The sequence below is a fragment of the Rhinolophus hipposideros genome (assembly GCF_964194185.1).
Source record: "Rhinolophus hipposideros genome assembly, chromosome: 6".
Lineage (NCBI taxonomy): Eukaryota > Metazoa > Chordata > Mammalia > Chiroptera > Rhinolophidae > Rhinolophus > Rhinolophus hipposideros.
Genome location: NC_138052.1, coordinates 2388452 through 2460540, shown reverse-complemented (window position 1 = coordinate 2460540; position 72089 = coordinate 2388452). Strand labels below are relative to the sequence as shown.

Genomic DNA, 72089 nt, shown 5'->3' with positions numbered 1-72089 from the left:
CTATTTCTGTGTTCTCAGTTCTGTTCCATTGGTTTGTGTGTCTATTTCTCCACCAATCCCACACTAGCTTGTTTACTGCATTCTTAAAGTCAGATAATGTAAGTCCTCCAAATTCGTTATTCTTTTACTAATGTTTTGGCTATTTTAGTTCCTTTAAATGGAGAGACTCAAAACTTTCTTCCTTTAAAATATGTAAGTAGTAAATATTTTGCAGGCCATATGCTTTCTGTTGCAACTACTCAACTCTGGTGTTGTATCACAGAAGTAGCCATAAACAATAAATAAATAAATGAGCATGGTTATGTTCTAATGAAAGTTTATTTTTGAACATTGAACAAAAACAGAAAAAAGTCCTCTTTAAAGAGCATGTTTACTGTCTGAAAGTTATCAGACTGACAGCTCAGATTGGCCAATGTTCTCCAAACTCAACTGTGTTTTCAAAAACACATGTTTATTGACTATTTTCTATTCTAAGTGAAATTTTGCCCTCAGTCTCCCAAAACTCGGCTCTCTCAGGTATCTCAATGAACCTCCTTACATGTTTCAACTCTACTTTACGGGAATTATTAGAACCGTGTAGACGACATTGGCAATCTTTCAACTTCTTCTCATCTCTACTGGCAAACCTGGTATGTGCCGTTCCTCATACACAGACACCACTGGCCCCTGAGTAGGTGGGGTTGCGATTTCTCCATCTTCTCACTGAAGCTTAATTTTCTATCAGTGAAGTTGATCTCACCCCACTTCTGCAGAACACTGGGCCCCAAATTACCTTTTTGAAGAATTTCTCCCACTTTGCCATGGATTTTCCCCATTACCAATGTGTTTACGTTGTCCCATCCTAACAGCTCACAACCCCTAGAATGCTTCCTCTCATTTTCTCACAGTAAATGCCCTGATGCTGGCTTCTCATCTCCCATTCTCTCCTTAACCCACTTTAGTCTGCCGCCTGCCCCTATCACTCCATGGAAAATAATCTTGCTGAGGTCATCAGTGCCTGTGTACATACAAACCAGAGTTCTCCATCCCACTTCTCCAGTCCCCAAGCCTCTTTAGTAGTAACATAAAGGGCACTGCCGTTTGCCTGGTTGCTGGGGCAAAACCTTCCAATGAGGTTAGCCTACTCCAATCCATTAGCAATTCTTGTCATGTTTACCTCACTGCTTTATCTGGCCACTTTGTATTCTATTTGTCACACTCACTGCTATCTCTGTTATTGCCTCCTGACTTCTCTGCCTCCACTCTGCCTCCCAACAAATCTATTCTCCCCAAAGCAGCCAGCAGAGCCTCTTTAATTAAGAACATTTCACTCCCCTGCCCAAAACCTGCCAAAAGTTTCCCATCAAACGAATACAAATTTAACTTCTTTCCGCAACCTGCAAGTGACAAAAATAAGACCTAGACGGACAATCAGCTCTAATGCGCCTTTTGGAGCAAAAATTAATATACGACACAGTATTATATATCATATTATATTATGTTATATTACATAAGATCCATTCTTATAGTAAAATAACACCAGGTCTTATATTAATTTTAGCTCCAAAAGACGCATTCGAGCTGATTATCTGGCTACGTCTTATTTTCAGGGAAACATGGTATGAAGTCAGACATTAAAGTTTGCAAATGTGAAGTGACACACTTTTTTTTTTCAAAACATGAGAATTTATTTTTGTTGTACAAAAGGTCTTAATGGGTGATTTCTTTTAAAAATTAAAGTTTATTGGGGTGACAACTGTTAGTAAAGTTACATAAATTTCAGGTGTACAATTCTATTACACCCTCTATAAATCACATTGTGTGTTAACCACCCAGAGTCAGTTCTCCTTCCATCACCATATATTTGATCCCCTTTACACTCATCTACCACCCCCAACCCCCTTATTCTCTGGTAACCACTAAACTATTGTCTGTGTCTATGAGTTTTTGTTTTTCATTTACTTGTCTTGTTCTTTCGTTGTTTTCAGTTTTATATACCACTTATCAGTGAAATCATATGGTTCTCTACTTTTTCAGTCTGACATATTTTGCTTAGCATTATAATCTCAAGATCCATCCATATTGTCACAAATGATCATATTTCATCTTTTCTTACCCCAGAATAGTATTCCATTGTCTAATATACCACAACTTCTCTTTTTTATCCTTCCATCTATTGAAGGACATTTTGGTTGTTTCCATGTCGTGGCCACTGTAAATAAAGCTGCAATAAACACTGGAGCACACTTGTCTTTATGGATAAATGTTTTCGGATTTTTTGGGTAGATACCCAAGAGAGGATTGCTGGGTCACATGGTAATTCTATTCGTAATTTTTTGAGGAACCTACACACTGCCTCCCTAGCGCCTGCACCAATCTGCATTCCCACCAACAGTGTATGAGAGTTCCTTTTTCTCCACAGCCTCTCCAACACTTGTTACTATTTGTTTTGTTGATGAAGCCATTCTAACCAAGATGAGATGATATATCTCATTGTGGTTTTTATTTGCATTTCTCTGATGAGTAGTGATGTTGAGCATTTTTTCATATGTCGATTTGCATTTGTATGTCCTCTTTGAAGAAATGTCTCTTTAGGTCCTCTGCCCATTTTTTCAATTGGGTTATTTGTTTTTTGTTGTTGTTGAGTGGTACAAATTCCTTGTATATTTTGGATATTAGCCCCTTATTGGAGGCACTGTTTGCAAATATCTTCTCCCATTCAGTTCGTTGGCTCATTATTTTGTCGATGGTTTCTTTTGCTGTGCAGAAGCTTTCAAGTTTCATATACTCCCATTCATTTTAGCTTTTACTTCCTTTGCCTTTGGAATCAAATTCATGAAATGCTCTTTGAACCCAAGGTCCATAAGTTTAGTGCCTATGTTTTCTTCTATGCAGTTTATTGTTTTCAGATTTATGTTTAGGTCTTTGGTCCATTTTGCTTAATTTTGGTACATGGTGCAGCAACAGTCCAGTTTCATTATTTTGCATGTGGCTTTCCAATTCTGCCAGCACCATTTATTGAAGAGGCTCTTTTCTCCACTGTATATTTTTTGCTTCTTTGTCAAAAATTATCTGTCCATATTTATGTGGTTTCATTTCTGGGTTCTCAATTCTATTCCATTGGTCTATGTGCCTGTTTGTCTGCCAATACCATGCGGTTTTGATTATTGTTGCCCTGTAGTACAAGCTAATGTGAGGGAGTGTGATACCTCCAGTATTGTTCTTTTTTCTTAAGATTACTTTGGTTTTCAGGGTCTTTTGTGGTTCCAAACAAATCTGATGTTTTTTCTTCTATTTCTTTAAAAAATGCCATTGGGATTTTGATGGTGATTGCATTAAATCTGTGTATTGGTTTGGGTGATACAGCCATTTTAACTATGCTGATTCTTCCAATTCATGAGCACGGACTGTCTTTCCATTTCTTTGTGTCTTCTTCAATTTCTTTTAAAAATGTCTTATAGTTTTCAGCATATAGGTCTTTCACATCCTTGGTTAAGTTTATTCCTAGGTATTTTATTCTTTTTGTTGCAGTTGCAAAAGGAATTGTTTTTTTAATTTCTTTTTCTGAGATTTTATTGTTCGTATATAGGAATGCAATGGACTACTTTTGTACATTGATTTTGTAGCTGACGTTACTGTATTTGTTGATTGTTTCTAGTAGCTTTTTGGTGAAGTCTTTAGGTTTTCTATATATAGCATCATGTCACCTGCAAAGAGTTAAATTTTCAAATTTAACTACTTCATTCCTAATTTGGATGCCTTTTATTTCTTTCTCTTGCCTGATTGTTCTGGCGAGGACTTCCAACACTATGTTGAAAAGCAGAGGTGACAGGGGACAGCCCTGTCATATTCCTGAACATAGAGCAAAAGGCTTCAGTTTTTCATCGTTAATTATGGTATTAAGTGAGGGTTTGTCATATATGGCCTTTATTATGTTAAGGTATTTTCCTTCTATACCTATTTTATTAAGTGTTTTAATCATAAATGGATGTTGTATCTCTGCATCAATTGATACAATCTTATGGTTTTTGTCCTTTGTTTATGTAATGTATCACATTGATTGATTTGCATATGTTGAACCATCTTTGTGCCCTTTAGGATGAACCCCACTTGGTCATGATGTATAATAGTTTTAATGCATTGTTGTATTCAATTTGCTAGAGTTTTGTTTAGGATTTTTGCATCTGTATCCATCAGATATATTGGTATGTAATTTTCTTTTTTTGTGCTATCCTTACCAGGTTTTCGTATCAGAGTAATTTTGGCCTCATAAAATGAGTTAGGGAGTATTGTCTCTACTTCACTTTTTTTGGAAGAGTTTGAGTAGGATAGGTATTAAATCCTGTTTGTATGTTTGTTAGACTTCACTGGCAAAGCCATCTGGTCCCGGATTTTTGTTTTGGGGAAGGTTTTGAATGACTGATTCAATTTCCTCACTAGTGATCATTCTATTTTGATTTTCCAGGTCTTCGTGATTCAACCTAGGAAGGCTATGTGTTTCTAAGAACTTGTCCATTTCTTCCAGGTTATTGAATGTGGTGGCATATAGTCCTTCATAGTATTCTTGGATGATCCTTTGTATTTTTATTTACTTCTTGGTAAATAAATAAATCCAGTTCTTTCCACAAGTTTGGAAAGTTCTCATCGATAATTTGTTTGAATATACTCTCTGTTCCTTTCTCTCTTTCTTCTCCTTCTGGTATGCTCATTATTCTAATATTGCTCTTTCTGATGGAGTCAGAAAGTTCTTGTAATGTTCTTCCATGTCTTTTAAGCCTCAAGTCTCTCTCTTCTTCCATCCATGTCATTTTCAGATTTCTATCTTCGATGTCACTGATTCTTTCCTCCATCCGGTCAGTCTATTACCTAAGCTAGCTCTTTCATTCTTCATTTCTCTTATTGAGTTCTTAATCTCCAGAAATTCTATTTGGTTCTTTTTTTAAATTTCAATCTCTTTGGTACAATGTTCAATTTGTTCTTTGTTTTTCTGAGTTCATTAAACTGCCTTTCTGTGTTTTCTTGCATCTTGTTGAGTTTCTTAAGAACTGCAATCTTGAATTCTCTGCCATTCAAGTCACATATTTCCATATCTTTGAGTTCACTTTCTGGAGACTTTTCAGTTTCTCCCTGAGCTACCTTGTTATCTTGGTTATTGATGGCATTTAATGAATCATAATTTCTCTTCCTAGGCATCTATAGGAGTGGGTTCTGCAACAGGTTGATAGGAAGAGATCTTTCTTTTGTTTTCCATAAGGTTTTGGTAGAATGTTTTATTTTCTCTCCCACTCCAGCCTTTTATTCTCCCTCACACTGTAGTGTTACATTTTCTCTGCACTGTTGAGGCTTCTCACACAATGGGAGGATTCCCTGGAAGGCAGTCTTCTCTCCTGTTAACAGTTGGCCTGGGTCACAGGGCCTGCTTCCATGGGGGGATGTGGAGAGCTTCTGAAATTCTAAAGCTCTTCCTGCACCAGATTCCGAGTATATGTGTTTCAGCGGCTCTGTGCACTCCTGCAGGGATTCGCCCAGATAGGTGGGGACAGGAGCGGGGATGATTTTCTGTCAATAACCAAAATAATTCTATTGTAGAAAAGCCAAAATGTTTCCCATGTAAATAGATCTTTCTTAGTTCGCAAGAAAACAATAAACTTGTCCGAAATAAAGACATTAAAAGCAAACATTCAGTGTGCTTATACTTTATAGTTGGTGTTCTGATCTTGTTTCTATAGAAACTGAACAATAGGTAAATGTTGTAATTGAGGTTTCTCCTTTCACTTTATTGAATGCCAAAAAAAATTGAAAGACAAATTGAAATGAAATTTTAAGTATCATATTAAACATAAAATGGTAAATTCTGTCATCCCAACCTCTGTTTTCAACTCTTCTGATTCACACTCCTTCTCATACTAGAATAGACAGAGACAAAGAACAGTATTTTATCTTCAGATTCATTCAGCACTAATGACAGAATAGATAGACTTTTACAATCTCTACAAGAAAGGGAAGGCATTACTTAGTAGACTTAAGGTTCAATGGCAAAGACTACAAAAATAATCAAAAGTCACAACCCAACCCTTACCATCACAGGTCAAGGAGCTGTTGAAATCCTGCCCCCACCCATTAAAAAATAAAGCTGAAGTTTACTTTTTTCTTGATATTTTTTCACAAGTCTTGGATATTAACAATTAGTGACTTTTCATTAACTTACAAATTGCTAACACTTTATGCATTAATGAAAACTGCTCTATCTATGTTGCACATTAATGGGACAATGTGTCAGAGTGCATGGTTTGCACTGAATTCTTAATCGAGGACTTAGTATAAAAGTGTAGTACGCTAATTAGAGGAATAACCAAAAACATCCTCCGAATTAATATCATTATATTGAGTTAAAACTTTAAACTTTAATTTCCACTTTAATTATAAATTTCACGTTTGAGTTAAACATGGTAGACTGACCAGAAATCTATTTCATCTCCCCCCCTTCCTTTCAGAGGTAAAGGCATAAAAAGAGGTTTTACATAATACAGGATGAACAGCTGATGGTGTTTAAAGTTGGAAAGCTAAAGATTAGATAAAGGAGTGGTAACTGACATGGCAGAACAAAGGAAGCACAACCGTGGTGCCAACAAACAGTGGTTGGGAAGGAATAAGAGAGCCTGCTTGTCTTACAGACCCCATGGCAGGCTCATAATTCAGAGGCTAGGCCTCCAAATCCTTGCACTGTCTGTCAATTAACAAAAGTTCTGCTCATTCTTGGTGCTTCTAACTAGACCTCAGAGACAGCCAGGAACCTCCACACTTGTGGGAGGGAAGTCAACAAGTAAGAAAAATCAAAAGAGGAAGAAGAAAATTAATGGGAGTGAAAAAATTCAGGAGCAAATGAAAACTTAAAAGAAAATAATTCTTAACCAACCTCAGAAATACAAGAAATGGCATTTGTGAAATGTCCCGACCCGCGGGACAGTACACGAGGGACCCCGAAGCACCTAGAAGGGAGGAAAATGGGAGACACAAAGACTGGAGACAAGACAGGAGTTCTGATCAAGTCTCACTTTATTGCAGCTCAATCAGGGATTATATACATTTTTTTTGCTGGGTGGAGGGGCATTAACATAAGAAGGGTTGCTACAAGCTAGCAGTCTTAAGCCATCCAGACACACCCTACAGGATGTGGGTGTTATCTAAAGTAACTTTTGCAGGCTAGCAGTCTTAAGCCATCCGGACACACCCTACAGGATGTGGGTGTTATCTAAAGTAACTTTTGCAGGCTAGCAGTCTTAAGCCATCCGGACACATCCTACAGGATGTGGGTGTTATCTAAAGTAACTTCTTCTATCTCATGCTTCTCAGTTATGTGATGGTGCCTTATAGGCACCCGCCCCCTACAGGTCCCCCTTTTCTGTTTTATAAAAAAAAAGAAAAAAGAGCTCTAAGCCCCTAGGGAACTGTGCCTGTCTTAGGTTGGGACAGTCCATCTCTGTGAAACCTGGTACAGTGACAGGTTTTTTTTTTATTTTTTATGTTACTTAGAGAGCTGTCCTCTTACCCGTCATTGGCTATCCAGTTCATCTCACAGGGGAGGAGTCCTGTTTTATGACTCCTGTTATTGGAGATAGGGATCTCCTTGCTCTTGCATCTCCAGTCGGGTATAATGGACCTGTATGGGCTTGGCCTGCAAGGCCTCTATTTGTTGTCTGAGAAAGTGCATGAGTTTATTGAGGAGGATGGGTCCCAGTGATAATAGGATAAAGCACCAAGTATGGGGCCAAGCAGGGGTAGTAAGCAGGGAAAAAGTCCATTGAATCCAGAGAGGGTTGGAAAGGAGGTCTCTTCTTCTTTTTTCAAGGTCTTCTTGTCATTTTTGACTCTGTCACGAACAATTCCAGATTTGTTAGCATAAAAACAACATTTTTCTCTGAGGGCCAGGCAGATGCCCCCTTTTTCTGCAGTAAGTAAATCTAATCCCCTCCTGTTTTGGAGGACAACTTCTGCTAGGGAATCAACCTGATCTTGAAGATCTTGGATAGTTTCTGAGAGTACCTGGACATCTGATATGAGTTGCCCAGATAATTTATGGTATTGTACTAGGGAATGTCCTATCCCCGCGGACCCGGTGGCAAGTGCGGTGGTGATGCTAGGCCCGCTAATAAGGGAATAAAATGGACTGCACGTTTAGTGCGTCCTGCAATATGTTCAAAAGTCAGGATAGGGACTGGCTCATCTCCTGGAATGATGGATACATCTGGGAGGAGGGAGCCTAGGGCACAAACTCCTGTCCAGTTTTGTGGTAAATAGGTGTAGGCATAATTATTTCCACAAATATATACCGATCCATTGGGTGCACACATAGGAGAGGATACATTAATGAAGGAGGAGCAATTTGTAAAGGAGAGGCTTCTAAAAATAACCTCTGTAGTATATTGTTAAAGCCAAGGGGTTGGACTCAAAAAGGGAGAGCTATGTTGCATGAATTAGCAGTCATTTTTGTGCCTGTCATGAAAGATGGCTTCTCAGGGAGCGGGGCTGTCCCTGGAATGGGGGTTAACATCTATTTGTTTTATAAGTCTCTCGGGAAGCCACCTGGCAGCTTGGGTTTTATTGTCGAAAATGCAGACTGATCCTCGTCCCCAAATGAGGACAGGATCTGGGCCTGACCATAGATTTGTTATGGGGTCTCGCCACAAAACGGAGGCAAAATTATCAGCTGTGGATGGATGCCAGAGGCGGTCAGCGGCAGTTTTTGAGTTTTGGTCGAGTTGCAGGAAGTTTAGAATAAAAAGCACATGAGCAACAACATTTTTTGGGGAATTTTTTATAGTGTATAATTCTCCACTTTTTAACTTATTTATAGTGATTTTGAGTGTTTGGTGAGCGCGTTCAACAATGCCTTGGCCCTGAGGATTATAAGGGATGCCTGTAATGTGATGGATCTGTAAAGTGGAGCAAAAGGACTGGAAATTTTTTCCTGTGTAGCCTGGCCCATTGTCTGTTTTGATAGTCTTAGGCTTGCCCATTACTGATAGGCAATTGAGGACATGAGAAATAACATGTTTGTTGGCTTCACCTGTTTGTGTGGATGCAAAAATAAATCCGCTGAAGGTATCAACTGTAACATGAAGATATTTAAGTTTGCCAAATTCAGGGACATGGGTAATGTCCATTTGCCAGATTTCATTGGGAACAAGGCCTCTAGGATTTACTCCTAAGTGAGGGGTAGGTAGATGTGTGACACAAGCAGGGCATTGTTTTACTATTTGTCGGGCTTGTTCACGTGTGATCTTAAACATTAATCGTAATGTCTGAGCGTTGAGGTGGTGTATAGAGTGAGCTTGTTGAGCCTGATCAACAGTGGAGACGAAGGAAACAGTTGTTTTGTGGGTGGCTATATCTGATAATAGATTTCCTGTAGAAAGGGGGCCTGGAAGCCCGGTGTGGGCTCTAAGGTGACCTATAAAAAATGGATAAGATCGGGCATGGATGGCCTTTTGAACCTGTAAGAAAAGGTGAATGGCAGTGGAGGTGGGTTTAATGAATGCAGTAGTTTCTAGTAAAGGAAGTGACTGTGCAATATAAGCACTGTCTGTGTAAATATTAATTGGATCATTAGAGAATTTTTGCATAACTGAGAGGACAGCGAAAAGCTCCACAATCTGGGCTGATTTATAAGGGGTTTGAATGGCCTGAGTTTGATTGTTAACAGTGAAGGCAGCTATGCCTGTAGAAGATCCATCAGTAAAAACTGTAAGAGCATATGGTAATGGTTTTTGAGAAGTATTTTTTGGAAATATAAAGGGATGAAGCCTAAGAAAATGTAATGGTTGTCAATGTCCCCTAAGAAGGAGGCGCAGGCGAATAACCACTGGTCTGTTGTTTGTAAGAGCCAATTAATTTCTGTTTTTGTATAAGGTTGAATGATTATGTCTGGCTCCTTACCAAAATATCGGCGTCCGTTTTCTCTGCCAATTGTGATAAGTTTTGCAACTAACAAATAATATGGTATTATAGTTTTTTCGGGGGAGGCAGGGAGATGCGACCACATCAAAGGCGCTGTTTGCCAAAAGACACCGGTGGGTGTGTGTGGCGTGGCACAGATGATAAACTTAAGGGGCTGAGTGTAGTCGATAAAGGTGATAAATTGTTGACTGATGGCCTCTTCTACTCTTTTTATCGCAAGCAGACCTTCCTTAGTTAGCTTGCGTGGGGAGGTTGGGTTTGAGTCTCCTTGTAATATATCAAAGAGAGGTTTTAGTTCTCCTGTAGTAAGTTTTAAGTATGGACGGATCCAATTTATATCACCTAATAATTTTTGGAAATCGTTTAAAGAGTTTAAATGGGTGGTTTTGAGTTGAATTTTTTGAGTTTTAATATATTTACCCTGGAGTTCAAAACCAAGATAGGTGTAGGGATCTTTTAACTGAATTTTATTGGGAGCTATTTGTAAGCCTTTGTTTTGTAGGCTATTGACAAGGGCGTCACAGCATAAAAGGAGGTCAGACCCATTCTTGCCAGCTATTAAGATATCATCCATATAATGAATAATATAAAGAGAGGGCCATTGAGTTCGAATGGGATCGATGGCCAGAGCAACAAATTTTTGACAGAGTGTCGGGCTGTTGGCCATGCCCTGAGGTAAGACCTTCCACTGAAATCTCTGCATAGGCCCTTGGAAATTAGTTACAGGTATGCTGAAAGCAAAACGTTGTCGATCTTGAGAGTGTAGAGGGATAGTGAAGAAGCAGTCTTTGAGGTCAATAATGATTTTTAAGGATCCCGAGGGAATAGCTACAGGGGTGGGTAGGCCTGGTTGAAGGGCACCCATAATTATCATTGTTTTATTGACTTCCCTAAGGTCTTGGAGAAGTCTCCAATTTCCAGATTTCTTTTTTATGACAAAGATAGGTGTGTTCCAGGGGGAGTTACTGGGCTCTAGATGCCCTGCCGCCAATTGTTCCTGCACTAACTGATTGGCAGCATTTAGTTTTTCTGAACTTAATGGCCACTGATCCACCCATATGGGCGAGTTGTCTTTCCAGGATATAGGGTCAGCATGGGGTGCAGGTTGGTCAGAGGCCACTAGTGAAAATGTCCTAAGCCTAATCGAGGTGGGCGCTGGGCAGTAGACAGGGGTTTTTTAATTCCCTGTCCTTGTTTTCCTAATCCCTGACCTGGGAGAAAACCTTGTTTTAACATCTGGGTGGTTATCTTGGCATTGGGGCTGAACATGATTACTTCCATTTGGGATAATATGTCACGGCCCCACAGATTTACTGGGAGGTTGGGTACAACGTAAGGTTGTACTGTGCCAGAGTTATTTTCTTTATCTAGCCATGTTAGGAACTTGGCACTTTGTTTGGGGTTAGTTGTCTGTCCTATGCCTTGTAGGTGAGTAAGTGTGTCAGAAAGGGGCCAAGAAAGTGGCCAGTCTTCTTGTCTAATAATGGTTGCATCAGCACCAGTGTCAATAAGGCCTTTAAAGGTTTTTCCATCAAGTTTTAAATCTAGCATGGGCTTATTGGGAGAGAGATTTTGAACCCAATAAGCATCTGAGGATCCAAAATTCTTTTTGTTTCTAGGCTCATTGCTGGCAGATTTATGGGTGGTCTGGAGTGGGAGAAGGAGTAGTTGAGCTATTCTCTGTCCTGGTTGTATAGAAATGAGAGAGGAAGTGGAAGAGGCTACAATCTGTATTTCTCCTGTAAAATCATTATCTATAACACCAGGGTAAATATATAGGCCTTGTAGGCTCGAACTGCCTCTTCCGATTATTAGACCAAAAGTGTTTGGTGGTAGGGGTCCGGTGACACCCGTAGGTAGTATCTGAGGTCCCATGTCAGGAGCTAATATTGATTTGGAGGAGGGACTGAGGTCCAGTCCTGCACTGCCGGGGGTTGCTCGGAGGAGACTTGAGACAGGACAAAGTTTTGTTGTGGATGAACAAACCGAGTCGCCCCAAGGTTTGGATTCTCTGTAGGGGCCTGGGGCTGGCCCCTCAGGAAGTTTCCCTGCTGGGGCAGGAGAGGATTGCCGTGGGCATCTATTTTTGATCTACATTGATTGGCCCAATGTTTGCCTCTCTTGCATCTGGGACATACTCGTGGGGGCAATATGGGTATGGGAGTGGGTTGGCTTAATGGTGTCTGGCGAGGGGTTGGGCATTGATTGGCAAAATGTCCGGGCTGGCCACATGAAAAACAATTATTTTTGCTTTTAGACGGATTAAATAATGAATCTTTTAAAGCTGCCCCAATAGCAAGGCCCATTTGGTGACCAGGACCAATATCAGTGCATAGGCGAATGTAATCAGAGAGTGAGCCCTTTTTTCTAGGGCGGATGGCTGCCTGACAGGCAGAATTAGCATTTTCAAAAGCTAATTGTTTGAAAAAATCACTATCAGTTTCTGTGCTACCAAGGAGTCTTTCAGTAGCGTTGGTTAGGCGACTGATGAAGTCAGCATATGGTTCATCTGGCTTCTGTCTAATACTAGTGAGTTGAGTTGTGGCCGGCCCCTTAGGGAGAAGTTTTTTCCATGCCTTAGTAGCGGCAAGGTGAATTTGAGAAAAAAGGCCAGATGGATATTGTAGTTGAGCTTCATTTGTATTGTAGGGCTTAAAGCCCCTGAGTTTATCATAGGTCCAATCAGTGCACTCGCCTCCCGCTTCTGCGTTGCGGCGTGCAGTTTCTTTACAGGCCTCATTAAACTCAGATTTCCAGAGAACATAATCGCCCCCCGATAGGGTGGCATGGGCCAAATAGTGCCAATCGTGGGTGGTTAACCAGAGGTCATCTAGGGATTGTAAAATTGAGAGTGTAAAGGGGGCCATGGGACCATATTCGTCCACCACTTTTTTGAGTTCTTTTGTGGTTTTTAAATCAAGGCGTTTATAGTGTCTGGCGGGTTCTTTATTGTCTCTGTTGGGGTCTTCATCACTATCTGCACTGCCTCCTTCAGTTTTTATTGGGGGGAATTCAATAACAGGGAAAAGATTAAGAGGGGTTTTTTTATTTGAGATGTGAAATTTTTTTGTAGGACAAAGGGGGGGAATTTTTTGAGTAGCAGCAGAGGAGAGTTGTGAATCTAACTGTTGAAGTTGTTTAAGGAGAGTTAGATGTTGTTTTTTGAGTTGAACGGTTTTTTGTAATTGTTGGACTTGGTGGGAGAGGAGAGTTTGATCAGGATCGTGGAGAGGAGCTGAAGGCATTTGGGGATTATAGGGATGGGGCAATTGATTAGAGGCCAGAGACTGCCAGTCAGGATTAGCGGCAGCTTCCTCTAAATCAGCCTCATCCTCAAGGCTTAACTGATCGTCCTCAGGTGGGCTCGAATTTACATTAAAATCAGAACAATTAGGTGAGGACTCTTTTAGTCCTGAGATAAACTTGTCATAAACACTAACCTCTTGTCCCATTATGAGAAGGAATAAAGACTCTCCTCACGTAGGCAGTCGGTTGGTACAATCCGCCAACACGGACCCAAACGAGATGGCACGGATGGTAACGACCGGCAGACAAATGTCTTTTGGGACTCACCCGGCCGGAGAGACGGGGGTGTTGGGATGAGAGGAGAAAAAACCCTTACGTGAGCAATCGGTTGGTATAATCCGCCAACACGGACCCCGAGAGGCGACGCGGCTGGTAACGACCCTCAGGCGAAAGCCAGTCGGGACTCAACCGGTCGGGAAATCCTCTGGGTGGACGATTGGAGCTCAAAGTAAGCAGGCAAAATCTCGCTCAAACGGTCCCAAACACCTAGAAAACTGTCTCGTTGGTGAACGACTAAAACCCAAAGTGAGCTGAGAGCAGATAAAAAGGGAGACTGGGACAACAGGTTAGGGGAAAGGGGAACCCTAGTCTAAGTGTCTGAGGGGAAGCCTGTAGACTATACATAAGTCTAGAACACAAATATATGTCCCATTTTTTGAAGGAGTCGTCCGCTTACCTGTACAGATCTCCCACAAGTTGGGTAGTCTTATGGTGATCAAAGAAGAAATATGCTGCAGCTCTTTAGACCGGACGAACTCAGACGTCTCGTCTTCTAGGAGACTTCAGGCCCCACGTTGGGCGCCAGTTGTCCCGACCCGCGGGACACTACACGAGGGACCCCGAAGCACCTAGAAAAGAGGAAAATGGGAGACACAAAGACCGGAGACAAGACAGGAGTTCTGATCAAGTCTCACTTTATTGCAGCTCAATCAGGGATTATATACATTTTTTTTTTTGCTGGGTGGAGGGGCATTAACATAAGAAGGGTTGCTACAAGCTAGCAATCTTAAGCCATCCGGACACACCCTACAGGATGTGGGTGTTATCTAAAGTAACTTCTTCTATCTCATGCTTCTCAGTTATGTGATGGTGCCTTATAGGCACCCGCCCCCTACAGTGAAAGAACCAAATGCCATTAAAAACAAATAGGACTGCCAGAATATATGAGAACTCTATGAATTAAAAAGTAGATAGAGAAAACAAAGTATTCAATTAGAAGGGTTGGAGCATAAAGTCAAGGAAATCTTCAGGAAGTGGAACAAAAGACAAAAAGACAAAATGGAAAATAGGAGGGAGGGGAATTGAGAGATCAGTGCAGGAATACTGGTCTAAGAGTTCAACATCTGAACATAGGAATACTAGGAAAAGGGAGGAACACAGAAACTATGAAAGAAAGACATACCTATAGTGAAAGAAGAGAAGACCTGCAGACTTAATGGCCCCAATACAATGTAAAAGTCCATACCAAACCACAGTATGAAATTCTACAATCCCTAAGATACAGAAGGCCCTAAAAGCTTTCAGAGAAGGAAGAGATGTGGCGGGAGGGAGGGGAGAGAATGACTAATATTGGTAATGTACAATATATCATACAATGTCAGCAGATTTAAGAGCAACACTATGAATGAGAAAAAACAGTAGAAATGTCTTTAGAAGTACAAGAATTAGTTTCAATCTAGAATTCTATACTTTTATCAAACAGGAGACATTTCAGAGAGGCTAGATCTTGAGAAACTTCTGCCCATTGACCCTTTCCCAGGGAAATGTGCTCCAGTCAAACAAGGGAGTATAACAGGACACAGGGAAACACTGAATCCAGGACATAGGGGGTCCAATACGAGAGCAGTGATGTGAGATCCCAGATGACTTCAGAGAGATGTGCCAGGAAAACAGGCACAGAGGAGGCCTAGGTAAGACCAGTGTCTACTCGGGCAGGATAACAAAGGCTGGGGAATGTAGTTTCCAAGGAAAAAATGGAACAGATGTGTTTAGTAGACTGAAAATGTTTTTGATAGGCATGTGACAAATGTTACAACATTTTGGGGAAAAACTGTTAAAAAACAGGCAAGTGAATAATCAGGAAATTAATTCCACATGCGTAAAAATGTAGAATTGCTAGCTATTCGGTTAATGAGCATAAATGTAGTATTTCTGTCTGATAGTCATCTTTCTCTGTCATACCCACTTACTGCATTTGGCTGCGTGAGATCATGTTGACTAGAAAGAGGGGTAATAGATTATCCTAGACAAGTGCAAGAATCCTCATATTTCAGCAAAAGAAGAAGGGTGTACACAGAGGAGGCACAACCAGAGAACTATATGGCTCAGCAGTGAACACTACTTGTATAGCCATTATAATGTAAACATTGATTTTGATTTAATAAAAACCATGACGCATTGTTGAGGGAATGGAGGGAAAGAAATAAGTCCATGGTATGAGGAAGCTATCACCTGCTATGACAGGTAGTCAATAGATAATGATAAAAGTTACCTTCGCTATTATACTTTTGTTAAAAAATAAAATGAAACCACTAAGGTAGATCTTATACCCCAACCATGTACTGAAATTTAACTGAGGTATCAGAAGCTTTAACAAATGGGCATTAACAAGCCAAAGTCTTTCCTGATTATGTACATTTGGCAATCAGCAAAACAGATTCAGAAAATCCACAAAATGAGGCCCATGCTATTGGGTCCTTATATTTTTTAGGAATCATGGCAGATATACTTTTTTTTAAAAAAGATTTTATTGGGGAAGGGGAACAGGACTTTATTGGGGAACAGTGTGTATTTCCAGGACTTTTCCAAGTCAAGTTGTTGTCCTTTCAATATTAGTTGTGGAGGGTACCGTTCAGCTTCAAATTGTTGTCCTTTCAGTCTTAATTGTGGAGGGCGCAGCTCAGCTCCAGGTCCAGTTGCCGTTGCTAGTTGCAGGGGGCGCAGCCCACCATCCCTTGAGGGAGTCAAAATGGCAACCTTGTGGTTGAGAGCCCGCGCTCCAGCCACCTGAGCCATCCAGGAGGCACTCAGCTCAAGGTGCCGTGTTCAATCTTAGTTGCAGGGGTCAGAGCCCACCATCCCTTGCAGGACTCCAGGAATTGAACTGGCAACCTTGTAGTTGAGAGCCCACTGGCCCATGTGGGAATCGAATCGGCAGCCTTCGGAGTTAGGAGCATGGAGCTCTAATCGCCTGACCCACAGTGCTGGCCCCCCAGATACACTTTTAATTCAAAAGATTTCTTACTTAACTTTTCAACTGTTTACTTACATGCTTCAAATGCTTGCTTTCTATTTTCTTGTCCTAAGAATAAAAAAAAAAAATCATATGGGTCAATTCTGATAGAAATGCCATAGAAAAATATAAGTATTGGCTAATTAACTGACAGATTATCAATATGCAAAATAAGACAAAATTCCATTTTTCATTTCCTTGAAATTTCCAACAAAATTTGTCATTTAAATCACCTGGCAAGATGAATCCCATAAAGTAAAATATAAAAACTTAGTTTTACTTTTGGACCTAACACTCCACACTGGGTACAAATGAAAGACTGTCCATGTGCAAAAGAAAAGGGCAAAGCAAATGAGGCTGGGGAGAAACTTAGCAGAGAAAATGGTTTACCTGTTGCCCATCTGAAGAACCTCACAGTATCTCTAATTTGCATTTCTTTCATTACACAGTGTGACTATTTCCCACAGTTAACAGAGCTTTTCCCACTGTAATGAGTTGCCGGTCATTTGCATGTATGGTATGTATTGTACCCACTATGAAAGGGAGAGGGTGATGACCAAGAAATTATTGATAGAGGCAGCGTATTTCAGAAAGACATAATTTCAACATATTGATTTCAATACATTCCAATTCTACAGAAATGTCAGCAGTTTCTGGGCCAGCTGCTGGGCTCCTGTTTACTTAAGGCTTCCTGCATTTACTGAACTGCTCCATCATCCCAATCCTATACACTGTATTAGTTTTATGGCTTGTGATGCAAACATTCAGAGCCTCACAGCTACCACACACTAATGATGTTATCTCTACGTTCACACCCCACACCCCCAACCCCCAGTCAAGTAATTCCTACCTGGTGGCCTTGAGCTGACCTGCCTCACCACAGGGCACACAGCAGCGCCTGTCTCCCCCAGTCTATTGCTCCCTTGAGCCTTGCTTCTGCTCTCCTGGCTTTGGATAATCCCCCTCACTCTGGCTTCTAGTCCACTTCTGCAAGCTGCCTCTACTCGGTTCTCAGTCTTGCCTTGTTTTAATCCTGAATCGGTGTTTTAGTGACTGCAACTAACATGTGACATTTCATAGAGTGAAGCCCACCTTTCTTCTACTATGTATTTCTAAACAGTACTTTACTCACTTTCTTGGACGTTTAAGAACATTTCTGCGTTGCAATTTATCTCCATGTCCTTTCACATTACGCAGTGTTACTGTTTTAACCCTAAAACTTAATTCTTTTAGCACACTAAAAATGGAGATGAGAAAAAAGGAAGTATCCCCAAAACTGCTATTCACATCATGCATAATTCTGTAAGTTCTTTTCATATTAAAACAGATACATCCCTATGCTACCTAACTCAAAACATTGTGAGGATCCAATGAAATACAGGAGCACTCTATATAGTATATACAAAGCACCATAAATGACAAAACAGAGCTTTCCCCAATAAGCTCAAAGGCAAAAAGGGAACATTTAGCATTTCATTGAAAACTGTATGAAATGCTCCCTCATTATCCACACCCAAATATCATGTTAAGCAAATATGTACTTTGGCTATCCAAGAAAGGGAAGGAATAATAGTCTAATCATTAGCAAGACTTTCTCCTGGTGTTTTGTTTAACAAGCCAACGCACAGATCCCTGTTTCTGTCATATAGAACACTGTATGAGGTGTGAAAAAGTGCTACATACATCATTACTGAATAACCCTATGGTCACCTTCGAAGTATTCCCCTTGGGAAGCTATGGACTGACGCCAGCGCTTAGTTCACCCTTCAAAGCAATGTTGGAACTCTTTTTCTGGAATGGCCATCAGAGCTGTCGTCGTATTACCCTTGATGTCCTGAATGTTATCCAAATGTCTTCCTTTCAATATTTCCTTTATCTTCGGGTAAAGAAAGAAGTCATTGGGGGTCAGATCAGGTGAGTAGGGAGGGTTTTGCAATACAATTATTTTTTTCCTGCTAAAAACTCCCTCACAGACAGTGCCATTTTAGCTCGTGCATTGTCGTGATGCAAGACACATGAACTGGAGAAAAGTTCAGGTCATTTTCATCTAACTTTTTCACGCAGCATTTTCAGCACTTTCAAATAGTAAATAAATGGCTGTTTGTCCAGTTGGTACAAATACATAATGAATAATCCCTCTGATACCAAAAAAGGTTAGCAACATCTCTTTGACTCTTGATTTGGATTGACGGAACTTTTTTGGTCATGGAGAATTGGCTGAATTCCATTGTGCACTTTGGCGCATTGTTTCAGGGTCGTATTGGTACACCCATATTTCATCATTAGTGATAACATGGCACAACATCGTCTTGCATCTCCAAAAGGTCTTGGCAAACTTAAACTCTCCTTTGCTTTTATTTATTGGTGAGCTCCATTGGGACCATTTTTGCACACATCTTTCTCATGCCAAGATTTTCAGTTAAGATTTTCCTAACTGTTTCTCTATCTATATTTACTTGTTCTGCGATGCTTCTCACAGTCAGCCGACAATTTTGATGTACAATTTGATTAATTTTTGCAATTTTTTCTTCACTTCTGCTCATTACTGGCTGCCCTGAGCCCTCCTCATCAGTGACACGTTTTCTCCCTTCAGTAAACCATTTAATTCATTGGTAAACTGACATTTTCTTCATGGCATTATTTCCATAAATTTGGACTAACATGTCCCTGATTTCACTTCAACTCTTGCCAAATTTGACAAGAAATTTAATGTTTATTCATTGCTCTAATTCAAGCTCAGACATTCTCGCGACAGTACACAAAAATATGCAACAATAATGAAGGCCACTCACAGCAAGACACCACCACACATCAACATAAACACAGCATGAGACACTGACATACCAAGGTTATGACACCTTACTGAGCTGTTTGTACAGTGCTGCCAGTGTAAGCACACGGTGGCTCGTTCATGAACTTAATTGTCAAATCTCTCCGTCCTTTCCTGGACTTCATTTAACTTATCCTGGAAGTAACTCCATAGCAGTAAACAGATATCTTATTCTTTCATACAGCTCCATAGTTCTTTGCTGCCTGGATGCACCAGGTTATTTTACCAGTCCTTTACTGGACATGAATTATTTCCAATATTTTTCTTTTGAAAATAATGTAACAAATCTTCGTGAATATGTGGATTCCTATTAGTGGGGTATGTCTTAGGGATACATTCCTCAAAGTAGGATTTCTTGATTAATACATCTGCATTGTTGAGAGATTATGCCAATGTCCCCTTCATGGGGTCGAACCATTTTTCATTTTCATCAGCTATATACAAGGATAACCCTGTCTTCACAGCCTTACCAAACAATGCAAGTGTCAAGTTTACACATTTTCTTCCAATAGGAGAGATACATCTCAGCTCAAGGACAAGCACAGACTCAAAGTGAAAGGGTAGAAATTGACACTCCAAACAAATGGTATCCAGAGAAAATCACGTGTAGCTATACACCTGATCAGATGAAACATAAACTTCAGGGAGAAAAAGATAACAAGAGACAAAGATGAACATTTCATAATGTTAAAGGGGACTATACAACAAGAAGACATAACAGTCATCAATATTTATGCCCCCAATCAGGGAGCACCGAAATATACCAAGCAACTGCTAACAGAACTAAAGGGAAAAATTGACTAAAACCCAATTGTACTAGGGTACCTAAATACATCATTGACAGGTATGGATAGATCATCCAACAGAAAATAAATAATGAAATAGCAGCCCTAAATGACACATTAGATGAAATGGACATAATTGACATTATTGAGCACTTCATCCTAAAACAAGACAACAACATCCTATACATTTTTTTTCTAGTGTACATGGAACATTCTCAAGGATAGACCATATATTGGGACATAAAACTAGCCTCATAAAATTTAAGAAGATTGAAATCATACCAAGCATATTCTCTGATCACAAGGCTTTGAAATTGGATATCAACTGCAAAAAGAAAGCAGGAAAAACCACAAATACAAGGAGATTAAACAACATACTTTTAAAGAATGGCCGGGTCAAATAAGAAATTAGAGGACACATCAAAAGAGACATAGAAACAAACGAGAATCAAAGTACATCATACCAAAATTTTTGGGAAGCAGCAAAAGCAGTTTTAAGAGGGAAATTTATATCATTACAGGCCTATCTCAAGAAACAAGAAAAATTCCAAATAAATAACCTCACATTACACCTTAAAGAACCAGAAAAAGAAGAACAAATAAAACCTAAGGTCAGCAGAAGAAAGGAAACAATAAATATCAAAGCAGAACTAAATGAAACAGAGAACGAAAAGGCAATAGAAAAAATTAATATACCAAAGAGCTGGTTCTTTGAAAAGATTGACAAAATTGACAAACCCTTGGCTAGGGTCACTAAGATAAAAAGAGAGAAGACACTAATAAACAAAATCGAAAATGAAAAAGGGGAATTTATCACGGACACCACATAAATACAAAGGATCATCCAAGAATACTATGTAGGACTATACGCCACCAAATTCAATAACCTAGAAAAAATGGACAAGTTCTTAGAAACATATAGCCTTCCAAGGCTGAACCATGAAGAACTGGAAAATCTAAACAGACCCATCACCAGTAATGAAATTGAATCAGTCATCCAAAACCTTCCCAAAAGCAAAAGTCCGGGACCAGATGGCTTCACGTGTGAATTCTACCAAACCTTCAAAGAGGATCTAATACCAGTCCTGCTCAAACTCTTCCAAAATATTGAAGAAGAGACAGTACTCCCTAACTCACGTTATGAGGCCAACATTATCCTGATACCAAAACCTGGCAAGGACAACACAAAAAAAGAGAATTGCAGACCAATATCTCTGATGAATACAGATGCAAAAATCCTATACAAAATTCTAGCAAATTGAATGCAACAATGCATTTAAAAGATTATTCATCACTACCAAGTGGGGTTCATCCCAGGAGCACAAGGATGGTTGAACGTCCACAAATCCATCAATGTGATACATCACATAAACAAAATAAAGGACAAAACGCATATGATTATATCAATTGATGCAGAAGAAAGCATTTGACAAGATACAACATCCATTAATGATCGAAAAATTTAATCAAATAAGTATAGAAGGAAAATACCTTAACATAATAAAGGCCATATATGACAAACCCTCAGCTAATCTCATAATTAACGGTGAAAAACTGAAGTCCTTTGCTCTACGTTCAGGAACACGACAGAGCTGTCCCCTATCACCTCTGCTTTTCAACATAGTGTTGGAAGTCCTCACCAGAACAATCAGGCAAGAAAAGAAATAAAAGGCATCCAAATTGGGAATGAAGAAGTTAAATTGTCACCCTTTGCAGATGGCATGATGCTGTATAGAGAAAAACGTAAAGACTCCACCAAAAAGCAATTAGAATCAATCAATGAATACAGTAAAGCTTCTGGCTACAAAATCAATGTACAAAAGTCCATTGCACTCCTATATACTAACAATGAAATCTCAGAAAAAGGAATATAAAAAAGAATTTGTTTTGCAATTGCAGCATAAATAATAAAATACCTAGGAATAAACTTAATCAAGGATGTGAAAGACCTACATGCTGAAAACTACAGGAAATTTTTAAAAGAAATTGAAGACAAAAAGAAATGGAAAAACATTCCATACTCATGGATTGGAAAAATCAACATAATCAAAATGGCCGTATCACCCAAAGCAATTTACAGATTTAATGTAATCCACATCAAAATCCCAATGGCATTTTTTAAAGAAATAGAACAAAAAATCATCAGATTTGTTTGGATCCACAAAAGACCCCAAATAGCCAAAGCAATCCTAAGAAAAAAGTACAATGCTGGAGGTATCACAGTCCCTGATATTATCTTGTACTACAGGGGAACAATAATCACAACAGTATGTTATTGGCAGAAAAACAGACACGTACACCAATGGAATAGAATTGAGAACCCAGAAATAAAAGCACATATATATGGACAGATAATTTTTGACAAAGAAGCAAAAAAAATACAGTGGAGAAAAGACAGCCTCTTCAATAAATGGTGCTGGCAGAATTGGAAGGCCACGTGCAAAAGATTGAAACCAGACTGTTGTCTGTCACTATGTACCAAAATTAATTCAAAATAGATCAACGAATTAAGCCTAAGACCTGACACAACAAACTGAATAGAAGAAAACATAGGTACTAAACTTATGGATCTTGGGTTCAAAGAACATTATGAATTTGACTCCAAAGGCAAGGGAAATAAAAGCTAAAATAAGTGAATGAGACTATATAAAACTTAAAAGCTTCTGCACAGCAAAAGGAACCATCAACAAAATAAAGATGCGGCCAACTGAATTGGAGAAGATTTTTGCATACTGTGCCTCTGATAAGGGGCTAATATCCAGAATACACAAGGAACTTGTGCAACTCAACAACAAAAAACAAACAACCCAATTGAAAAATTGGCAGAGGACCTGAAGAGACATTTCTCCAAAGAGGACATACAAATGGCAAATAGACATATGAAAAAATGCTCAACATCACTAATCATCAGAGAAATGCAAATAAAAACCACAATGAGATATCACCTCACCCCATTCAGAATGGCTATCATCAACAAGACAAATAGCAACAAGTGTTGGAGAGGCTGTGGAGAAAAAGGAACCCTCATACACTGTTGGTGGGAATGCAGACTGGAGCAGCCATTATGGAAGGCAGTGTGGAGGTTCCTCAAAAAATTAAAGATAGAATTACCATATGACCCAGCAATCCCTCTCCAGGGTATCCACCCAAAAAATCTGAAAACATTTATCCATAAAGACACGTGTGCTCCAATGTTCATTGCAGCTTTGTTTACGGTGGCCAAGACATGGAAACAAGTAAAATGTCCTTCGATAGATGAATGGATAAAAAGTTGTGGTATATGTACACAATGGAATACTATTTGACGGTAAGAAAAGATGAAATAGGACCATTTGTGACAACATGGAGGGATGTTGAGAATATAATGCTAAGCGAAATACGTCAGACAGAAAAAACAGAGAACCATATGATTTCACTGATATGTGGTATATAAGCCAAAAACAACAAAAGAACAAGACAAATGAGAAACAAAAACTCATAGACACAGACAAAATAATTTAGTGGTTACCAGAGGGTAAGGGGGGAGGGCGGTGGTAGATGAGGGTAAAGGGGATCAAATATATGGTGATGGAAGGAGAACTGACTCTGGGTGGTGAACACACAATGGGATTTATAGATGATGTAATACAGAATTGTACACATGAAATCTATGTAGCTTTACTAAGAATTGTCACCCCAATAAGCTTTAATTAAAAAAAAAGAAGTGGAGCAAGTGGGCAACCTTACCTTGTTCCTGATCTTAAGGGGAATGGCTTTAGCTTCACCCCATTGAGTATGATGTGATCTGTGGGTTTATCATATATGGCCTTTATTATTTTGAGATGTGGTCCCTCTATTCCCACTTTCTTAAGAGTTCTTATCATAATTGGCTGCCGGATTTTGTCAAATGCTTTTTCTGTATCTATTGATATGCGCATATGATTTTTATTTTTCATTTTGTTAATGTGGTGTATCACATTAATTGATTTGTGGATGTTGAACCACCCCTGCATACCAGGAATGAATCCCACTTGATCACGGTGTATGATCTTTTTAATGTATTGCTGAATTCTGTTCGCCAATACTTTGTTGAGGAGTTTTGCATCTATGTTCATTAGGGATATTGGGGCATAGTTTTTTATGTAATGTCTTTTTCTGATTTTTGGATCAGGGTGATAGTGGTCTCGTAAAAAGTGTCTGGGGTCTTCCCTCCTTCTGGATTTTTTGAAATCGTTTCAGGAGAATAAGTGATAATTCTTTTTTTGAATGTTTTGTAAAATTCACCTGTACAGCCATCCGGTCCAGGGCTTTTGTTTGTTGGGAGCTTGTTGATTACTGATTCAATTTCCCTGGTGGTAATAAGTCTATTCAGGTTTTCCATTTCTTCTTGAGTTAGCCTTGGAAGGTTGTATGCTTTGAGAAAATTGTCCATTTCTTTCAGATTCTCTAATTTGTTGGCATCTAGTTGCTTATAGTAACTTCTTAAATTTTTTTGTATTTCTATGGTGTCTGTCATCAATTCTCCTCTTTCATTTCTGCTTTTATTAAGTTGAGTCCTCTCTCTCTCTCTCTTTTTTGATGAATTCAGCTAAAGGTTTGTTGGTTTTGTTTTCGTTTATCTTTAAATACCAGCTCTTGGATTCATTGATCTTTTGAATTGTTTTTTTTTGGGGGGGGGGGTCTGTATTTAATTTATTTCCGATCTGATCTTTATTATCTCCTTTCTTGCACTCCCTCTAGGCTTATTTTGATGTTCTTTTTTCAGATTCCTTAAGTGTGAAGATAAACTGTTGATTAGTGATTTTTCTCATTTGTTTAGGTTGGCCTGCATTGCTATGAATTTCCCTCTTAGGACTGCTTTCTCTGAATCCCATAGACTTTGGGTTGTCGTGTTTTCATTTTCATGTGTCTTGAGATATCTTTTGCTTTTTTCCTTGATCTCATTGTTGACCCATTCATTATTTAGTAACATGTTATTCAGCCTCTGTGTATTTGTGTGTCTTCCACCTTTTTTCCTGAGGTTGATTTCTAATTTCATTGCACTGTGGTCAGAGAAGACAATTGGTATGATAGTCTTAAATTTATCAAGACTTGTTTTGTGGCCTAACATGTGGTGTATCTTGAAAAATGTTCCATGTGCGCTTCAGAAGAACATGTATCTTTCAGCTTTGGCATGAAATGCTCTGAAAATATTGATTAAATCCAAGTGGTCCAATGTATCATTTAAGGCTGTTGTTTCCATATTGATTTTCTGTCTGGAGGACCTGTCCTTTGTTGTCAGAGGTGTGTTGCAGTCCCCTACTACGATAGTGTAACTGATGATCTCTGTCTTTACGTCAGTCAATATCTGTTTTATATATTTAGGTGCTCCTATGTTGGGTGTACAGATTTTTACTAGGGTTATGTCCTCTTCTCAGAATAATACCTTTATTATTATATAGTGCCCATCTTTGTCTTTTAATATATTCTTCATTTTAAAGTCTATTTTGTCAGATATAAATATTACAATTCCAGCTTTTTTCTCATTTCCATTTGCATGAAATATCTTACTCCAATCCTTCGCCTGTGTGTGTCTTTTGATCCGAGGTGAGTCTCTTGTATATAGTATATGCAAGGATCTTGCTTTCTTATCCACTCAGCCACCCTATTTCTTTTGATTGTAGCATTTACCCATTTACATATAAAGTGATTATGGATAGGTACATAGTTATTGCCTTTTATTTTTTTTAAAAGAGCCAGGCTGGACAGGGAGGTTTCTATTGTTAAAACTGCCCCTTTTGAAACTTTTTTTTAAGATTTTTTTTTATTGGGGAAGGGGTACAGGACTTTATTAGGGAACAGTGCATACTTTTAGGACTTTTTTCCAAGTCAAGTTGTTGTCCTTTCAATCTTAGTTGTGGAGGGTGCCGTTCTGCTTCAAGATGTTGTCCTTTCAGTCTTAGTTGTGGAGGGCGCAGCTCAGCTCCAGGTCCAGTTCCCGTTGCTGATTGCCGGGGGTGAAGCCCACCATCCCTTGTGGGAGTCGAATCGGCAATCTTGTGGTTGAGAGGATGCGCTCCAACCAACAGCCATCTGGGAGCTCAGCAGCAGCTCAGTTCAAGGTGCCGTATTCAATCTAAGTTGCCTCGTGGGTTCGCGTGTCAGAGTGCTAGCCAACCTGAGGGAAACTTCGGAGGGAACCAGCTACTAGATGGTTCAATTAGTCTTTCGCCCCTATACCCAGGTCAGACGACCAATTTGCACATCAGGACCACTACGGACCTCCACCAGAGTTTCCTCTGGCTTTGCCCTGCCCAGGCATAGTTCACCATCTTTCGGGTCCTAACACGTGTGCTCCACCTCCGTGGTGCAGCAGGCGGCAGGCAAGACGGGCTGGTTGCGGGACTCCAGGAATTGAACTGGCAACCTTGTGGTTGAGAGCCCGCGCTCCAACCAACTGAGCCTTCGGGGAGGCAGCTCAGCTCATGGTGCCGTGTTCAATTTTAGTTGCAGGGGGCAGAGCCCACCATCCCTTGCGGGACTCGAGAAATTAAACAGGCAACCGTGTGGATGAGAGCCTACTGGCCCATGTGGGAATCGAACCGGCAACCTTCAGAGTTAGGAGCATTGAGCTCTAACTGCGTGAGCCACCGGGCTGGCCAAGCCAATATTTTTTTTATTTGTAGTTAGATTGTTTTCATCTTTCTTCTATTTACAGGAGCCCTTTTAATATTTCCCACAATGCTTGGTTGGCGGTAATAAATTTCTTTAGCTTATTCTTTTCCGGGAAGCTCTTTATCTCTCCTTCAATTTTAAATGATAGCCTTGCTGGGTAAAGCAATCTGAGTTGTAGGGCTTTGTTTTTCATCACTTTGAGTACCTCCAGGCCATTACCTCCTGGCCTTCAGAGTTTCTGTAGAAAAGTCATTTGATAGTCTTACAGGAGTTCCCTTGTATGTAATCCGCTGTCTTTCTCTTGCTGCTTTTAGGATTCTCTCTTTGTCTTTAACTTTTGCCATTTTAACTATAATGTGTCTTGGTGTGGACCTGTTTGGGTTTATTCTGGTTGGAACTCTGCACTTCCTGGGCATGTATGTCAGTTTCCTTCACTAGGTTAGGGAAGTGTTCAGTCATCATTACTTCAAATATGTTCTCGATCTCTTGCTCTCTCTCTTCACCTTCTGGTATTCCTATGATGAGCATGTTGTTGCTCTTGATGTTATCCCAGAGGTCTCAAACCATTTTCATTGTTTTTTTATTCTTTTTTCTTTTTGTTGTTCCGTTTCGGTGATCTCTGCTAACCTGTCTTCTAAGTCGCTGATTTGATCCTCTGCTTCATCTAACCTGCTGGTAATTCATTCAAGTGTGTTGTTTATTTCAGTTATTGTATTCTTTAGTTCTGACTGGTTACTTGTTGTTCATTATGATTTCTCTATCCTTCTTTATGTGGTCACTAAGCTCCTTAAATATTCTCATCATCAGTGTTCTGAACTCTGTCTCTGATAGGTTGGTTACCTCTCTTTCGTTTTGTTCCAGTTCTGGAGGTTTCTTGTATTCTTTTATTTATTTCCCCGTTCTGGCTGACTCTCTGTGTTTGCTTCGATGTATTAGGCAGATCCTCTAGGGTTCTTGATTTTTGCTGGGTTATCTTATGTAGTATGTTTCCTTTATATTTCAGTTGCACTACTTCCCTAGTCTCCTGTGCATGTGCTCCAAAGGTGACCCTTGTGTTGTGTATATTGTCCTGTTAAAGTTGAACTTTAATTGCTTTTGGCTTGTCAGTAGGTGGCATTGATTCCTAGGCTGACTAGTTGTGAGACTTGGCTCTGCCCACAGTGGATAATCTGCTGCGTGAGAGTTGACCACTCAAATGAGGCTTGTCCCCTATGAGCTCTTGTGCCTATAGAGATTTCCCTCTGGGTGTGTCACTGGTAGGTCAAACCCAGTAATACTCTAGTTTGATCTGGAGTTGGCCTCTGTGTGTGTTGAAACTTGTTCCTCTTGGGTGGGGCCCTGGTAGGGCAATTTCAGAACAAAGCAAATCACCAAGCACAACAACAACAACAAAGAAAAAACCAAATACATTCACATGTAAAAACAACCGATCACCCACACTCAACACAGGCAAAAACATGAAAAATACAAAACAAAACAAAACAAAACAAAAAAAGCAGTGCCAATCTTGGCTTAAGCCCACCAAGTAATCTCCAGGTTGTCCTCTGTTGTACCAAAGAGTCCTCTGCGTCTTGTGCAGGCAGAGCCGGTCACCTGGTGCCCACAGTGACCCTGGGAGTGCAGGTCTAGATGAGTGGGGTTATGGAGTCTGGTTGGTAGTTTTCACAAAGTCAGTGCAATTGCTGCTCTTGCCTGCAAATAGGAGCACTGCGAGTAATGCAGCCAGCCCTGTGTCCAGGTCTCCTGAGTCTTAGGGCACTTCTTCCATGTGTTTGTGTGTGTGTGTGGGGGGGGGGGGATTTCTGAGCTGCTGAAAGCCCTGAGCTGCCTCTGCCACCAACTGCTGATCCCTGGGAGTGTCTCTGCAGTTGTAATTGCCCTGCCCTAGTCAGGCCAGAAAGGGTGGGTACTGGGGATGGAGGAGTCTTCTCTCTCCCAGCCCAGCAGTGTCACAGTCTTCCCAGCCTCTTCCCTGAGTCAGAGCTGCAAACCAGGTCCTCCAGGATCTGAGAGGTAGGGCTCCTCTGTAATCTTATACTACTCCTCAGTTCAGGGGCCAGCTTGAGTCTCTGGAAGGGAGGGGGGTGGGATTGGGCGAGTGTGGGGGGAGTATGATGTTTATGTCCTTTGTACGACCTAGGGCCCAGCTGGAGGTCTCAGCTGAGGTTACTGCCTCAAATGCTGGATATGCTGCTGTCTCAGCAGGAGAGATCAGCTATGGGATACAGGGAAAGAGCACACTTCCTGGCTCTTGGGGTCTCTGTTCTATCCTGGGATTCCCTGCGTCTCCACAGCTGTGGATGTGGGCCACAGTCTCCACTCCGCTCCCTTCCCTCTTCCCCTGCTCACCCAGTTTGCCCACCTTCATGTAATCCTCGTGCGGGTCTCTTAGCTGTTCTGTATGATGAACAGAGTCCTCTGATGGGTTATAGATGTTCAATTTGTGATAAGTTCTAGAGGAGAACTCAACAAGACCACCTTGCTGCTGCCATTCCTATGATGTCACCCTAAAATTACTTTCAATGTAAATGAATTAAATGTTCCAGTCAAAAGACAGGGTGGTGGCAGTGGCCCTCCTCCTGGCCTGCCCCCTCCCATTATTTTGGGAGTGTACTCTTCATTTACTTCAATAAATCCACTGCTTGCTTGGCTTTGTTAACATGACCCATTTGGTACTTCCTGGAATTCCTTCCTGCGATGATACAAAAACCCTTTCTTTTATTTACTGGCATCATCCGTGGCAACCATGCAGGGATTATTCTTTGCTGATATCAAGACTGAACCTTTCAACATAAGAACAAAGCCGCAAGCTGATTTTCCTTTCCACATTCTTTCTGAGATTGTTCCCTTCACCTGCTCCCGCCACCTTCTTTGGTCTTTCACAGCCACTCCAGGAAGTCCTTAGCTGCATTGCAGGCATAGGTCAGGCACTTAAAAGTCGCAAAGCTCCCACCAATTGAAGTCTCCCATGACAGGGTGAATTGGTCACAGTTCATGGTAGATGGGCACTAGGCATCCCCGCCTACTGGAAGACAATATCTGTGAATTGAGGTACACAGTTCCACTCTATACAATAGACACACACACACACACACACACACACACACACACACACAAGGCAATTTCCAATATTAGGATTAGTACAGCCCCTCGGGAGCCAGTCCTCTCTGAACTTTATCTCTGCCTTCCTGTCTGTGAGCAGAACCCTTTCAGCTTCTTGCCTTGTCTCTGCCACAGAAAATGACACTTACTTTGCTACTCTTTTCCCTTACTGGTGGGGCTGTGAATCTGTCTCACTTTTCTGCTCTCTGCAAGGGCCTGCTCTTCATGATGCCTCTGTCCGGCACATAAGATGGGATACTGTTCAGACTGACTCAAGAGTTGTTCCAGGATTTGTGCCTGAGAAGCCTGGGGGGCACACCATTGGCGGAGTGTGAGACCTGGCTGTATGAGATTTACTGACAGGGAAGACTCCAGCAGTGGGACACAGAAGAGTGAGAGGGAGTTCCCTTGCGCTACACCCGGCACTGGGGGTCGCCTTTTCCCTTCACCAGCCACTGTGCAGGTCAGCTTGCATCAAGGCCGAATCATGCACAGGGAGGGATGCGTGCCCCTTTCATGGCCTGGTAGGATGCCATGGTGTCACCTGCTGCCACGTGGACACTAATGTGTAGGAGATGTGCATGGGGTGAGGGAGGTGCTCCAGACCCAAGGTCGGGGTTGCATTGTTCCCAGAGAGGGAAAGTCAGCTGGCAGGGACTGTAGGCTGCTCTCGGTATGTAGCATAGGTGAAGGAGAGAGATGCTGACTTCCTGCCAGTTCATCTCCTGCTGGGCCATGAACCCCAAACCAAGGGAATCCAGACTATGGGCTTGTTTAATCCACCATCTAATTAACTGCCATAAGGTACACACCGGGACTGCCTGTAAGCAAAATGAGGTAAAGGATTTCCTCCGTGAGAGGGGAAGGGAGCTCTCCTTTCTCCCATAACCACATGGCCTGTTTGAAACTCATAGGCTCCATTTTAGCCAGGGGGGAATGGGATCTACAGAGGTCCTGGAATTCTAACAGCGCCCAGTCATAAAATCTGTCGAGTTCCTCGGGAGTTCACTGAACCCTCACCTCAATGCTGAGGCAGAAAACCCAGGTTCTGGGGCTATAACCAACAGGTCTGGACTAAACTCCAGGGTACTGGAGCCACTCAGGGTCACATGGCAACCGGCAACCGTCCATAGCAGTGATGACAAAGGCCAACAGGCTCAGGGCATCCCCCACACACACCCCCATGTTGGCCAGTCGCTCAGGGAGAGTCATACTCCCTCAGGGAGATCCCCTAATCCCTTCTTTTCCCCTTTCGCTGGATTGCTCCTGAGGACTCAAAATGGGTAATGATCTCAGTTCCTAGAGACTCCCCTCTCGGTTGTCTGCTTCAGAACTGGACCACCTTAAAACTGGAAAGTACTAGATAGGAAAAGCTTATTTTCTTTTGTAATACTGCCTGACACTAGTGTAAACTAAAAGATGGGAAAGCCTGGCCTATAAATGGAAGCCTAAATCATAACACCATCTTACAGTGAGATCCCTTCTGTAGAGGACAGAAAAGGTGGTCAGAAGTCCCATGTGTCCTCCAGGCATTTATATGCTTAAGAGACAAGACCAAAGCCTGTGGTCCTGTGAGCTGGCTCACTGCCATGTAGACCTCGGTCCACCACCCGCTAATGTCCTCTGTCTCACCTTCACTCGGGCCACTTTTCGGATGCCCAGACTGCACAGGAAATTTTGGACCCTGACAGGACAACTGAGTCTGTCAAGGGACCCATCTGAGGAGTGCCCGGGATTTAGGGTCCAGGTGTCTGTCACCTCGTCCTTAGAGAGTCACTGGTCAGCATGCCCACTGTGAGTCACCAGTTTTACAGTCTAGACTTTCTGTTGTGTCCCCTCCCCATTTCCTACAATACATGCTGTACACCGAGCCCCCTGCAGACTTGTAAAGAGGGTCAAGGGTCATTGTTGTCTTTGTTCAGGCGCTGAGAGGAGCTGCGTCTTATCATTTTCCCAGGAACTCGGGACTTTCTGGTTCCCTGAGTCCCTGTCAGAATATCGGCCCATTTAATGCCTTCTCCATCATTGACTGGGAAGACACCAAAGGGACCTGATGTTTAGAGAAGCTTTTGTCCTTTATCATTAGCACTCCACGGGTCAACTTTGCTCAGACGTTGCTCTACACAGATTTCATCTGACCATTTGGGAAGAGGACTTTTGGGACCAGGGATGATTCAATAACTTTTTAGTGCTAAAAATAGGGAAGCCCACCTGTCTGCTGGTTATGATTGGACACCAACTATGTTCAAAAATTAGGCAAAATTAATATCTTATAAGATTTTTTAACTCTCAGTAACTTTCAAAGTCTTACAGAAAACCAGAAATGTAAACACAGCCACTACTGCTCGAGGCTGAAGTCACTGAAAAAAATGGGGGGGTGGACGAAGAAGAGGGTGGGAGGAATTTTTAAAAACAAAAGTGCCTAATATCGCAACCAGATCTCACCCTTTTGTTCCTGCTACCAATAATTAAAAGATATTCCATTTGCCCTTGATACTTTTCTTGAAAAGTATGGAATATCTTAAATGGAATATCTTAAATCCTCCCTGCAATTATTGGTAGGTCTGTTTATGTGTATGACCTCTGTGTTCGTTTGTGTTTTATATGTGACATAGAGCCTCTGACTCCAGATGGAATTGCTATTTGCTTACTTATTGGTTGCCAGGAAAAATTAAAGTACTTAGGGTTATGAAGTCCAATTTATACAAAATAAAATGATGGATGTTTTCAGAAAAGGAAGGTATAGGTATGGAAGCACATTTCAAAAAGAATTGAAAGAATACAGTTTGTCCTAAGGTTGGTTATTTCTGAATGAGTAAGAAGAGACAAACTAAGAGAGACTAGGAAGATTGTAGGTTTGTGAAGGAAAGTCTTGAGGGGAAATTTTACATATATTTAAACCAAACAAGATTAAATTGAACTGTGAGGATTCACGTGTGCTTCTCAATGTCAGATATAACTCAGTGTAAAGAACGATTTGACCATTTTTACCAAAAACCTAGATAAGTTTATGGTTAAATTCATCAAGCTTGACATGATGTTTTCCCTCACCTGGTAAGGTGTTTCAGTAATTCTGACCCATTGTTACATATCTGATGAGAAGGCTCCGATCCAATGGCAGGCCAGGGAATAGAGACATTTCAACATCTTTAAGAAGTGAGACAGAGAAAACAGAAAAAAAGGAACAGCAAGACCGGAGATGAGACCAGAGACAGGCCAGAATTGTGGCCTCAGTTACATACAGATCAAGGACCAAACCACCGCAGGGACACCCCAGCAGCCCCAGAAGAGCAACACCAGGTCAGGGAGCCTGCTTTGCATGTGCGAGCCCAGACCACTGGTGTAAGGAGCGGCCTAATCCTCCGAAACAACTGTGCCCCCTGTGCAAATGAAAAGGGCGCTGGAAGAGTGGTTGTCCCATTCCGAAGAAAGTAGGGAACAACTTCTTCCCTGCAAATGACAGTAATAAACTGATGGGGCGTGAGATTTCCAGCACTTCCTAGGAAGACCATCATCCTCACTGGGGAGGAAGGACGGGTCACCTAGATGTGGTAGGTAAGCCTGTTCATTTCCTGATTGATACAACAGCCTCTTACTCTGTCTTGACTGCCCAATATGGGCCTATTTCTTTTGAAATCTGCTTGATTATAGGAATAGCAGATGAGATGTAAGAAGAGGCATCCCATAGAGCACTTCATAGGGCTCTTGGGAGCAATGCAACAATAAAGTAAAGCCATGGGCAGCAACCAGAGCCAGGTCTTGGAGACATTCTGACAAGGCTTTCCCAGAATTCTTTGAAAATCTGGTTTTCTCATTCTGCTTTTTCAGAAGATTGAAGACTCCAGGACAAGTAGAACAGACACCTCACCAAAGAAGATATACTTATGGCATGTAGGCATACGAAAAGAAGGCCGGCATCGGATGTCATTATAGAATTGCAAATTATGACGTACTAGTACACACATTTCACAATGACCAAAATCCAAAACACTGGTATCGCTTAATGCTGGAGAGGATGTGGAGCAGAGGAACTGTCTTTCATTGCTGGTGAGAATGCAAAATTATACATTCACTTTTGGAAGACAGTGTGGCAGTTTCTAATAAAGTTAAAGCTAGTCTCTACTATACAATCGAGCAATTGTACTCCTTGGTATTTTCTCAATTGATTTGAAAACTTACATTCGCATAAAAGCCTGCATGAAACGTTTATAGTTTTATTTACAGTTGCAAACACTTGGAAGCAACCAAGTGTCCTTCAGTAGATGAGAATAGATGAGTGAATAAACAGACTGTGTACATCCATGCAATAGAATATTGTCCATCTATTAAAAAGTGAGCCGTCAAGCCACTAAAAGTCATGAAGATATCTTAAATGCATAATTTAAGTGAAAGAAACCCGACTGAAAAGGCTACTTACTATATCATTCTAACTATATGACATTCTGGAAATGGTAAAATTATTGAGACAGTTAAAAGTTGTGTTGCTACCAGGAGTTCAGAATGGGAAAGCAGGAGGGCAGAGGTTGAGCAGACAGAACATAGGAAATTTTTAGGGCAGTGAAACTACTCTGTATGATAATGGAATGCTGGACATTATGCTAGATGACATTATACATTTGGTAAAACCCATACAACTGTACAACACAAAGAGTGACTGCTAATGTAAACTAGTTTGGACTTCAGCTAGTAATAATATGTCATTCCTTAATTGTACAAAATACACCACGCTAAAGTAAGATGATAAAAACAGAAACTGTGTGTGATGTGATGAGACGGGTTATATGGGAACACTTTGTACTTTCTGCTCAGTTATTCCGTAAACTTGAAATTGCTCTAAAAAAGTCTACTAGGAAGAAAAATTATGTTATTGTTTCCATATATCTCTGATTTGATGTGTGCACACATTAAGTTTCAAGGCAGGTTTACCTATGGACATGCAGAATTGACACAATAACAATTTTCTTATTTAGGGTTGTACGCGTTTTCGTGTATTACTCGCCATTTGAACAGCTAGACTATTGCCTCCCCACCACCATCTGATGGTCACAGATGTTACTCTTTTATGTTAATGCTGGCTCCATTTTGTAGTATCTGTTCTCTTTCACAGCTGTGAGAGAGAGATAGTTGTGTGTGTGTGCCTTTACTTCTCTTGGCTGCTTGATTTTAAAGGGACACCTCTGAACGGGCATTGCACTCCCTGACCTCCTTCCATCCCTCCATCCCTCCGTATCCCAAGTCTTTCCCTGTGTGTTAAAAAGAAATTCAAACACTCCAGATAGTAGACATAGTAAAATAAGCATCATATACACATATTGCATAGATTTCAAGAGTTTTAAGCTGTTGCCTTACTTGCTTTCCCTAATTGGTTTGCTTAATTCGTAAAAAGAAAATTATAAACACGATTTCATAATTGTAAACATATCAGAATACATCGTTAAAAAATAACAATTTCCTACATCTTCCAAATATTATCGGACTTTCCCAGGGAATCGTTAATTTCCCTTAATATTTCTAATATCTAGCTCATATTCATGATTCCCTAACTGTTGTCTCTTGCAGGTGTTGTTTTTCCAACCAGGATCCGATCGAGAACGTCGCTTTGCAATATGTTGTGAGATCCTCGACTTAAAGTCTAACCCCAAAGCTCTGGGGACCCAGTTAAAGTCCCCAAGTGTCAGGTCCAGGTGTCACGTCTGCCAAATGGCTAATTAAACGGACACGCTTCAAATATTACTTCCTGGTCTCAAGGTTTCATGGGAAACGTAGTCTTCAAAGTGTGGGCTTACCGCGGAGCCCTCTGGGCATGGGTCTCACTCTGCGCATGTGCAGAGTAGTCCCGCCTCCTCCCGTGGGTCCTCTGCAGACTAGGAGGGACACGATCTCTTTGTCGCTCGTGGTTTTTGCGGGAGCAGAGGTTGCGCTGGGCCCCTGCAGACAGGTAGGCTGGTGTCTGGGCCAAGAGGCGGGCAATACCCGGGGGACCTCCAGGCGGGGGCCCTCCCCTCCCCCAGTCCCGCGTTCGTGCGTGCGTGCGTGCGTGCGTGCGAAGTCAGCCCCGCGGACCCTGCGGCGCAGGTGGGGCCGAGTCTCCATCAGGAGGAGGTTCTCGGTGGGGAGGGATCTGCGGGGCTGCAGGCGGCGGGAGGGGACTGTACCTTTGTGCCGTTCACGGTAAACTTGAGGCTACTAATAATAGTTTGCATAGTTACTCTGAGAATTGGCTATGGTGTGATCTGCAAAACATTTTGCCAAATGCTTATAATCACTGTGTCAGCTACTATCAAAAGACACTTTGTTCCCTTCATTTATTTTATTTGACCATCACAATAAGCCTACTTGTCGGTATTACCCATGAAAAAACATCAAACCTAAGAGAAAACTAACAAGAGTTTATTTGAGCTAAACTGATGACAATTGTCCGGAAACAAAATCTCAACAGATTGAGTAATGCTCCGGAAAATGGCGGTTTTGCAATTTATTTTACACAGTAGAATGGAAGCAGGAGGGTTACCTGAAATGGATTGGTCCTGGATTACAGGGGTGGGAGAAAGCAAAGCAGGGAAATCTCTGGGATTGGATAAAAAGTAAATTGGAGAGACAGATACTTCTTTTACATTGGTGGGGACTGGATAGTTAGAGCAGTTTCCAGCACATAGAGATGGTAATCAAGAGACAAGAGCCAAAATGAGGGGTTCTGTACTTTCCTGCTCTGGTGAGGCCTGTGGTGCCGTGAGGGTCCGGTAAAAGGGATTACTGTGACATTCCTAGGGCCTGTTTGTTTTAGAAGCTGAAAAGACAGTAGGCAGGCTCTTTTAAGGTAAAAGATTGACCTTTCTCAAGGAAGCTATAGGCCAAGGACAGGACTATGGACCAGGACCGCTTTCAGTTAGGAATTTGTATGTTCAGACCGTCCTGTGTGGTTAATTTCGATCTCTCAGTTTGTAGGGCCTGCCATGCAAACATCCCCACAGGCTCTACCTGGTAGGTGTGAGAGGTAGGACGCAGATAAAGATTTTCCTTCCCATCTCTTGCTCTTGCTAATGTCCTCCCTGCCCCAAACCCAGAGTTGCAAACTTTGGAGCACTTAGCAGAGTAGCCTGTCCTCAAACTCTCAGAGATGATTGTGAAGTAAATGCGGACAGAATCTTACCACGTGGTAAACATATCCTGGGATGTGTGGGTTTTCTCCAGAGCCCCTGGGTGGGACTGTAAGGCTCTTGCACCTTCCTGCACTGTCCAGGCTGTCTCCATGCTCAGAGGTCCAGTCTGACAAACGAATGCAGTGCTGGCCAGTAGGAAGGTAATACAAATATAATCAAAATGTAAATTAAAAATGTTCAGTAGCAGCAGTAAAAAAAAAAAGGAGGTGAAGTTAATTTTACTGGTGCATTTAATTCAGTGCATTCAAACTACTGTTTTGACTCGTGGCACTAGCCTCGCTTCTGGTGGAGCAGCTGCATGGAGGTAATGGGTACAGTGCTGCATAGTCCAGTTTTCATGCATTCCAAAAGGGTCAAGTTTAGAATGTTACGTGAAGGTGTCAAATGAAGTGAATTTGTTTCTCAGGCTCAGGTCCCAGCCCCTGGGAGCAAAGTAACTCTTTTAAGTCAGGAAAGAGGGAGGAGCCTCAGGAACAGCTTGGGGGCCACTTGGGGGAATAGCTCTTCTGACAGACGCCTCACCAGAACTTTAGAGTAGAGGCAGAACTATCTAGAAGGCGCCGGTCCTGATTTGCTCCCCCAGAAGCATTTCTTGATTCCCGGGGGAAGCCTGAGTCAGTCTCAGAGATGTCACCACCCAGAAGCCATCACAGACTGTGTGACGGTGGATACTGTGGACCAACTTGCAGAAGGTGGTACGTGGGGTTGAGAGGGGGGTACCTGCCAGGATGCGCAGGAAAAGGGCACCTGACTGGATGGCTGGTGAGGACTGATGTCCAGGGAAGGTGTAAGCAGGCAGAGCTGACGAAATCCTAAACAGCACCTTGTTTCCTTTGTTCTGCCCTCACATTCTGGGAGCTGCTCTCACACCATGTCTATCACCTCATGTGGTGTCTAGAGTTAAGCTGGTGCTCCCACTTTCCCGAACATGGACTTAACACAATGAGAGTAGACGAAAGGTTTTCTCTATTGGACACTTAGGGAAGCCCCAAAATATTGGGCCTGAAATGAATGATTTTTGTAGTCACGCCAGATAGAACTAAGGAAAGCAGCACAGGGCTGTTTACTCTCACAGGTAAGTTCTATAAACATCTTATCAACGGATGTTTTTTAGGAACTGCAACCAGTTTAGAACAAAAAGTAAAACAGTACAATTCTTGCATAAAGTATCCCATCTTATTTCAGTTTCTGTGGAAACTCTTAACTCAAGGTGTAAAGACAAAACTTGATGGACAATCCAAGCAGAGTCTGTTTTGACATTAGTTTTAATGAAGGAAGGGTGACCTCTGGTGGACCTGAATTTGTTTAATTAGTCCTCTGTTTTACTTACATGCTTCTATTTGTTGTGGTGGTTGTTGTTTTGTATTGATTAGTCAGAATTGTGAATTCCTTGACAAAAGGCAGTTGACCTCCTTCGGTGAAAATGCAAGGTGAAGCCCCCGCACTTATGTCAGAGATGCACGTGACCAGGTGGTGCTGCCTCTGTGCGCTTCTTCCTGTGCCTTCTCCACAATGTCAGAGGGACATGCTCCCACAGGGAGGCTTTTCCTCCAGGTGGTGTTAGGAGATTTGTAGGCAGGTGAATATAGGAGTTGTAAGGAAGACCAGGTTTCTCATGACCCCATTTCACTTTCCTCCTCCCCAGTGGAACCTTCAGTGTTTTACGTTCTTCCAGGAGCAGCAGAAAATGAACATCACTCAGGTGAGTTCGGTTGTTAATACCCAGTTTATTTTACAGTGGAAATTATAAAGGCGTAAGTGTCTCTTATGTTAACATGCAAAAGCAGACAGAGATGGATCAGATACATTCAGAATTTGTGCAAATAGAGATGAATAGCAGAGCGCAGGTGGTATGCGGATATATGCAGATTCTGTGATCTTATGAATTTACCAAATTGGAGCTTCATATTTATTTCTGAGATAGTTGATGACTGTGCCAGTGTCAGAAAATACTTCTTGAAAGGCTGACATTGCTGAGAAGAGAAAAGCAAACTCTCCTTGTAGAATGTAAAGACAATGGAAGATTAAAAAAAAAAATCTTTATTGATTTCAGGTAGGTGATTTAGTTGACAACTTTCTAGGAATAACCCTGAAATAATATAGAAATTTACCTCTACTTGTTATGCAATAAAAATAGAAGACTTAATGCTGAATATGTACTCAGTAAATACTATTTTTCAGAAACTGAAACACGTGTTGAATGAACACATTTTTCTGATGAATCAAATGGATATCCTTGAAATTGCCCTGCATAAATATTTCGATTGCCTATGATATTCAAGTTGCTCAGCAGATGGTTTAAAATTCGGTTCTCTTTCACATATTTCAATATTCTCATTCATATTTCAAACCTCTGCATGATGCCTTGTTTTCTCTCCCGACTTGCCTGTGATCTTGTGATCAGAGAGTTGATTATAATCAAATCCATTGGGACTTGTCTAATCCTTTCCTTACCTGACTTTTCTGTATCACTTGCCTCTACTTCTCTTTTCCTTCTAGAAAGTTTGTCTGTTAGTGTCTGTGGCACCCTCCACTGGTACTGCCCTCCTCCTGCTGCCGTCTTCATGGAGTCATCCTCTCTCCTTTGTCCTTTCACACGGCTCACCCCCAGTTTCCATCCTTGGCCCTTCAGTCTGTTCTATTGTCCTGTAAGGATTTCATCCTCTCATTTTTTAAAAACAGCTTATTGAGATTCAATCCACGTACCATGCCAATCACCCATTTAAGTGTAAAATTCAATGATTTTTAAAGTGTACTCACAGATATGTGCAAACGTCACCACAGTCAATGTAGAGCGTTTTCATAACCTTAAAAAGCAACTCTAAACTTAACGACCATCCATCATCTCATTTCCCCTCCAAGCCCCAAGCAACAACTAATGTGTCTGTATTTGTTGTGCTCTGTCGCAGTTGAAGTCTCGTCAGAAATGTCCTTCAATGCCTGGAATCACTAAGTCTCGCAGTCTTTGCTCTGTGCGTGTCAGGGCATTCCTTCAGCGGTCAGTCAGGCAGTTCACACGTCTGCAGTAACCTTCACTTCCTCCTTATGCCAAAGCTCTGGTCACCTAGAGGTGACAGCTTAGGATCATCTCACGTGTTTCCTGAGCATGGTCTGAGCCCTGGGTACATGCACAGCTGTATGCATGTGTGGAGCCTTGTAGATTCTCACAAATATATCAGAGCTTTATTAACATCCCATTCCCCAGCATTTCCTTTTAAGCTTCTTGATCACGCCATTCTTTGCCCTGCCATTATCCAGCACCGCAGGTAACCACTAAGTTAAACACATGCCTCTCGATGTTTTGACAAATGCTTCTGAGAGAAGTCTTTTCACACATATTATGTGATGCTCAAGTTACACACACTAACTTAGCTCAAATAAAGACATCTTGTAAGTAGGATCTTTCAGAGAACCACCAACAGGCGAAATGATACCGCTTTTCTGGGAACGACGCTGTGATGGAACTCACAGTGCTGCCCCTCCTGTAGTTGCCAGGCTGTTGGCTGCAGACCGTTGGTTCTCAAACTACCGCAGAGTTGAAGAGGGAGAGTGATGGGAACATGTAACTTAAAAAGATACAGTATCACTTCTCCTACTGTGATCCAGCCATTTTTCAAACATTTTCACAGATCGCCTGTGTTAGCTTCTATAATTTTTTCAGTTTTTGAAGAGGAGAGAATTTTCCAAGATCCCTATTTCAACATTTTTACCTCCGTCACATGTTAACTGCTTTTAATGCAGCTGATTTTTATTAAGCAATATACAAAAGAGATTGGCAAAAATTTTTAAAAGAATAATGGTGTTTTTCTCACTAATTTTTACTTTTGGAAAATACAGTTAAATCTTCTTACTTTTTTAGATCAAAATAAATTGAATGAGATGTGTTCCTGTTGTTATTCGTTTGTTTTAGTTCCCTGTTACTAGCACCGAGCTGCACAGAGAGACGCTGAAGATGTAAATGAACACATACTTGGATAGATACCACTGGAAAAAAAACTTGTTTCTCTCCTCTTATCTCTTAATATACCTTTATTTTATTTCCTTGTGATAAGAACAGTTGATATGAGATCTGTTCACTTTCAAATTTTTACATGTCCAATTCAGTATTGTTAACTAGCGGCTCAAGGTTGTACAGCATTTCTCTAGAAATTAATATTTTTCTCAGGTGAAACTTTATACCTGTTGAACGGCTACTTCCCACTTCTCCTTCTCCCAGCCCCTTTGAAGTGCGTTGTTGTGGAAACTTTCCCTTTCTCAGTTTCCAAGACTCTGCCCTCTCACTGTTCTGTTATGACCTTTTAGAAAAGTTCTTCTCTGACTTTGTGATGTATACATTTTCTTCCTGGCTCTTTAATATCCACGGTCCCTCCAACGCTTGGTTTGGTATTTTGCTTTCCTCAGTCCCAGTGTGCTCAAGGTGCTGTCTGATGGCCTCTGATACCTTCAGTTACCACCCAAATTGCTCCTAACTCCATAATGCTTGTCTTCATCCTGGACCCCCCCTCTGTGTTCTACAACCGTGTGTGTGCTAGTTTAAGGGACAGTTCCAGCTTCATGTTCCACAGATATTCGGGAGCAATAAGACCAGATCTGTCTCACTGAAAATTCTACCACAGTTTTTTCATTTGTGTCCTCGATATCAGTATTTGACCCCAGCATTGAAGAAGCTGCTCATGTTGCTTGACTGGGTAGCTGTATGAAAAAGTAGTTACCACACTGGGTGCTGCCTCTGCTCTGTGATTCCTCCCTACCCTTATATCCACTGCTATTACTTCAGTGTACACAGTTCCCTTATACAGGTCTCTGTGATTCTAAGGCCTTACTGGGTTGTGCTTTGCTCTTCATGAGCTCTACATTTATATATGTTTATACGTTCATTTAGACAGAAGTTCAATCGTGTGTGCTATCTCCAGAGCTTCCATGTACCCCTTCCTTGGCTCCCATCATTTATGGGAGTGATGTCTATGTAGGGATAAAACATCCTAGAATTCTCTAGGATCATCCCTTGGGATGTAGAAGAAGAACTGTAGGAAGTCTCTGTATAATGAATTTTTTTTTGTTTTAAAAAGCTACAATTCATAAATATATATAAATTAAGTATGTTACATTAAAAAGTCTAACTAATTGAGTAACTCCAAAGTTCAAGACAAATTAGATAAAAAAAAATCAACATTCTTTATACGTATTTGTTTTGGAACCTTAAATGTAAACAGGAAAATACTAGTTTTCAAAGGTATGTGCTGTGTCAGTTAATTAATTCTGAATTTTTGAACAAAATGTGTTACCACAGGGATCCGTGACATTCGAAGACGTGACTGTGGAGTTCAGCCAGGAGGAGTGGCCGTACCTGGGCCCCGCGCAGAGGGCCCTCTACAGAGATGTGATGCTGGAGAACTACAGCCACCTGGTCTCCGTGGGTGAGCTGACCTTACCATCTGACTCCCTGTGGCATACAATTCCTTTTTGCAAATTATCAAATTACATGTACCTTCTATAGAGATTAATGTTATTCAGGCTTTTGATTACATGGCGAGGTAACTGAAACCTTTAGAGAAAGAAGCAACGTTTCTGTCATTACTTTCCCATTGAAAGCAGCAAATGGTGCTTTCATTTTGCTGTTGCTGTTGCATCTTTCTCCACAGTCAGGAACTAGAAAGTCTATGGATCGGGTCTACATATCCCCTCAATTGTTGCATTCACAGGGTACTGCATTACCAAACCCCAGGTGATCTTCAAGTTGGAGCAAGGGGAACAGCCCTGGTGCTTAGGGGAAGAATTCCTAAAGCAGAGGTACCCAGGTGAGTGAGCACAGACAGAAGGCAACTCCAGGTGTAGTTAGACCTTAGAGAGAAACACTTCTGATAGTTGTTTTTCTTTTTAAACAGCTTTATTAAGATATTTTATATATATATATATATATATATATATATATATATATATATGTAAACATCCCTACAGTCAGTTTTCTTCACCTCAGAGAGAAACCCCATACCCTTTAGCTGTCATCTCCTTATGTCCTGTCCCCTCCAGCCCTAGCAAGCATTGATCTTTTTATGTCTATAGGTGAGGCTATTCTGGACATTTCGTACAAGTGGAATTACACATTATGTGTTCTTTTGTGATTGGATTCTTTCAGTTTCCATTACAAGATTCATATTGTTGGGTGTATTAGTGCTTCATTCTTTAATTGCAAAGTAATATTTAATTATGTGTATATACCACATTTGTTTGTTTATGCATCAGTCATTGGACACTTGGGATTCCACCTTTTGGCTGTTATTGAGTAAAGCTGATTTGATGATTCATTTACATATTTTTTGTGTGGCCATATGCTTTTGTTTCCCTTGAGTTCCCTGCTAGGACTGGAATTGCTGCGTTCTGTGTTAACTATGGAATGCCAGATTGTTTTCCTCACCTGTACCATTTTACATTTCTATGCCAGTGTTTGAGGGTTCTGATTCCTGCCAATCTTCAGCACCTTCAGCACTTATTATCTTACATTTTGATTTTAGCCATAGTAGTGGATGTGAGAGGCTATATCACTGATGTGTTGATTTGCATTTCTGTATTAGTCAGCTTGGCTGGCATAACACAATACTGTAGCCTGGGTGGCTTAAATAACAGAAATTTATTTCTCACAGCTCTGGAGGCTGAAAATCCAAGATCAGGGACCAGCATGGTTGATCTCTGGTGAGGTCTCTCCTCCTGGCTCACCATGTTTTCATTTGACTTTTTCTCTGCGTACACATGGCAAGAGAAAGAGCTCTGATGTCTCTTCCTATTTTTATAAGGACTCCAGTTCTATAGAATTGGGGAACCATTTGTATTACCTCATTTAGCCTTCATTACCTTGCTAAACGTCTCATCTCCAAATACAGTTTCATTGGGGATTAGGGCTTCAAAATCAGAGTTTGGGGAAGACACAATTTAGTCCATAATAATTTTCCCGATCACTAATGATGTTATACATCTTTTCTCGTGCTTATTGGCTTTTGTCTAAGCTACTAAAACAATTCCAGGAATTTCAAAAGTTATGTTTTCAATGTAATTCCTCAAACAAAAAGTAAAATCATCTTAAATAAGTGTTCTCACTGAAACTTTGTTGTGCAGCCATTTAAACAGGGTAAGAAAGACTGACATAAGTTAGATCAAGCATATTTCACAGTCACTAAACAGAAATGATTGGGTTCATGCTTATTGGCTAAAAAGCATATCCCCAAACAAGTATCTTAAAAAGATTGTAATAAAAGAGTGGTAGAGTTATTAAGTCACTAAAAATAAAACAACTTAGGGTTTAGTGTTCTGTTATAGCTCAGGTTTGAATTTCGGCAATATATTCATTAACTTAAAGAGGGCCCTCTAGTGCAATAGCACAGGTTAACGGGAGCCTGTAAACATTTGAAAGACTGCACCGAACTATGTGATATCAATGATCATAAAACACAATGTAATGGATTTCTAAGAACTTGGAATTCACTTAACTAGGAGATTCTAATAGATAGTAAGTCTTCCGTTAAGGATGTCAATACATTCTTGAAAACTGAATTAAAGCGAAATGACCTATTAAATGAAATGACCTATTAAAGTGAAACCACCTGTATGATAGGCTAATGGATATAAACAATGGTTAAGTTCCTAGATCAAACACATCAGCAAACTTCTACGTAAAGATCCAAAACACTTCTAACATTAAACATTCACGTAAGTGAGAGCTATACATAGATTTAAGAAAGATTAATGATTATTTTCCAACCCGCTAATGCCAGTTCAGCATGGCAGGTGGCCGGATCCTATGCCGGCAGCTCGGGGCTGAAGGTTGGAACCCACCGTGGACAGGACACCATTCCATCGTAGGGAGCATCACACACACCACACTTAGTCAGACTAGAGGCAGTGTAGACATGCCACTTCACATAACATGCTTATCTTGGGATATGAGAGGAAGCCAGAGTACCCAGAGAAACCCCACACAGACATGGGGAGAACGGTCTCACTCAGCACGGACAATGGCCCTGGCAGGGAATCAGTTTTTTTGTTGTCATCAATATTGTCATGAAATGTTTAATGAAAGGAAATTATTTGAGGACCTGCTATACCTCATCTGATAAAGGAAGAAATACTGTGGATATTAAACATGTATGTCTATAGAGGATATGAATGATATTTGTATTAAAGTGAAATGTATTTGTATATGTGTATGCTGAAATCAAAGAACAAGCCGTTCAAATTCCCATGGAATAATAAGATTATATGAATATAGTTTTAGTCTAAAAAGAAAACAGTAACAAACCCCAACAAATTAGAATCACCACAAATATTCTCTCAATTTATTTTGATAAAATGAAGAAACAAAAAACTTTCAATATGGAAATGTAAAAAATTATCTTTTAAACAATGTATAGCAAAGGAAATCAATTCCAAAATTCCATGGCATTTATAAAATAAAAATAAATGTGTATTAGAAACCTTAAGATATAGCTAAATAAGTGAATAGAGATAAATTTGTAGTGTCGTATTTATATTAATAAATTAAGTGAGAACAATAACAAAAGTATACTAAATAAAAGCAGAAGAATATAAAAGTGAAATTAATGATAAACCGGAAAACAGAAATTGTAGAATGTTCTTAGAATAAAAAACAATAAAATGGGTGAAACTTAGGTAACCCTAACAAAGACAAAAGAACCACTTTTTATATAAAAAATTCAAGTGGGTATGTATTTGTAAAGATTTAACGCAATGTCAAACTAAATCCCATCATAAAATAGAGTGAACTTACTCTGCCAGATATCAAGGATTTATGTAAAGCTCTGAGTAGTTAAGTAGTGTGCAGCTAGTGGTGGGATAGTTTAATAAATTAGTGAAACAGAAAAGAAAACTGAAGAAAAAACATGTGTTTCATAGACAATTGAATGTCTTTGACACATGGCACTAGCCCCACAGAACACTGGGGAAATAATTCTGAGGTAACCTTATGGATGACAACCAAAATATTGGATTCAGGTGGCTTAATGACTGGATTTTCAAAGCAAAACTAGAAATATTCTATATGATGATAAAGAAAACGTGTTCATAACTGTGCTTAGGGAAGGAATTAATAGGATATAAAAAAGGCTTAACCAGGGGAAAGATGGAGTAAATAATATTCCTTCCTACTTAACCCACTAAATTCAGTTAATCATGTCGTTGTACTCATAGTACATCTATACACGTTTATGTGTATATATTATGTTGTTGAAAAAATAATTGTAGTTTTTGCAGTTATTTTTGTACCAACCTAATATATATGGGAAGATTCTGAAAGACGGAAAGAAGAGGGAAGATGAGCGAGGGACATTGGCACCTGATGAAACACTGTGTGCCAATAGGAGGGCCGTGGGGGCCTGATCTCACCTCTGCCCAGTGTTAAAGTGGCATCTTCTCCAACTCCCAGGGTGTCAACAGAGGTTTAGTGGGGAACCTGGACTTCTCTCCCGACTTGGCAGTAGTGAAGCTGCACCCCACTTCTGTTGGGGTGGTATGAGGAAGCTGGCTAAAACTGAACATCAACTTTCATAAAGTCGAATTCTTCAAATTTCTCTAAGGACCATGGTTTTGTTGTCCTGTCTAGAAACATCGGAACTCAAAGGAACACAGATTATTCCTACATTTTGCCCAGAAATTTTTAAATTTCACATTTTATCCTTTGTGATCTGTTTGGTATTCAGTTTTATAGAAAGTGAGAGGTATATGTCAAGCTTAAATTTTTGAGGAGGGAATCCAGTTATTGCACCCTCTTGAAAAGGTGGGTACTCTTGAAATTCTTGAAAAGGTAATGTGAGTGTTGAAAAGATTATCATTTTTTCATTGAACAGCATTTGCAAGATCTTAGAAAACAGATGGGAATATTTATATATTTCTGCCTATGTATATATTTTACATAATTCTGTGTGTCTTAGATTGTACATTTCTATGGAATCTCTATTAATTTTTATTCATCTACATATCCTCCTGCCAAGAGCACATTACCTACATTACATAGCTTATTAATTCTTGAAAAGGTAATGTGAGTCCACCAACTTTCTTCTGTATATATCTTCTGTAGCTTCTTGATATTTACAAAAAAGCATGCTGGCCTTTCAGCTGGGATTGCATTGAATCTATAGATCAAATTAAAGAGAATTGACATTTTAATAATATATGGCCTTCCAGTCCATAAATAACATATACCTCTCCATTTATTTAGGATTTCCTTGATTTCTTTTCATCAGTAGTTTTCAGTATCGAGATACCGTGTGTGTATGTGTGTGTGTTTGTGTGTGTGTGTGTGTGTATTCACGTGCGCACATGTTGTATGTTATGGTAAATTATGATATTCATTCAATTTCAGATTGTGGTTGATCATATTTGTATAGTGTTGGCTTTCTATTTTGCCTTTGCTGAAAACACTTATCAGTTTAAGGAGCTTTTTTTAAAGATCTTTTTGTGATTTTTCTTTGTAGACTTACTCTGTAACTTTCATTTTTGTTCTTCTCATGTTGCATTGGTAGAACTTCCATTTCCGTCTTAACTAGAAGTGTGGAAAATAAACATCGTTGTCTTTTTTTCCCAGTCTTAGGGTTGAGGCATTCAGTCTCACTCTTAAGTATGATGTTAGCAATAGGCTTTTTGTAGATTCCTTTTATTAGGTCAATGAATGGATTTTGAATTTAGTGCTATATTTTGTTGTCTTAATGTATATAATTGTATGGTTTTAATTCTTTCAGTTATTCATATGATGGATTACATGGATAAACTTTTGAATATTACAACAATTTGCATTCTTGGGCTGAATCCCACTTGATTCTGATTTATTTATTTTTATATATTGTGTTCTTTAGTATACTGTTTTTCAGTATTTTTATGTTTATATCATGAACGATATTGTATTGGTATACAGGGTTGTTTTTTTTCTTTATCCTTTTTTTCTTGAATTGGGTTTATTTGGTTTTGCTATGAGGGTAATATAGGGCTTATACAATGATTTAGGAAACATTCCCACATCTTCAATGTTCTCAACGAAATAAGGTAAAAGTGGCATTATTTCTTCTTTAAATATTAGGTAGAATTCACTACTTGACACCATGTAGCCCTGGAGCTGCTTTTGGAACTACATAATTTTGACCACATATTCAATTTGTTTAATAGATCTCTTTCGGTTGTTTCTTTCTGCCTGAGATATTTTGGGAGGTTTTTGTTTTTAGGAAATGTGTCCATTTCATGTAAATTGTCAAATTTATGGACAAAAGAGTTTCTCTTAATATTCTTATTATCTCTTTAATGTCAGTTGTGTCAGCAGTTATATCCCTTCTTGCTTTTATTTCTGATATCGATCATACGTTTTCTCATTTATTTCTGTGTTGCTTTTTATCATTAAAAAGAAAATCTGATCAAAATGGTGGCGTGAGGTGAGCCTCTGTAAAGCTCCCCTGGAATTTACTACTAATCGAGCAACAATAATTCCACAAAGAACTCCCTGCACAGCAGACAGGCAAGACGAAGAGGCCCACTACTGAATTCACCTAAAGGTGGGTGAATCACGTGACCGGGAGAGGAGGGAAAGGAGAAGTGCGGAGAAGGACCTGCACAGGAGCAGAACGCAGACCTAGCTCCGAACTCGCTGCATCCCGGAACTACTGCAGCTGCCAGAGATGGAAGACCTCAGACTGCTAGGGCTCCGCTTATGGCCCACAGGGCTGAGGGGGAAGCATATAACACAGCTGAACCCAACGCTCACGGCAGAGACCTCGGAGAAAAGACTGAGGGAAGAAGGCTGAAACCGGTGGTTTAAGCCCTCACTGCCAAGCAGAGAATGGAAGCCTTAGGCACTGAGACTAGCCAACCCCAACCTACCCTCCCAGAACTCCCCCCGTCCCTGCCTGCCAGGTGCTAGAAGCGGAACGGTAGCAGTGTCCGATCAAAAGAATAGAATATTTGCTGTTCTGAGAACTGAGGACCACAGACACAGATTCACAGCCCAACTATCCGGCAAAGGGAGGGAGCTGTGGAAGCAGGACCGGCTGTGGTGGTGGTCGCCACCCTTGCTCTGGGCCACGTCTCACAACTCACCCCTACCCTGGCCCCACCTATCTGGGCGAATCCCTGCAGGAGTAAACAGAACTGCTGAAACATACGGGCGCTGAATCTGGTGCAGAAAGAGCTTTGGAATTTCAAAAGCTCTCCACATCCCCACAAGGACGTGGCGCCCTATGACCCAGGCGAACTGTTAACAGAGGAGAAGCCCATTTCCCAGGGAATCCCCTAATTGTTTGAGAAGCTGGAATAGTGCAGAGAAAACATAGCACTACTGTGTGAAAGAGGAAAAAAAAGGCTGCAGTCGGAGAGAAAATAAAACATTCTACCAACAAGTACTGGAAAATAAAAGAAAGACCTCTTCCTATCAACGTGTTGCAGAAGCCACTCCTGTAGATGTCTAGGCAGAGAAATAATAAATTATTAATTGCCATGAATAACCAAGGCAACAAGACAGCTCAGAAACGAATTGTAAAGTCTCCAGAAAAGGAACTTAAAGATATGGAAATATGTGAATTAAATGACAGAGAATTCAAGATTGCAGTTCTGAAAACACTCAACGCGATGCAAGAAAACACAGAAAGGCAATTTAATGAACTCAGAAACGCAATCAAAGAACAACATGAGCGTTTTACAAAACAGATTGAAATTTCAAAAAAAAAACCAAATGGAATTTCTGGAGATTAAGAACTCAATAGAAGAAATTAAGAATGAAATAACCAGCTTAGGTAGTAGACTTGACCAGATGGAGGAAAGAATGAGTGACATCGAAGATAGAAACCTGGAAATGACACAGATGGAAGAAGAAAGAGACTTGAGACGTAAAAGAAATGAAAGAACTCTACAAGAACTTTCTGACTCTATCAGAAAGAGCAATATAAGAATAATGGGCATAACAAAAGGAGAAGAAAGAGAGAAGGGAACAGAGAATATATTCAAACAAATTGTGGATGAGAACTTACCAAACTTGTGGACAGAACTGGATCCTCAAATCCAAGAAGCAAATAGAACACCTAATTACCTCAATCCCATCAGGCCTCCTCCAAAGCACATTGTATTGAAGCTGTCTGAAATCAACGACAAAGAAAGAATCCTAAAGACAACCAGGGAAAAGAAGACGGTAACCTACAAAGGAAAGCCCATTAAATTATCATCAGATTTTTCAGCAGAAACTCTGGAAGCCAGAAGGGAGTGGAACCAAATATTCCAACTATTGAAAGAGAGAAATTATGAGGCAAGAATAATATATCCAGCAATGATATCCTTTAGATATGAAGGAGGAATAAAGACCTTTCCACACATACAGAAGCTGAGGGAATTTCCTGCACTACAAGAAATACTAGAGGAGGCTATTCGAACACCATCAACAGGGAAAATTTGTGGCAACATAAAAAGGGGGAGAGTAAAGGCCTGAACCGGAATATGGTAATGGAGAAAGTAAGTGTGCTGAAGAAAATGGAATACTCTAATTATCAACTTTCTTTTCCATAAACTTAAGGGTAACCACTCAAAAATATCCAGAACTGAAATACATACTGTAATAAAAGAAGAAACACAGGGAAATATAGAATACCACCACACAGAAGTAATAGGCAACAAGAAAAAGGCTGAGAAACAATGGAGACACAGCCTTACCATAAAACTAAAGATAGAATGACAGGAAATCCTCACGTATCAATAATCACCCTAAATGTAAATGGACTGAACTCACTAATAAAGGCACAGAGTAGCAGATTGGATCAAAACACTAAATCCAACCATATGCTGTCTCCAAGAGACACATCTCAGCTACAAGGAGAAGCATAGACTCAAAGTGAAAGGGTACAAATTGACACTCCAAGCAAATGGTACCCAGAAAAAATCAGTTGTAGCCATAATGATATCAGATGAAACAGTCTTCAGGGTGAAAAATATACCAAGAGACAAAGATGTACATTTCATAATGGAAAGGGGACTATACCATAAGAAGACATAACAGTCATCAATATTTATGCCCCCAATCTGGGAGCACCAAAATATACCAAGCAACTACTAACAGAACTAAGGGGAGAAATTGACCAAAACACAATTATACTTAGGTACATCATTGAGAGCTATGGATAGATCATCCAAACAGAAAATAAATAACGAAATAGTAGCCCTAAATGTCACATTAGATGAAATGCACATCATTGATATATATAGAGAGCATTTCATCCTAAAACATCACACTATATATTCTTTTCGCGTGTACATGGAACATTCTCAAGGATAGACCATACACTGGGACATAAAATCAGCCACAGCAAATTTAAGAAGATTGAAATCATACCAAGCATATTCTCTGATCACAAGGCTTTGAAAATTGGATATCAACTGCAAAAAGAAAGGAGAAAAAAACACAAATACATGGAAATTAAACAAACATACTTTTAAAGAATGACTGGGTCAAAGAAGAAATTAGAGGAGAGATCAAAAGATACATAGAAACAAATGACAATGAAAATACATCCTACAAAAAGTTTTGGGATGTAGCAAAAGCAGTTTTAAGAGGGAAATTTATATCATTACAGGCCTATCTCAAAACAAGAAAAATCCCAAATAAATAACGTCATGTTACACCTTAAAGAACTATAAAAAGAAGAGCAAGTGAAACCCAAGGTCAGCAAAAGAAAGGAAATAACAAAAATCAGAGCAGAACTAAATGAAATAGAGAACAAAAAGACAATAGAAAAAATTAACGTGACAAAGAGCTGGTTCTTTGAAAATATTAACAAAATTGACAAACTCTTGGCTAGACTCACTAAGATAAGAAGAGAGAAGACACTAACAAAATCAGAAATGAAAAAGGGGAAGTTATCACGGACACCACAGAAATACAAAGGATCATGCAAGAATACTATGAAGGACTATATGCCACCAAATTCAATAACCTAGAAGAAATGGACAAGTTCTTAGAAACATAGCGTTCCAAGGGTGAATCATGAAGAACTGGAAAATCTAAACAGACCCATCACCAGTAAGGAAATTGAATCAGTCATCCAAAACCTTCCCAAAAGCAAAAGTCCGGGACCAGATGGCTTCACGTGTGAATTCTACCAAACCTTTAAAGAGCATATAATACCAGTCATGCTCAAACTCTTCCAAAAATTTGAAGAAGTGACAGTACTCCCTAACTCATTTTATGAGGCCAACATTACCCTGATACCAAAACCTGGTAAGGACAACACAAAAAAACAAAACTGCAGACTAGTATCTCTGATGAATACAGATGCTAAAATCCTAAACAAAATTCTAGCAAGTCGAATACAATAATGCATTAAAAAGATTATTCATGACAACCAAGTGGGGTTCATCCCCGAGGCACAAGGATTGTTCAACATCGGCAAATCCATCAATGTGATACGTCACATAATTAAAATAAAGGACAAAAATCATATGATTATATCAATTGATGCAGAAAAAGCATTTGATAAGATAACAACATCCATTTATGATTAAAACACTTAATCAAATAGATATAGAAGTAAAATACCTTAACCTAATAAAGGCCATATATGACAAGCACTCAGCTAATCTCATAATTAACGGTGAAAAACTAAAGCCCTTTTCTCTACGTTCAGGAACACAACAGGGCTGTGTCCTATCACCTCCGCTTTTCAACATAGTTTTGGAAGTCCTTGCCAGAGCCATCAGGCAAGAGAAAGAAATAAAAGGCTTCCAAATTTGGAATGAAGAACTTTAATTATCACTCTTTGCAGATGGCATGATGCTTTGTATAGAAAACCCTAAAGACTCCACCAAAAAGCTATTAGAAACAATCAACGAATACAATAAAGTTGTTGGCTACAAAATCAACGTACAAACGTCCAATGCATTCCTGTATACAAACAATGAAATCTCAGAAAAAGAAATACAAAAAACAATTCCTTTTGCAATTGCAGCAAAAAGAATAAAATACCTAGGAATACACTTAACCAAGGATGTGAAGGACCTATATCCTGAAAATTGTAAGACATTTTTGAAAGAAATTGAAGAAGACACAAAGAAATGGAAAGACACTACGTCCTCATGGATTGGAAGAATCATAGTTAAAATGGTCATATTACCCAAAGCAATATACAGATTTAATGCAATCCTCATCAAAATCCCAGTGGCATTTCTTAAAGAAATGGAACAAAAGATCATCAGATTTGTTTGGAACCATAAAAGACCCCAAGTAGCCAAAGCAATCTTAAGAAAATAGAACAGTACTGGAGGTATCACACTCCCTGACTTTAGCTTGTACTACAGGGCTACAATAATCAAAACAGCATGTTATTGGCAGAAAAACAGACACATAGACCAATGGAATAGAATTGAGAACCCAGAAATAAAACAACATAAATATGGACAGACAATTTTTGACAAAGGAGCTAAAACCATACAATGGAGGAAAGACAGCGTCTTCAATAAATGGTGCTGGGAGAATTGGATAGCCACGTGCAAAAGAATGAAACTAGACTATTATCTGTCACCATGTACCATAATTAATTCAAAATGGATCAAAGACTTAAGCATGAGACCTGACACAATAAATTGCATAGAAAAAAACATAGGTACTAAACTTATGGACCTTGGGTTCAAAGAGCATTTTATGAATTTAACTCCAAAGGCAAGGAAAGTAAAAATTAAAATAAATGAATGGGACTATATGAAACTTAAAAGGTTCTGCACAGCAAAAGAAACCATTGACAAAATAAAGAAGTAACCAACTGAATGGGAGATGATTTTTGCAAACTGTGCCTCGGATAAAGGGCTAATATCCAAAGTATACAAGGAACTCATGAAACTCAAGAACAAAAAAACAAACAACCCAATTGAAAAATGGGCAGAGGACCTGAAGAGACATTTCTCCAAAGAGGATATACAAATGGCAAATAGACATATGAAAAAATGCTCAACATCGCTAATCATCAGAGAAATGCAAATGAAAACCACAATGAGATATCACCTCACCCCAGTCAGAATGACTATCATCAACAAGACAAATAGTAACAAGTGTTGGAGAGGCTGTGGAGAAAAAGGAAACCTCATACACTGTTGTTGGGAATGCAGGCTGGTGCAGCCACTATGGAAGGCAGTGTGGAGGTTCCTCAAAAAATTACGAATAGAATTACCATATGACCCAGCAATCCCTCTCCTGGGTATCTACCCAAAAAATCTGAAAACATTTATCCGTAAAGACACGTGTGCTCCAATGTTCGTTGTAGCTTTGTTTATGGTGACCAAGACATGGAAACAACCAAAGTGTCCTTCAATAGATGAATGGATAAAGAAGTTGTGGTACATATACACAATGGAATACTATTTGGCGTTAAGAAAAGATGATATAGGAACATTTGTGACAACATGGATGGATCTTGAGAGTATAATGCTAGTGAAATAAGTCAGACAGAAAAAGCAGAGAACCATATGATTTCACTGATATGTGGTATATAAACCAAAAACAACAAAAGAACAAGATAAACAAATGAGAAACAAAAACTCATAGATACAGACAATAGTTTAGTGGTTACCAGAGGGTAAGGGGGCGTGGGTGGTGGAAGATGAGGGTTAGCGGGATCAAATATATGTTGATGGAAGGAGAACTGATTCTGGGTGGTGAACACACAATAGGATTTTTAGATGATGTAATACAGAATTGTACACTTGAAATCTATGTAATTTTACTAACAAATGTCACCCCAATAAATTAAAAAGAAAGTGTCTTAAGGAACACACAGTCCCTGGGATAAGTCTGAATCAATTATCAGTATAATTAAAATGCGGTAACACTATAGCAATATTTTTAAAAGTCATAAATGACCCACATCAATATTACTTGAGAAATGGATATTATACCAAAAGTTTTTTTGTTTAGCTGAGGATTTTTTTAAAAACCATAAAACTTTGAATAAAATATTTCTTCCTTAAAAACAAAAAAAGAAACAAATCTATTCAAAGGAGTAAGCTTTGGTTAGCTTAATTTTTCTCTGTTTTCAATTTCATTCTTTAATCCTTATTATTTCCTTCATTTTACTTTAGATTTACCTTCTCTGTATATTTTCTTAAAGTAGAAGCTTAGGGAAGTAGTTGGAGGTCTTTTATTTTTCATGGGAAACATCTGAGCTATAAATTTATCTTGGAGTACTATTTCAGCTGCATGCTGCGAATTTCTACATTTTGAACAGTTTTTATTTTCATTTACTTCAAAATGTCTTTTTTAAATTAAAAATTCATTGGGGTGACAATGGTTAGGAAAATTACATAGGTTTCAAGTGTACAATTCTGTAATACATATATATGTGTGTGTGTGTGTGTGTGTGTGTGTGTGTATTCACCACCCAGAGTCAGTTCTTCCAATACCATATATTTGATCCACTTTACCCTCTTCTATCTGCCCCATCTTCTTACCACTAAAGTATTCTGTTTATCTGTGTTTTTGTTTCTTTGTCGTGTTCCCTTGTTGCCTTCAAATTTATAGCCCACATACATGTGAAGTCATATGATTCCTGACTTTTTCTGTCTGACTTATTTCGCATAGCATAATAATCTCTACTTCCCTTGCTTTTGAGGTCAAATTCATAAAATCCTCTTTGAACCCAAGGTCCATAAGTTTAGTACCTATGCTTTTTTCTATGCAGTTTATTTTTTCAGGTCTCATGCTTAAGTCTTTGATCCATTTTGAGGTAATTTTGGTACATGGTGACAGATAGCAGTCCAATTTCATTCTTTTGCATGTGTCTTCCCAATTTTCCCAACACCATTTATTGAAGAGGCTTTCCTTTCTCCATTGTAAATTTTTGGCTCCTGTGTCAAAAGTTATCTGTCCATGTTTATGTCGGCTTATTTCTGGGTTTTCAGTTCTATTCCATTGGTCTGTATGTCAATTTTTCGGCCAATATCATGCTGTTTTGATTATTCTTTCCCTGTAGTACAAGGTGAAGTTAGGGAGTATGATACCTTCAGCATTATTTTTTCTTCGTATTATTTTGGCTGTTCAGGGTCTTTTGTGGTTCCATACAAATCTGATGATTTTTTGTTCTATTTAAAAAATGCCATTGGGATTTTGATGGGGAATCCATTAAATCTACATACTGCTTTGGGGAATAAGGCCAGTTTAAGTATGTTGATTCTTGCAATCCATGAGCACGTAATGTCTTTCCATTTCTTTCCATCTTCTTCAGTTTCTTTAAAAATGTCTTATAATTTTCAGTGTATCGATCCTTCACATCATTTGTTAAGTTTATTCTGTGGTGTATTATTCTTATTCTGTGGTGTATTATTCTTTTTGTTGCAATTGCAAAGGGAATTGTTTGTGGTTTTCTTTAAATTTCTTTTTCTGAGATTTCACTTTTTAATATATAGGAATGCAATGGATTTTGTATGTTAATTTTTGTAGCCAACAAATTTATTGTATTTATTTGTTGTTCTAATAGATTTTCCAGGAGTCTTTATGGTTTTTCACATAAAGCACCATGTCATCTGTAAAAATTGACAATTACACTTCTTCATTCCCAATTTGGATGCCTTTTATTTCTTTCTCTTGCCTGATTGCTCTGGCTGGGATTTCCAATACTATGTTGAATAACAGTGGTGATATGTGACAACCCTGTCTTGTTCCTGAATGTAGAGTGAAGGGCCTCAGTTGTATACCATAAATTATGATATCAGCTGACGGTTTGTCATATATGGCCTGTATTATGTTAAGGTATTTTTTCTCTATACCAATTTTATTGTTTCAAATATAAATTGATGTTGTCTCTTGTCAAATGCTTTTTCTGCATTTATTCATTTAATCATATGATTTTCATCTTTTATTTTGTTTTTGTGGTGTATTACATTGATTGATTTCTGTATGTTGAACCATCCTTGTGCTCCCCACCCACTTGATTATGATGTATATTGTTTTTAATTCATTGTTGTATTCGATTTGCTAGAGTTTTGTTTAGCATTTTTGCATCTGTATTTGTCAGAGATATCGATTGATCTGTAATTTACATTTCTAGTTTTATCCTTACTGGGTTTTGGTATCAGGGTAACGTTTGCCTCAAAATGAATTAGCAAGTATTGCCTCGTCTTCATTTTTGGGGAAGAGTTTGAGGACAGGTGTCGATCTTTTTTGAATGTTTTGTGGAATTCACTAGTGAAGCCATCTGGTCCTGGACTTTTACTTTTGGGAAGGTTTTAGATAACTGATTCAATTTCCTTACTGTTGATCGGTCTACTTAGATTTTACAGTTCTTCCTGATTCAGTCTAAGGAGGCTATATGTTTCTAAGCAACTGTCCGTTTATTCTATTAATATTGAATTTGACGGCATATAGTCCTTCATACTATTCTCCAATGATCCTTTGTGTTTCTGTTATATCCGTGGTAACTTCTCCTCTTTAATTTCTGATTTTCTTTGTCTTTTCTCTTTATATCTTAGTAAGTGTAGCCAAGGGTTTGTCAGTTTTATTTATCTTTTCAAAGAATCATTTTTGATGAATTTTATTCATTTTTTTAAAAAATCCTTAATTTTTTTTTGTCTTTTTGTTCTCTATTTCATTTAGTTCTGCTCTGGTTTTTAATATTTCCTCTTGCTGACTTTGGGTTTCATTTGTTCTTCTTTTTCTGGTTCTTTCAGATGTAACATGAGGTTGTGTATCGGGGATATTTCTTCTTTCTTGAGGTAGGCCTCCAGTGATATGAATTTCCCACTTATTGCTGCTTTCACTGCATCCCCAACTTGTTTTGGGGGTGGAGGGGAAAGAAACTTGATTACTTTAATAACCTCAATTATAAAAGCAACTCACAGATACATTTTTTAAAGGGGGCTCTTTGAATTGGATGGTCTGAAAGGTGAAGAGGTTTAATAGGCTACTTCAGAGCTAATTACAGCCGGATTTAAGAAGCCTGGTGTTTGTTCAGATCACAATTTGAAAGAAAATGCTTCAGATTAATGGAGCCAGCAGCTCTTTCATAAACTTGCAGCAATTAGAGCTCATTTCTTTAAGTTGTAAATTGCCACTTACTGCTCAATAAGTCAGCATTTGAGCTACTAAAGGATTGTTTTTAACTACTTCAATAAGCCTATTGAGTAATGGGAAATATACAGCTGAATTTAATTTATGCCATTTTAAAAACTCACCCAGCCTCGGTCAAAATGTTTTTGAAGTAACAATGTGCATTACTCAAGTGTTTCCAACCCTTTGCTGGAGTTTTGTTCTTAAAAACGCAGCCTCTCTGGGCATTTTTTGCCTTTTATTATAAAAATTCTAGCGGGCAGATGGGGGGTGCAAACCTGAGTGGCCCACTCCTCTGCCTTTCAGACTCTTGACCTCCCACCTTCTGGCAGCACCTGGCGAGGTCTGGTCCAAAGCCGGAGAACCCCTGGCCGTCTGCCGGGACCCTTTACGGGATGCACTATCTCCGTAGGACCCAGCACATAGAGGCCGCTTCCTCACAGACACAGAGGGAGTTTAAGCAGTAAAGCCCCACGTTCGCAGGGTGTTCCCTGCCCAGCTTTGGAGCAGTCAGCGGTCCCTGGTGCAGGTCCCCTGAGGTGCTCAAACAGGCTTCAGTTGACTTTCAAACTTAAAAACACGAGACACCCATGGGGCCTGCCTCCAGAATGAGGTGAGAGCTTGTCAGTTTTCCCCATCTACTCCACGAATTTTGTGACTGGAGTACCCTGAGATAGGTTTCTTTGGGAACCTTAAGTAAAATAACCCTTCGGGCCGCCCTGAGGTCCCCCGGGGCCTTCCAGAAGCCACGTCTCTTTCTGTTTTGCCCACCACAGCATGGATCTCCTTGCAGCCGGAGGCGTGCCTTAGGGTGGGCAAGCCTCCCCGGACCGCAGCACACAAGGAATCGTGCCTCTGTTGGTCCCAACCAACAACCTCATGGACATCCTTACTTGCTCTCATCAGAGGCTGTGATCACCTCGGCAGATAGAATAAAAGCTCAAATCACAGGTACCCAAGGTCCCCTTAAACTGGAGTCTTCATCTCCCAAATTACAGTCTCCATGCCTTAGGTTAAGTGAGTTTGTGCAGAGGAGAGGCATTATTGACTAACCCTACTACTACATAACAACAACAACAACAACAAAAAGCCAGGTTTGAACATGAGGCCATTATCAGTAATTTCTAAACCTCGTTTAGGAACTCAACCTGGTTGCATTTCAAGGGAAGTGCAATTCAGCTGGTCTGGTACGGCGTCAGCTGGTCTCCTTCTCAAGGGGAATTACCAGGTCCAGCACATCCTTTTCTTCTAGTTTACACAGAAACATCTTATCGCTTTTCCAAAGTATGGCACTGCTAGGACTGCTTATCTAATACCAACTCCACAGGGTCAGAGGCTGTCCTTGTCTCCTGATGTCCCCCTCACCTGCCCCAATACTACACTAATAAAATCTGACACCGAAAGAATAAGAATGCTACAGGTAAGTCTTATTCCAAAGAGGCCGCTGTGGCCGTAACCATTCTCTGATGAACTCTTCTTAAGATTCTTTCCCCAACTTCACTAAGGTGTGTCCCTCCAGGAAAAGCTGCATCCCAATAAATTTGATAGGATGTATTTTCATTCTCATTTGTTACCATGTATTTTTTGATCTATCCTCTTATTTCTTCTTTGACCCAGTCGTTCTCTAAAAGCATGTTGTTTAATCTCCATACGTTTGGGGTTTCTCCTGCTGTCTTTTTGGAGTTGATGTCCAATTTCAAAACCTTGTGATCAGAGAATATTCTCAGTATGATTTCAGTGTTCTTAAATGTGCTGAGGCTGGTTTTATGTCCCAATATGTTGTCTATCCTTGAGAATGTTCTGTGTACACTAGATGTCCTAGGTAGACTAGACAGTCTGATGTTCTAGGATGAAGTGCTCTATACATGTCAGTTATGTTAGTGTGTCGTTTAGGGCTGATATTTCTTTATTTTCTGTTTTGATGATTTATCCATAGCTGTCAAGGATGTATTTAGGTCCCCTAGTATAATTGTGTTTTGGTCAATTTCTCCCTTTAGTTCAGTTAATAGTTGCCTTGTGTATTTTAGAGCTCCCTCATTGGGGGCATAAATGTTGATGACTGTTACGTGTTCTTTTTGTATTGTCCCCTTTATCATTATGAAATGTCCATCTTTGTCTCTTGTTACCATTTTTATCCTGAAATCTGTTTCATCTGATATCAGTATGGGTACACATGCTTTTGTCTGGTTACCATTTGCTTCAACTGTCAATTTCCACCCTTTCACTTTGAATCTGTATTTGTCCTTGTAGCTGAGATGCGTATCTTGGAGGCAACATGTGGATGGGTTTTGTTTTTTGATCCAGTCTGCTACTCTGCTTATTTATTGGGGAGTTCATTCCATTTACATTTAAGGTGATTATTGATATATGAGGATTTCCTATCATTCTATCTTTGGTTTTCTGTGTAAGACTGTGTCTCCATTGTTTCTTTGCCTTTTCGTTACTGTCTTGGTATTTCAGTGTGGTGATATTCTATGCTTTTTTCCTCTGTTTTCTTTTTTTATGTTACATATTTCAGTTCTGGATTTTTATTTTTTATTTTTTTGAGTGTTTACCATTAAATTTACATAATAGCAAGTTTCATATTTACAGTAGTCTTTTTTTCTGCAGCATGTGTGACTTATCTCCATTCCCCTTTGTAGGTTCAGACCTTTACACTGTCCCCTTTCATGTTTTTGTTGTCGCAAGTTACCCCTACTTATACTGTGAGTTGATTTCTGAGTTGTAGTAGCAAGTTGTCTTTTATTCTTATTGCTTTTTTTAATGTATGTTTCTTTTTTACCATTTATGTTATGTTTAAGTATATAGTGCCCTGTTTTGTGCAGTGGTTACCATTTCCTACTTCTGTCTTTCTGTTCATAATACAACTCATTGTTTTGTATTTTTTGTTTGTTTGTTTGTTTGTTTCAGGACAAATCGTCTCCTTCAGTATTTCCTGTAATGTAAGTCGTGTATTGGAAACTTCTGCAGCTTCTGTATGTCACAAAATGTCTTTATTCCTCCTTTACATCTAAAGGATGTCTTTGCTGGATGTATTATTCTTGGTTCATATTTTCTTTCTTTCAATAGTTTGAATATTTGATTCCACTCCCTCCTGGCCTGTAGAGTTTCTACTGAGAAACTCTCAGCAAAAACTCTCATTGGCTTTCAGTAACCTAAAAAAGGTTACTGTCCTCTTTTCCCTGGCTGCCTTGAGAATTCTTTCTTTGCCATCAATTTTTGACAACTTCAACACAATGAACCTTGGAGAAGGCCTGTTTGGGTTGAGGTAATTAGGTGTTCTATTTGTTTCTTGCATTCAAGGATCCAGATCTTTCCACAAGTTTAGGAAGTTCTTGTCAACTGTTCGAATATACTGTCTGTTCCCTTCTCCCTTTCTTCTCCTTCTGGTATCCCCATTATTCTTCTGCTGCTCTTTCTGATGGAGTCAAAACGTTCTTGTAGAGGTCTTTCATTATTTTTAATTCAAGTCTCTATCTTCTTCCATCTGTGTCATTTACAGATTTCTATCTTCAGTGTCACTAATTTTTTTTCTCCATCTGGTGAGCTCTATTACCTAAGCTGGCTATTTCATTCTTCAGTTCTTTTCTTCAGTTCTTCATCTCCAGAATTTCTGTTTGGTTCTTTTATAAATTTTCAGTCTTTTGTGATAAAGTTCATTTTGTTCTTTGGTTGTGTTTCTGAGTTCATTAGCCTGTCTATGTTCTCCTGCATCTCGTTTTTTCAGAACTGCAATCTTGAATTCACTGTAATTTAAGTCACATATTTCCATGTCTTTGAGTTCACTTTATGGAGACTTCATTTTCTTTCTGAGCTGCCTCAATACCTTGGTTGTTCATGGCAATTATTTTTCCATTACCTGGGCATCTGCAGTTGATATAAGGAGGTCTTTCTTTTGCCTCCCAGTAGGTGTTGGTAGAATGTTTTATTTTCTCTCTGATTGCAGCCTCTTATTTTTTCTCACACTGTGGCATTATATTTTCTCTTGCACTGTTCTAGCTTCTCACATAATGGGGGGATTCCCTGGAAGGTGGGCTTTTCTGTGAGTGGGTCACCTGGATCTCAGGGCACTGCCTCCCTGGCGGAATGTGAAAGGTAATAGCATGCTGAGCTTCTGGAGTCCCAATGCTCTCCCTGTAGCCCGATGCAGAGCCTGTGTGTCTCTGTGGCTCTGGTTGCCCTATCTGTAATCCTCCTAGAAAGGTTGAGGTGGGGTGGGCTGTGAGAGGTGTCTGTTTCCTTTGTGGCTCTGAAAAATGGTTACTACCAGCCCACAACTGTCTTGCCCCTATAGTTCCTTCCCTTTCACCAGGATTAGTTGTGCTGTGAGCCTGTACCTGCGATGGTGCAGTTCTTAGGATTGTAGATATTCTGTTCTTTAATCTGAGACTTCTACTGTTTCTTCAGGAGCTTGCTTCTAATACTGGGATGGTGGGGCTGTGGCAAGCTCTGGGAGGGTTGGCAGGAGGCAGCCAGGCTCTGGGTCTTTGTTTTCTGTTTTCTGCCTGGTAGTGAGGGCTTAAACCACCTTTCTCACCCTTCTGTATGAGTATTCAGTCTTTGCTCTGAGGTCTCTGCTGCAAGTGCTGGGTTCAGCTGTGGTATATGCTGCTCCTTCAGTCAGGACTGTGGGCCATAGTTGGTGCACTTGCAGGCCAAATTCTTTTCTCTCCCGAGACCCGCAGCAAGCTCCGGTCTGCATTGTACGATCTGTGGCCCACATCCTAGCACTTCCTCCTTCCCTTCTCCCCTGCTCACACATTTGCCCTCGTTCAGCTGATTTGATTTGTGGATCTCTCAGCTGTGCCTGTGTGCTGCGCCGGGAATCTTTTGTTGAATTATTGCTGTTCAATTTGTTGTATCTTCCAGGGGAGACTTCAAGAAGCACTCCTCACGCCACCATTTCTTTGAGGTAATGCCCCTCAAAATATCTTAAGGTTCTTCTGTGAGATTTCCCCTTTGACTCATGGTTTAAGTGGAATTGTATAAATATAGAATTATCTTGCATTTTTCCACATAACTTGGTGTTGCTGATTTTTTTCTATGGCTTGAGGTTACACTATGATTTTTCTTGTTTATAATTGTAAAAATTTTCCTTAACAGCCCAGAATGTGGTCTGTCCTGATGAACAATGTATGTACATTTTAATATAATTTAAATTCAGCTCATTTTTACTATATTGTGTCTTTGGCTTTTGAGGGTATGGTTTTCACAAGTGCTGCTTCATCTCTTCTAACTGTAGTATGGGGCCTACCGTGTCTTCCTGCCTATTTTCTTTTTTTCTGGGCTTGTTTCCTTCTTTTGTTCTCCTATGAGTTGTCTACGAGTGCCGTAAATGAACAAATTTGGTTTTCCCATGCAGATTTCATAGAGTACTTAGGAATATGTTTCCAGGTGGAATTTTGTCAGTAGCTGCTGTGACCAACTCCTAGAATATCTTATGAATGGAAATTTCTCAGGATTCTTTATAATCTTTCCTATGAGGTCCTGGTTTGGCCCAAGGAAAATTTTGCAAGTGTATAGAAATTCTTTATATTTGTAGTAGAACCACAGGGAAGAGTTTCTTTTCTTTTTTTTTTTTTCTTTGTATTTTTTTTTGGATGGTTGTGGGGGAAGGGGTTTGAGTGTGATGAGTATTGTGAAAAAGTATTTCTGTTCTGTTAGATCACCTTTTTCTGATATCTTTGGCTAGAAGATACAGTATTTTCGTCGAGTTCTTTTGTGTCTGCCACTTCTTGGCTTGGATTAGAGGCTTCTCCAGCACTTGAGTACCCCATATAAGATATATGAGAAGTAGCAAGAAAATCTTGGAATTCTCTTCTATGTCATTTCTTAAGTCCAAGAGTCCACCATCTTTCCATTTTGTAGCATCTTTATTTGTTTGTTAATTTTTTCCAGGGATTTCCAATTGAAAGGAGAAGGACCTGGGTAGAATGAGGCAGCTCCATCTTGGCCAGAAGTGGAACTAACACCTACGTTTGTGTGTTTGTTTGTTTTAAGCAACATGGATGTAGGGGGAGAGAGAGAGAGAGGGAGAGAGAGAGAGAGATACTGACTATACCTGTTTTTCTCTCTGTGTGCATGAATTATTAATTTTAGAAGCATGACCAGAAACCATAGAATACATGATAAAACATATGATTATAAGCTCCTCTGGGTAAGAAATGTAAGATTTATACGATGTTTTCCATTTTTGTCATTTTAGGACATTACAAAGTTGATGTCCACATTGCGGGGAACCAGGAAGAACAAGAAAAACCTCTGTGGCAAGTAATACTCAACAAAACATTGAATAGAGAAGGTCAGAAGGTTATAGAAAAACCAATTAATCTGGATATAAATCCAGAATTTTTAGGAAAAATGCCATGCAAATGTGACTCACGAAGAATGAATTTGCCACAGGTTTCTGAATTAATTGTTAATGGTAGAAACTGTTCAAGAAAGAAGACTGATTACATGAATGTATGTGAAAAGTTGCAGCTTGATATTAAACATGAGACAACTCATACTGGAGAGCAATCTGACAAATATAATAAAAATGTGAACGTAGTCAGTCATAAGGAACATCAGCAGAAATTTCAAAGTCTGGAGCAGCCTTTTGAATGTAATGAACTTGGAAAAGTTTTACATGATGAGACTGTTGTCTGTGTTACAGCGCAGAGTTGTCTAACAGGAGAGGAGTCCTGTCAGTATGATGAATTTAGGAAAAACGGTGATAAATCAACTTTATTTAACCAAATGAGAGCTGGCACAAGAGACAAATGCTTTGATATTAATGAATGTGAGAGATCCTGTGACAAAAATACCATTGTGGAATTCAATAAAGATTGCAGGGCTATGATAAACTATGAATGTAATGAAACTGGAAGTAACTTCAATGAGAATTTACTCTGCACTCAACCTCAGAAAACAGTCATAAGACAGGATGATTTTGAATGGAGTAAATGTGAAGAAAATATGAGCCAGAGCTCAGTCCATCAGAAGATACAAACGGGAGAGAAGTTCTGTGTTTTTAATGGACGTACAAATACCTTCTGCCAGAAATTTGACTTTTCAATACATCAGAGAAATCAAACAGCAGAGAAATTCTACCATTGTTGTAAATATGAGGAATGCTCATGTGAAAAATCACTTCTCAGTGTACATCAGGAGAGTGACACAGGAGAGAAGTCATTTGAAAATAATGAATGCAACAAATCATTTTATAAGAAAGCACACATCATTCAGCATCAAAGGACCCACTCAGGGGAGAAAATACATGAATGTCAGGAAAGGAGGAAATGCTTTTGTTCAAACACTATTCAGTGTCCTACTACTCATATGGCAGTCAATCACTGTGAATGTAATGAATGTACGAAAACTTCCTGTCAGGCGTCAAACCTCAGTGAACATCTCACAGTTCACACTGGAAAAAAACCTTATGATAACAATGCATTTGGGAAATCTGTCAAGAAACCTGTCCTTTTAGTACACCAGAGAACACTCACTGAGGTGAAACGCTATGAAAGTAAAAAATGTGGGAGGTCATTCTCCAAGATTAAACAGCTGAAAGAGCATCAGAGAATTCACACCGGAGAGGAACCTAATGAATGTACTGAATGTGGGAAAACTTTTGCCCAAAATTCAGTCCTTAGAAAACATCAGAGGATTCACACTGGGGATAAAACCCATGAATGTAATGAATGTGGGAAAACTTTCTCCCAAAGGACAAGCCTGTATGCACATCAGAGAATTCATACAGGGGAGAAACCCTATGAATGTAAAGAATGTGATAAAACTTTTGCCTACCATTCAGGCCTTAGTCTACATCAGAGAATTCACACAAGGGAGAAACCCTATGAATGTAGTGAATGTGGGAAAACTTTCTCCCGAACGGAAAGCCTGTATGTACATCAGAGAATACACACAGGGGAGAAACCCTATGAATGTAACGAGTGTGGGAAATCTTTCTCCCAAAGGGCAGGCCTGTATGTACATCAGAGAATACACACAGGGGAGAAACCCTATTCATGTAATGAATGTGGGAAAACTTTTACCCAAAGGGCAAACCTGTGTGCACATCAGAGAATTCACACAGGGGAGAAACCCTACAAATGTAATGAATGTGGAAAATCTTTCTCCCAAAGGAGAAACCTGTGTGTACATCAGAGAATTCATACAAGGGAGAAACCTTACAGGTGTCATAAATGTGGGAAAAGTTTTGCTGACTATTCAACCCTCAGGATACACCAGAGAATTCACACAGAGGAGAAACCCTATGAATGTAATGAATGTGGGAAATCTTTCTCCCAAAGGAGAAACCTGTGTGAACATCAGAGAATTCACACAGGGGAGAAACGCTATGAATGTAGTGAATGTGGGAAAAGTTTCTCCCGAAGAAAATACCTGTGTGAACATCGGAGAATTCACACGGGTGAGAAACCCTGTCAATGTAATGAATGTGGGAAATCTTTCTCCCAAAGGAAAAACCTGTGGGCACATCAGAAAATTCACACAGGAGAGAAACCCTATGAATGTAAAGAATGTGGAAAAACTTTCTCCCAAAGGACACAGCTGTGTGTGCATCAGAGAATTCACACAGGGCAAAAACCCTATGAATGTAATGAATGTGGGAAAACTTTTGCCCATAGTTCAAGTCTTAGATTGCATCAGAGAATTCACACAGGGGAGAAACCCTATTCATGTAATGAATGTGGGAATACTTTCTTCCGAAGGACACAGCTGTTTATACATCAGAGAATTCACACAGGGGAGAAACTTCACAAATGTCATGAATGTGGGAAAAGTTGTGCTGACTATTCACACCTCAGGGTACACCAGAGAATTCACACGGAGAAACCCTACAAATGTAATGAATGTGGGAAATCTTTCTCCCAAAGGAGAATCCTGTGTGTACATCAGAGAATTCACACAGGGGAGAAACCCTATGAATGTAGTGAATGTGGGAAAACTTTTGCCTACCATTCAGTCCTTAGTCTACATCAGAAAATGCACACAGGGGAGAAACCCTATGAATGTAGTGAATGTGGGAAAAGTTTCTCCCGAAGAACATACCTGCGTGCACATCAGAGAATTCACACAGGGGAGAAACCCTATGAATGCAATGAATGTGGGAAAAGTTTCTCCCGAAGGACATACCTGTGTAAACATCAGAGAATTCACACAGGTGAGAAACCCTATGAATGTAAAGAATGTGGGAAAACTTTCTCCCGAAGGACACAACTATGTGTACATCAGAGGATTCACACAGGGGAGAAACCCTATGAATGTAATGAATGTGGGAAAACTTTTATCCGAGATTCAGGCCTCAGACAACATCAGAGAATACACAGACGACAGAAATCTTAAGGATGTCATGAATGTAGGAAAACTTTTGCTGATAATTCAACCCTCAGTGTACACCAGAGAATTCACACATGGGAGAAACCATATGATTGAATGAATGAGGGAAAACTTGTCGCTAAGACACCTCTTAGAGTACATCACAACAGAATGCACAGCAGAGAATGTCGAATGTCCCAAAGGAAATCATGACACTGTGAAGAAGCTCATGACACATGGACTAGCAATTTTTTTTCCTTTAGCTATTTCTTTTTGTGCTAGGTACATAGCTTGTGTAAATTTTCCAGTCCAGGTGGGTCTTTTCATGGAATATGATGCTATTGATTTAAGACTGTCCTTAAAATATCACTTTATATTTCTGCTGTCTGTGTTATCCTGGAATGGAGAAATTTCCATGGCAAACTTGGGTCCTGTGTATTGAGCATAGCGCCCAAGGTTAAGGAAACAAGAACCTGAATAATTGGGTGAAAGAGAATTGCACAGTAACAGATGTTCACCAGTTTTTTGTTTGTTTGTTTAAGCAAGAATTAAGTTTGTACTGTGTAGAGCTGTTACAGATTTGTGTCTGTTGGTCATATGCATATAGTTTAGGCAACTCTGTTAGAGTGGGATGAAGTGCTATAAATATCATAAAATCTCAGAAGACCTTTCAGAATTCAACTTATCATTGTACATCAGAGACTACACATGAAGAAGAGGACTTCTGTCAAATGTCCTGAATAATCGGACGACTTCATTAAAAATCAGATACCTGAGGGAAAAACATAAACGCCTTTACCATCAATCGAATTTCATTAAATGTGAAATGAGATCTTATACTGTGATAATTTGTGAACGTGTACTGAAATTTCATCAGGTTTTTTCCTGAGTAAATGCGTCAGTTTCAAACTTGATAAATTCTTCACCGAGAACTGATGTACCGAAACTTGTGATTTATATGTAATATTAAATTTATAGACAATATAGAAGAGAATATTCACCTATACACAAACACTGTGGAATGTGAAGTTTTAAAGATGGAAAAATAACGTCAACTCTGTGGAGAACACCAATAAATGTTTGTGACTGAGCTATGTGGTACATCTGTATGAGTATGTAACGGCGCTTTCATTACTGCTTGTAGTATGAGGCATTAGCTGAAACTGCTCTGGACCTGTTCTCTTTCCTTTTCTGAGTGACAGTCCATATGCTGCTTCTGTTGGCTTCTGTCAGCTTGATGCTGTTTGACTTTGGACAGCCTGCTATTTCTGAATATTGTTCTGGCCCCGAATTTCTGGATCCTTGTCGATTTATGAGATTTGTCAAGGATTCTTTGTGTGTGTGTGTGAGCGTGTGTGCATGCATTCATTTTTGTAGTGGATGGTGATTCTTACATGCTCTTTTGGTCTTTGTATTTGCTTTCTGCAAGTATGATCTGATAGATAGAGCATGTTGAAAATACTCAAATCAGTTGATTCCTTGAGTAAGTTTTCTATTCCCCATCTTGTGTTGACATTGTGTGAAGGAAAATGTTGGTATAATTTTAGTGCTAAGTGGAGTACAATTATTTCTTCGACACTGACTTATCAGCAATTAACTTAGTGACTTCCCTGCCAAAGAAAAGAGCCAGGAATAAGAGCCCAGAGCTGCATGAAGGCTGTATCATGAAATCTCCAGGGCTGGTGCAGCAGGGACTGGGCCAACACGCCTTCCAACTGGAGAGTTCCAGCAGCTAAGAGAACATTTTTGCCTCTCCTCAGTTTCTTGACATCTTTGTACTCATAAGCTTATTGCACAACTAAAAGGGAATTGAAAGTCAAAAGGTATCTGTATATGCTTGAGTTTTTAGAAAATTCTTAATTTATAGGAAACTAAAGGAAATGATCTAAACTGGAATACATTTTTTTTTAAGTTTTGATTTTGTTTGGAATAGATGCAGATTTAAAGAAGTTACAGCAGTAATTGCAATTAATTCGTCACACAGTTCCCCTTGTTAATGTTTTTCATTACATTAGTACATTTGTCTTAACTAACATTGATATATTATTAACTAAACACATTTGGGGGGGGGTTGTAGTTTTTCTCTAGTGTTTTAGTATTCCAAGATTTCATCCACTATTCCATATTACACTTAATTGTCATATCTCCTTAACTTCCACTGGTCTGTGACATTTGCTCATGTCTTCCATGTTTTTTAATACCTTGACAGTTCATGAGTACTTGTCAAGTATTTTGTAGAATATCTGTCATTTTGGTGTTTGGTTTTATTTTTAAATGATTGCATTGGAATTACAGTTTCTATAGTAGGAAGACCACATAGGTAAAAACAAACAAAAAACATTTCTCATCCTATCAGTGATACATGCTGTCAACATGAATGATCACTGACAATGCTAAACATGGTCACCTGGTTTCAAGTTAGTGACCCTCAACTTGAAAGCATGTATAGCAAGCACCATGCTTGGAACTTGGTAAAGATTTCTTTTATAAATCATTGTTGTATCCAGTTGAACACAAAATAAGCTCAGAATCCTTTTTATCTGATTCTGATTTTAATGTTGGAAACAATATAAATAGGTTAAAAACTAGAACACCCAGCATTTAAAAATAACCTTTTTTAAATCCTACTTTTTAAATTGAGATACAGTTCTAATACATGAAGGCAAGCACTACAAAAGCAGAGTGACAACACATCTTTTCTCCAGCTTGAGAGGGTCTGATCTTTTACCTGATGTTCACTGGGAAGAGTGTAAAGATTTGTCAGAAACATCAAAACAAAAAAGTCACTTTAAGTGCATCCAGTTCACAGTCCACATTTTTTTTTGTTTACTTCTGTCATTCATGTTTTTTTGTTTGTTGTTTTTTCCCCTTCTTCCATCTCCCCGCATCCCCCACTCCAGTTCAAGCCATTGTTTCTCAGTCTAGTGTAGGACACAGCTCCTTGGCCCATGATGGTATTATGAGCCTTTCATTCCCCTCGGCTGAGGCAGTCGGTCTCCAGTCGTGGGTCGAATGCTTAACGGCAGCTCTTGCCAGCTGCTCACGATGGCTGCCAGCCACTCATGGCAACATAAGGCTTCCCCCGGCCACTCACACTGGCCACCGACTACTCTTGGCAGCACACAGTAGCCCACAGCAGTACAGAGCAGCACACAGCAACCTGCGGAAGCTCACGCCGATGACCTCCGGCTGCTCATGGAAGCCCAGATCCAGGGAGAGTCATTGTTCACAATCTTAGCTGTAGAAGGGACAGCTCACTGACACGTGAGAATCAAACCGGTGACCTCTGTTAGGAGCAGTGCGCTCCAACCACCTGAGCTACTGCGCTGGCCCGGTTTTGTTTTTTTAATTCAAGTTTATTGGGTTAGTAAAGTTTCATAGGTTTCAAGTGTACATTTCTGTAATACATCATCTATATATCACATTGTGTGTTCACTACCCTGTCCGGGGCCGGCCTGCCCGGACCCGCCCAGACATGCCCGGACTTGTTTGCACCTGGTTGCCCCTGGGCCAAGCTTAAGTTTCGATTCTATTGTTTAAGTTTAACTTTCAATTTCTCAAACAGCCCGCCATGACGAAGCACTCTCTGATTGGTCGGTCCCCATATTGGGAGACCGGGTGTTTCTTTGATGTGCCTAAATCTATATATACAAGCTGTTACCTTCAATAAAGAGAGACTTGATCAGATTCCTGTCTTGTCTCCATTTCTCGCGTACCCCTGTCCCCCCGAGCCCCTATTTCTCCCCCAGGTCTTCCGTTGTCGATCCTGCAGGTCGGGACAACGTGGCGCCCAACGTGGGGCCTGGGTACGAGAAAATCCCTAGAGGGAGAGGACGCCTCATCAAGGCCGGCGAATCGAAAGTAAACCATTCTGCCGCCGCGGGAGCCTGCCGCGCCGAGACAGAAGGCAAGAGTCCGAAATGGGACAGGAATTAAGTCATCATGAGGTCTATGTTAAGCAGTTAAAAGATGCACTCAGGACGTGAGGAGTAAAGGTTAAGAATCAGGATCTTTTTAAGTTTTTTGACTTTGTTAAGGATACATGCCCTTGGTTTCCTCAGGAAGGCACCCCCTGGACTTTTGAAATGCTCACTGGTACTGGAATTTATGCCACCATGAATGCCCAGCTTCAGGCTGACCCAGGGCTTTTTGCACAAATCTCATCTGCAGCCACGAGGGCCTGGAGAAAACTCCCCTCCAAGGAGAACGCTGGAGTTTCTCTTGTTAAGATTAGACAGGGATCCAATGAGGCCTTCTCTGATTTTGTTGATAGATTACAGACTGCGGCAGAGCGGTCCCTCGGCACCACCGCTGCTGCCATGGACTTGGTCCGAGAGCTGGCTTTTGAAAATGCTAACCCGGCTTGCCAAGCCGCTATCAGGCCTTTCAAAAAGAGAACAACTGATGTAACTGAGTTTGTTCGTATTTGCTCTGAGATTGATCCTTCTTACCAACAAGGGCTTGCCATGGCAGCTGCATTTAGCGGCCAATCGGTCACAGAGTACATAAAAAATAAGACAGAAACTAAAAGAGGCTGTTACAAGTGTGGAAAACTGGGTCATTGTTCTAAAGAATGCCCATCAAGCAATGAATCTTCCCCTGATACAGCCCCCACTAAGCTCCCTGGCCTCTGCCCCCGATGCAAGTGGGGAAAACATTGGGCTCGAGATTGTAAATCCAAGACCGACGCCCAAGGTCAGCCTTTGCCACAGCAGTCGGGAAACGG

The 72089-nt window shown here is 40.0% G+C and overlaps 1 protein-coding gene across 1 annotated transcript; it reads left to right on the top strand.

The window, feature by feature from the left end:
* Positions 1 to 33023: 33023 nt before the first annotated feature.
* On the top strand, positions 33024 to 71050 carry LOC308499052 (uncharacterized protein; the record flags this gene model as incomplete). The annotated part of the gene is made up of 6 exons (XM_081051834.1): positions 33024 to 33124; positions 35573 to 35762; positions 38630 to 38686; positions 42275 to 42401; positions 42687 to 42782; positions 64248 to 71050. The coding sequence occupies 6 exons, from the start codon at positions 33024 to 33026 to the stop codon at positions 67388 to 67390; spliced, it is 3714 nt and encodes a 1237-aa protein (XP_080907960.1). The 3' UTR covers positions 67391 to 71050.
* Positions 71051 to 72089: the final 1039 nt, after the last annotated feature.